Source organism: Borostomias antarcticus (assembly GCF_949987555.1).
Source record: "Borostomias antarcticus genome assembly, chromosome: 16".
NCBI classification, from domain to species: Eukaryota; Metazoa; Chordata; class Actinopteri; order Stomiiformes; family Stomiidae; genus Borostomias; species Borostomias antarcticus.
In genome coordinates this window covers 16030741-16102829 of record NC_140249.1, presented here as the reverse complement: position 1 = coordinate 16102829, position 72089 = coordinate 16030741, and the positions used below count along the sequence as shown (strand labels likewise).

The 72089-nt window shown below is 42.2% G+C and overlaps 1 protein-coding gene across 2 annotated transcripts; it reads left to right on the top strand.

Moving 5' to 3' along the window:
* Positions 1–44144: 44144 nt before the first annotated feature.
* On the top strand, positions 44145–59274 carry hmg20a (high mobility group 20A; the record flags this gene model as incomplete). Of its 2 annotated transcripts, XM_084450606.1 has the most annotated exons (9): positions 44145–44252; positions 47858–47938; positions 48134–48343; positions 49008–49140; positions 52890–52927; positions 56158–56233; positions 56912–57127; positions 58144–58276; positions 58622–59274. In XM_084450606.1, the coding sequence occupies exons 2-9, from the start codon at positions 47873–47875 to the stop codon at positions 58623–58625; spliced, it is 876 nt and encodes a 291-aa protein (XP_084306732.1). In that variant the 5' UTR covers positions 44145–44252; positions 47858–47872. The 2 variants fall into 2 exon arrangements, with proteins under 2 accessions (XP_084306732.1, XP_084306731.1); XM_084450605.1 differs by lacking the exon at positions 58622–59274 and having other exon boundaries at positions 58144–58280.
* Between the last annotated feature and the right edge of the window lie 12815 nt (positions 59275–72089).

The window sequence follows — 72089 nt, the reverse complement described above, 5'->3', positions numbered from 1 at the left end:
GCCGGAACATCTGCCTATGCTCCTCCAGGCCTATAACAACACAGAACACAGTAGCACTGGACTAGCCCCCTTTTATGTTGTGTGGTAGGCATGCGCGGCTACCAGTTGATATGGCCTCGGGAGCAGAGCCCCTGCGAGTACGAGCGGACCTGGAAGGATGGGTGAGGCACCACCACAGGCAACTCTGCAGAGCATACAGCCAAGAACAGTCTAAGACTCACCAACAGCAGGACAGAGACAAGTGCCGGTATGACAAACGGGCTAGAGACCTCCCTCTGGTGGCTGGGGAGAGAGTGCTCTTAAGAAACTTTAGGAGGCGAGACCAGGGGAAGTTAGCTCCCCGATGGCAAGTGAAGCCTTTTGTAGTTTTGGGACAACTCCGTCCGGGGCTGCCAGTGTTCCGCATACGTCCAGAGGGGGGAGGAGCGGAAAAGACTGTTCACCGTAATAACCTCCGTTTTTGTCCCTACCCTAGACCCACACCAGACCCGAGGGAGCCCCTGCCCAGTCAGGAGCCAGTGCCAGACCACAGAGTCTATGCCTGGTATCCACTACACCTTTCTGCTCCCCGGGTTCTGGAGGTGCCTGCTGCCCCCCTGGAGATTCAGAGAGTCGGGAGGGGAGATGAGCGGTCAGACCTTGGGGAGCAGGGAGTTCGTAGGTCTGCTAGGGAGAACTAGAGGCCCCCAGTCAGGTACCAGGACTCTGCATAGTCGGGACGACTATGGGTATGGTGGGGGGGAGTGTCATGGGGTCTGGGATTGGAGTTGGGCTGCGTCTTGGCGCACAGCTGCAGAGGGTTTGATCATAAGCCTAGAGTGCCTCCTCCTTGTTACGTGCCAGGAAAAGTTGGGGTGGGGCTGTGTCAGGGCGCGCAGCGGTAGGCAATCCCCAATCAAGTAGGAGAGGATGATTTAAAACTGTTTGGTGAAGCGCAAACGGGGATCGTTTTTGGACTGGGGAAGAGACGGTCGGGTACGGGAGACGTCTCGATCCCTGCACAGGACATTTTCTGTTTAGTTTTGTTTATGTTCTATTAGTTGTGTTGCGCATTGGGAGTAGGCTATTGGCTGTAGAGAGGGAGAGACTGATCCACTGGGACGCTACAGACTAGGTCTGGCTGCAGTCGGAGTCGCCAGCTATTCTCCACCAGACAAGACTACAACCACAGCGACGTTCCAGACCTTGAGTGGGCGTCTGAGAGGAGACCCAGGAGAAGACGGTTGATAGAGGGGAGAGCTGCTTACTAAAGGTAGAGGGGTGGTGATCCGGTTACACCCCTCTTCCAAGTTAAGTTTCCCCTACTGCAAATGCCCATGTTCCTGATTGGTGTGTCTGCCGATAACCTGTTGTTTACTGCTGAGCCTGTTCCTGAAAGCCCTTCTCTCCCCTGCCCGGTAGAGATCATCGCTGGACCCGGTAGGCGAGCCAGGCTGGAACTGCTCGCAGTACATCCTTAACCGGCCACAAGGGGGTGCAGAAGAGGCGGATGAGCAGAGACTGGGGTTGGCCAATGGGGTTGTTTTTCTTTCCTTTTTTTGTGGGGATTTAAGTCTTGCAGGGGGAAGGAGTCAAGACTCTAAACTCCCCACCGTAAATATATGTTTGTCCTGTCTTAGGCCCCTTCGTGAATTCCCTCTATTATTGAATGACTACGACACATAGCTGTGCCCAAATAGATAGCCGATGCTCTGGGTCTGTCCCAGCCCCTCCGAGGCCCTATCTTTTCACTATCTTTTCCACTGAGTGCAGTGTTATTTTGCTTTGCAGTGCTATTCTTGAAAATCGAGTGTTTTTGCAGTGCCATTCATTGTAGTGCCCCTGGGGGATTTTCTCAGTGTAAGTAGCTGCGGGTGATTGTGATGTTGAGTGCAGTGATGGGCAGCTACCATCCTATTTAGGCGGGAGGGCTGGGGCTGACCGTAGGGAGGTGAGAGGAGGAGAACGGGGTTGCAGTTGGTGGCAGGGCTGACTAATAGAGGGAAGGGAAGTGAAGGAGCTCTGCTGAGATTTTAAGTATTCTAATGTATTATGAAGCTCATGTAATAAAGACTATATTTTTTTCAGAAATACTTTGGTCCTGGTTTTCTGTGTGGGAGGTTGGTCAGAGAGATCCAAAACCCTGTGTGGGTGGAGAAGGGTGTCCCAAACTGTGACAGATACTTCCGCTGAAAAAGGGAACGTTGCCAGGCAACGACAATGCTACAGCACATCTTTGTTAACATTTATATGGCACTGCCATGGCTACTAATAAGAGGTGGATTGATATTAAAAGATGTGTGAACATTCCATTTTAGCGTGGGGATATCGTGGTTATCGCCACGGCTGGAATGCAAACTGATCAATAGAGACAATGGACCGGATCTATTACGTTGTATAATATGATTTAAACAATATCTTATGGACTCCCCAGTGATTGGAATAAACAACAAACCATTTTGTAAATATTGAATATAACCTGACACTGCTATACTTGATCATGAGTTTGGGTTGAAAAAGGCATTCCATCCAACACACACACTCAAAATCCATTGAGTCCTCAGGTCTTTGGGGGTGACTGAGTAGATTCCGTGAGGCTCTGAAACAACATCTTACACCCTTCCTGAAGTGTTGGAGCGAGTGGGAAATCCCTTTACTCTTTCCCTAACATGGGACTGAGCTGGCAGCAGTAAAACCCCAGGGTATATGGAACTACATCAGAGTGGAGTGACAGGATTATCCCAGTAAGGATTTGGACGGGGACTTAGAGTAAATGCTGTAGGTGGGAGTGAGAGCCTGGTTCAAACTATGCCTGAATACAGACTGTCCAGTTGAAAGATGAGTCAGGATAAGGTGAGTAGGAGTGTGAGTGTGTGTGTGTGTGTGTGCGTGTGTGTGCATGTGTGTGCGTGGCAGGTACATGGACATCATTCCAATGCATTAGGACTGCACAAATCACCAAGGCATCTCCTCTGTTAATGCTTCTGTAAATAAGGGTTTTCTCGATACACAACCAAAGCGTCAACTACCACTTCAAGCATACAGGTTAGGTGTTATCAAGCATATAGGTTAGGTTATCAAGCATATCAGGAGTTGTTAGAGGCAGTGCACTTGTGTGGTTAGGGTAAACATTAGGGTTAAATGTAAGTGTCATTGGAAAAAGTCAAAGCCTGAGCATTGGTGTCCATCAAGGGTTTTATTTTTGGCATTCCAATCATGCTTATGGTTAATGAAGTTTCAAAGGGCATTTAAAGTAGTTTGAAATATTCAACATTTTAAGAAGCCAGCGGTGGTCTGTTTGAACTTAAAGGGGACCACTCACGACTTTACCCCTCATTCAAGACAAGTCTCTTGGTGGAAATTAGCATGAGACAGAAGGGAACTATAGAAAGCAGAGGTGGCCTCTTAATTAGCAGAAAGGAATGGATATTTCATGGCTGTCTTTAAAGATTTATCGGCACCAAGTCAGGCCACCGCAGTGAGAACAATGACAAAACTGTATTTAACAAGGCTGAAATGAGCTGGAGGGTTTGTATCATTGCTTGCTTGTGAGGTTCTACATAATACAGAACCAATGAAATAAACATACTGTAAAATGACTTTATACACCTTCTAGGAAGTTCCCAAAAGTGTTAAGCTCTGTGTGACATTCAATACCCATTTGCACCTCCTACTGTATTTACTTGGCACTCTGTGCAATTTGTACCTATGCACTGTGTATTGATGCTTATGTGTGTTTTTGTCTTTTTATTTTATTTTGTGACTTTACTGCCTGCTCTGGTTTGTACAACTGGTGGTCAAGGTTGGTCAAGGTGTTTATAAAAAAATGTACATTATAAATAAATGACTTTTTGAAAAGAGCAGAAACAAGAAGCTGCAAACAGAACAAACAGCATGAATAATGTATTTGAATAATGTATTTGAAGACAGTAATTCAATTCATTATCACAAAATTGTCTTTTAAATTATTCAATGCCATTCCTTTTGTGAAGGGAAGTCATGTACTTTTTGGTGAAGTGACTGCATAGTGGATAGCAAATTAGCAATATTTCCATAAAATGTTTTAAAAGAGCGGACAGGTACACAGTAAAAAAAAAGAAAAAAAAAGACTAGTACACTGTAAGATGTGTTGCATGATTTAAAATTTTTTTTAATTGTGAAGAAACTCTGAAAATTAAGTAGAGGAAATAATTTGTGTTTTGATTTTTTGTCACAGGAGTACAGATAACACAGTTCAGTAAACTACTTTGAAATGTGTTGAAGACCAAAACGTTGAACAAACTCGGTCAAAATGGGTAATGTCAACATTGCACCATAAATTAAGTCAGAACTTATGGAACAGGGAATCATCAGTGTAGCTATCAGGGAAAAAGGTTTAATTGGCCAATACTCATTTTGTTTGAGGTTTCTCAGTGCACTATCATGATAAGCGATGGCCATCTGATTTTTTTTAGCCAGTGATTTGGTTATGTTTAGAAAAAAAAAATGTAAATAATATTTAAACACCCTGTGTTTGGCTTCAAACCTCGTACACCACATATGTAATAAAGGGCCAATTTTCCTTATAGAAATTGATCGTAAAATTATACTTAGTTATTAAGTTAAGTATTAAGGAGTTAACAAAAAGGCTGAGAGAAAAGCTTGGGTTCTTTTATAGAAATAGAGTCTGCTTCTCATGTGAGAATAGTGCAGTCTACATTCCTGTCAGTGCTTGATTATGGTGACGTCATTTATATGCCATATTTATATATAAAGCAATCCTACAAAAACTGCCTAATTACCTAACTTCCCTTATTTCATGGCGATCAAACATTCATCAGACTAGATCTCGGGACTGGTTGGTTCTCCAGGTCCCTCAAGTCAACACTGAATTAGGAAAGACTGCCTTCAGTTATGGTGTTCCCAGAATCTTTCAAAATGGATGCCATAGTCACCTTGGGTGCTTTTAAAAATAAGTTATTGGACTATAAAGCTGAGTCTTGTGTGTGTTTTAAATAATGTTGCCTTCTGTGTATGCTGTTGTTTGTTTGTATATGTTGTGGACTTTTGTATATGTTGCTGTTTTTAATGCTGTGTAACCAGGGCACCATCGAAAATGAGACCTTGGTCTCAATGGGTTCCTCTGGATAAATAAAGACCTTGGTCTCAATGGGTGCCCCTGGATAAATAAAGACCTTGGTCTCAATGGGTTCCCCTGGATGAATAAAGACCTTGGTCTGAATAAAGGTGAAATAAAAAATTAAATAAAAAAAGTTTCTACATGAGATTGTACCTTATACCTACTCATCAGAAAATGGAAGACTTAGCCCTTTGATTTCCATTTTTTTCATATAATTTATCAACAGTTCCAGTATAACATCAAAACCATACTTATACGATATCAATAAAATACAGACAGCCTATTTTATGAATTCCACGTTTAGAGCCAAGGGGATTTGCTGTATAGTATATATATAGTATAGTTGAATTTGTTATGTCTTTTAGCTCTAAACAAAGGGTGGGATTTAAAATAACTTTCACCCAAAAAGTTGGTGTAAGTGTCAGATCTACACTCTTTCTATAGTAAAACACATGTCCACATGTCTGGATTTCTGAATATAAACTTCTATAATCGGCACATGTATGGAATGTATTGCTGTTGTTACTTCAAATACTGAACATTGTTTTTTCACCTTCTCTCACTCTAGGTATGACAACATATTTAAAGCATTTGATTGTTGAGCATCACACAATTGATGCACCTGTATCAACATAGAAACGTAATACCTAAGCATCATTTTATGATCCATTACCCATCCTCTATTAGGAAAATTGGCCCTTTATTACATATGTGGTGTACGAGGTTTGAAGCCAAACACAAGGTGTTTAAAGATTATTTGAAATTTTTCTAAAACATAACCAAATCACTGGCTAAAAAGCATCAGATGGCCATCACTAATCACTGGGACCTTTGAGAAATTTGCTCAACATTGTTACAGTATAAACACTATACTAAAGCGCTTCCGAAAAACCTGTATATTAGGAACTGATGCCTACAGCCTTGCTGAGAACAAAACAATTTGGACTTGGGTCCAGGGGCCTCATTTATAAACATTGCGTAGAATCCACGTAACTAAATTAGCTTAGCTAAGTGAGTACTAAAATATACGCACAAAAAATCTCCGATTTATAAAACGCTGCGTATCACAACCCATGTTCACTCAGGCACGCCTACGCCAGCTGCCCTTTATAAATCACAATCAACACTTAACTTGGCGCACGTGAACGCGCGTTCTGATCACACCCCAATTAACGCCCACAATTGCCTATAAATGGTCAGTGATACACCTATACATATGCAACGACAATGGAGCCGAGTGCAAAAGGCAGAAAGAGAAAGATACATTTTACCGATGCGAGGTGGAGGTATTGGTCAACGAGGTAGAGACGCCGCAAAAGGATCTTTTCGGAACGTTGATTTCACATGTGCACGACTGATAAGAGCACCTGTTAGGCCTGAGTGGTCCCATTTAGATTATAATGAATTATCTATCATGCTGGCTATATTGGCATTCGTTTAGTGCGGTAGGCCTTATTAGGTGGCTGCTTATATCCAAACTGATAATCATTATAAGCCTAAAGTGTTGTTGCAAGACAGATCTGAGGGTTCTTTGCAGCAGCCAATTTGTGTATTTTCCGGGATATCATGCATTTCACATACTTTCTCAAAACATTCTGTAGGCATATAGAAGCTGCGTGTTCTAATGGATGTTGCGGGATAGCCAAGCACATATTAGAACATCTGTGCCAAGTCCCGGCATATCCAAGGCCCCGTGCGTCATGGCCTACTATAATCCAGCTATATCAGTGCCTGTATCGAGGTCTTGTAAATATATGGGGTCCATGGATGAGTTTCATGTGATTCTATAAAGCGTAATTAAAGCTACACACATGACGATTCGGCAAATTAATAATCTAACTTGCTCCCTTGTGTTCTTACAACTTGGAGACGCATCACCTCCATGCGCTGTTTTGCGCACAGCTAATTCTACCAAAGCGGCATGTGAGCATTAGGATGACATGCGTTTTTAGGCCCACATTCCTCGCATGCCTGCTACATGACAATCATAAGACAATATGAGATTATGTACAATATAGCCTAATGTAGCCTACAGTTGCCTCAAGTAGGACATTTCCATTCACCGCTAAACATCATTGTAATTGCGGCTTGCCTCAGTGGTCATTCGGGTTTACATAAAAGCCTAATCAAATATAGGCTATAAATACATAAATACATTGACGAATGAATAGGTGGATAATTAAACATAATAATAATAATTAAATAAATAAATTATTAACTGAATATACGTCAACGCCGAATGCAACATTTGTTTGGTGCGGTATAGGCTATCGACATACGGAATCATTACTATGATAAGCCTATAGGCTCGTGTCGTGTTGTGTTATCAACGTAATGTGGCTTTTATTCATAGGCTACTGCCCGTGATGCTTCTCGGGATAGCCTATAAATTAATAGGCCTACAACATTATATTATGACACAAATGGGTCAATTCACAGACACACCCAAAGCAATGTCGACATTATTTCGTGATTAGGCTACGGTGGCGATTGATTCCGTTTAAACTGTGTGACACATTGGAGGGTTTCTTGCAGCGACCGATGTATTTATTATTCAATATGTCATGTGTTTCGCAGACTTTCCCGAGTTTCATCCCTCTGCCATCGGAGTCGCGTTTTCCCCTTTCTCCAGAAACGTGCTTATCGTAGTTAAAGGAGGGTCGAAGTGTGCGTAGAGTTACGCACACCTTCCGCCAACTTATCGCTCAGCTCGTTTTTTATAAATACCGAAAGTTGCGTAGAAAGTTGCTCATCATGGGTTACGCACGCTTTTGTACTTACGCAACGTTTATAAATGAGGCCCCAGGATAGTAACCATGTTGGACTCTGCTATGTGAAATCAACTGCTGACTGCTGGGATACACTTTGACACATGAAACAGCTCAGCATTGCTTTAGCCACTTACTTGAAGAATGCGAGTACTGTATGGTTAAGCAGTCTGGCTCATAGTTCTCTAACTCTGGGCGTCTCCTTCATTTTCTCCACATCAATGTTATACACTGTCGTCTGCAGAAATGTGTAGAAGTGTGCAACATCATAAGACATGTTAAACATAAAATGTGCTTTGAAAAGTTCATCAAATGCCCTGAGTGAGCGGTTTGCCTGGCATGGGATGAGATGCTTATCCATGACGATGTAGAAGCAGTCAATCTTAACTTAACTTAGTCAAGATTGACTATTATGGCCTAGTTTATTGGATTTAATTTTAAGAATTACTGAGAGAATTGGGTTATGTTTTATTCAATATTAAATTTGTAATTGATCATCCTATACGGCTTAAGTAGCCAATTAATCAGTAGGCCTATAAGATATACTTTGAAAACTTTATATTCTCTCTGGGTTTAACAACATTCTACTATCCTCTCCTCAAGTTACACAGGTCCCTAAGAATGTTTACATGGTGTGGGATTTCTCTGTGTTGTGCTGTGGGTCTATCCTCTTGAACATCAGCCCACACCATAGGTCGTCAAATGTACCAGTTTGAAATGAGCTAACAAAGCAGGAATGCTAGGAGCATAGGCTAGTTCAAAAATGGGTAAAGCGTACCATAGGGGCCGTCATGTAATACCAGACAAGACTATTCTCTATAATAATGTGATTCCAGTCTAGACCGAGCAGTCAGCTGATCATTTATTAATCACTGTAGTGAATTTTATACTTGAGATCTAAGGCATCGAATCCAACTGGGCAAAGACTCGAAACGAGGGTGGAAGCTATAATGATGAGCGATGCAGACACAGAAGGACCCCTGCGTAGAATGGACTATACTTTTACTAAGACACCAAGTATAGTTTTTGTATACAAAACATTATGTATTGGCAATGGAAAAATTAACTGTGGCTAGCACCCCCAGTGGTGTGCTCAGGTACATATTGTGTGTTGGACACACAAATGGATGGACGGATGTACTGTATGAACGATTGACTAGAGCCTGTTTTAATACCCCCCCACCCACACACACACACACACACACACAAGAGTTCTGGTGTTCATTTGAATTTCATGTCTTTTTGAGCTTTTCAGTACAACATTGTACCCTGTACTTATGACAAATAAATATCCTTCAATTCTTGAAATGCTTTGCGAATACAGGCTCTACCGAACTGAACCCAAACAAGCTGACATTAACTGAACAGCCTTAAAGCACATCAAGCCTGACCATATATATTCATCACCATGGGCGGGATCTGAAGAAGCAAAACATAAACTCTGCTGTATGAACAAAGCACTGCCTCTCTTGGCTGTTATAACGTCTTGTTCCATTGGTTTCCACTGCCGAGGGGAACACTGGAGGAGCTCTGCTTTAGTTCAGCGTCGAGCTCAAGAAGCTGAGTTCTGACGGTGTTTTGCATGTCACTGAGCCCAGTTTGATTCCAATCTGCAGTCGTGCGTGAGATATTAATAACTTGCCCGTTTGTTTGTTTGTTTGGGTGTGTGTGTGTGTGTGTGTGTGTGTGTGTGTGCGTGTGAGAGAGAGAGAGAGAGAGAGAGAGAATAAGGAGATGGAGAGAGAGGGGAGGGGGGTTATGTGAGTGTTTGTGGGATGAGTTTGTGTGTGTACAAGTATGACTACCATACACCCATAGCACCCTCTAGCTTATGCAAGGTGAAGTGTTGTTTTCACTCACTGTCCATATGCTCTTTTAGGACAATCTCTTTTTTTAATGCTAGTTCCTGCCAGGGCCATTTAAAGGAAACCTAAAACTACTGTAGCAGCAGACATACAGAAAAAGATTAGCATGTACTCACAATACGTAATGGCAAGAGTGAACAGGTAGAACAATAAACTAAGCACACTAGCACTTACTCCATATGTATAGGTTGCCCATACATGGTTAGCACGCATATTTCTGAGTGAGCCTCTAAGCTAGTTATCTTCCAGGCAGTGGGGGAGTGAGAGGCAAGTAGAAGCAGGGAGAGCTAGAAGACGTCACATGGCTACATCTGCTGCCCTGATTGTAGCCAGGTGTCCCCCTCGACCTGGCGTCTCTGGAGACTCATACAGTATGTGCCCCCAATCCATCCTATGGAGCCTGGAAGTATGAGGTAGGCTGGGTGTATGTGTGACTTGAGTGTATGAGAGAGAGAGTGTGTGTGTGTGTGTGTGTGTGTGTGTGTGTGTGTGTGTGTGTGTGTGTGTGTGTGTGTGTGTGTGTGTACTGTACTTTAGATGCAGGTACGTGAGAAAGAGTGTAACTCTGAGTACCGGCCTTCCGTGTATGTGTATGCATACGTGTGTGTGCATGGGGTCAGATTGGTGGAAAACATGGTGTCAGTTTGTGAGGCTGTGCAGTGCGTGTGTGTCGTGGACTATGCACGTGGGAGCAATTGTCATGTAGTATGTTACTGGCTGTTGGGTGGGGTTCTGTCATGGTAGACTGTAAAACATAACTCTTACTTCTCATTGGGTATGTGTTACAGGGTAGTTTCCTCTGGGGGCATCATGCCAAATTGTTCAGACATGAACAATTCGGCATTAGGGATGGGGACAGGGACAAAAACAAGTAAATGCAAATGCACTGTCATCCTTCCCCCATTTCGTAACACCTGCAACCTTCTCTATCACCTACTGGTGAATGAGGCACAACGAGTAAATGGAAACGTCATGCGCCTTGCATAGAATTGTGTCCCTTCACATATAAAGACCGATCTGGTAAATGCCCTGTTGACTTTTGGTATAGCGAGCTGGTCCACACCAATTGGATCAATTTATTCTTTGGGGATGGATTGGCAAATAGTGCCTGCTAAATCTGTTCATTTTTATTTTATTTTTTAAAACTATTCACAAACCCCAACTCTATTAATTTTAATACTGATTGATTCATATCTGGCTGCTCAACAAATTTTTCCTTGTCAGATAATACAATTTTCCTAAGGCATTGAATTGAACTAAATGCATCTAGCAAATGATAATGTCCGTGCTTCACAAGCACTACTTGTAGTTAGATTTGCCTCCTCAACTCTTGTTGCCTCTAAGGGAGAGTAAGACCCATTGTCCTGAAAACCAATTTCCTGGCTGGGTAAAAAGTTACTTGAAGTATTGTAGTTCAGCTTTTGAAAGAGATATATAATTTATCTTAGGTGAGATTGTGTGGAGAGTGTGGAACTTGTGATTAACATGGTAATAATGAAATTTGTAGTAGTGTGCTTGTGTGTATGTACTGTGTGTGTGTGTGTGTGTGTGTGTGTGTGTGTGTGTGTGTGTGTGTGTGTGTGTGTGTGTGTGTGTGTGTGTGTGTGTGTGCGTGCGTGCGTGCGTGCGAGCAAGTGTGTGTGTGTGGAGAAGTGTGTGTGAACTGCAATTGACTTGATAGGCAGCACCACAGCAGAGAGGCAGGATATCCTTGAACCAGATCCTGTGGATGCCCCCCTGTCTCCTGCAGGCCACCCTGGGTCCGGTAGAACAGGTCCAGTGCGGCTACTAACCCTGTCTTCCTCTCTCCTCCCTAGAGTCTCTCCCTCTTGTCTTATACCCAGGTCCTGGAAAGTCCTGCCCTCCCGCCTTTTCCCGATCAAGGTCCTCCTAAGGTCCCCATGACTCCCAGAGAGGCCCCCTGCCATCCTCGGGTCCAGCTCCATCTCAGTTCCCCCACTTCTGCCTAGCTGATATACCTACTTTAGTCTATATTCTTTAAGAGTCTGCTAAGAGCTTACTGTGCCTTATTATAAGATATACTTAAATATCCTATTATGGACTACAGGGATAGCTAACACATAATGGCCTATACCATGCAGGTAACATATCTGTAATTATTAATTTACTCTACTGATAGTTATGTCTCTTATTATGAGCTATTTAGCCCATGTTTAGTGCTCTGTAATATGTATCTAGCCCTTATAGATTGAAACATTTTCCAGGACCTTGCTTGATCGTCTTGTTGAGAGAGGTCAGGGAATTTTTACAGCTCACCTGTATTGGCCACTAGGTGAAGGTTTTTTTTTTTCTTCCCTCTGGAAAATTAGGGGAAGGATCTACTGTATGGCCATCCCCCTTTGCTCTCAGTAAAGCGCTTTGTGTTGCCTGTGTATGAAATGTGCGATACAAATAAAGTTTGATTTGATTTGTGTTCTCTTAGACCTGTGTGGAATTGCAGATATTAATAACTGATGAGGCACTACTGAGACATGGCCTGCATCTGAGATCCACGTGTTCTTTCAGCTGTGTATCTTCATGATAATCCCAGTGGTAATCTCATTATCAACGTGTACATGTATATTAATAGGCAACCTGCGTTGCATGACATATTACTATGCGTTGCATAATATTATTTTCCATTGCCAAGTTTAACATTCTGCATTTAGTAACTTAAATATTCATAGGTTGTATCATTGTTAGATGAATCGGTCGAGATCTTTCTTTTTGTGAACTGTACCTCTGTTGTTGTTGTTGTCATTTTTACTGTTGGCACATGCACTTGGCGATGAAATATTAGAAATTAATTTTAAAAATCAGCAGCTGGTTGGTCAAAATGAAGAGGCCTCTAGTTCCTCTGACGGACTATGAAGCTCAGCCTGGTCTGACAGCTACCTCTTTGTGTGTCTGTGCCAAAATCAGGTGTAACAGGTGCCACCAATGTTGCTAAGAACATTCAACATTTGAGTTCATTTGCTATTCAGCAGGCTCTACAGAATACAGGTAATCCGGTTTCATGGGTATTGTTATGTTTGGAACAGTGTCTACCTATCTGGTAATTGGAAATGGGTGTGTGTGATGCGGAGAGCTTGTGGTGTGTTTATTCTAGTCTGGTCTCCCTCTGGAGTTCTCTGGGATGGCACGGCCTCCACGATGCCAGGGTAAGCTAGCTGGCTGTCCCTCAGGATAACTCCTCAGTGATTGCAAACATTGTCTGGCAGGTAGGCCTGAGGGATGGAGCTTTCTAGTGTCACACACACTGTCTCACACCCAGCCACCCACACCACCCACACACACACACACACATGCACACACAAAGCATCTTAGCAAGCAATCACACACATAAAGGCCTAGGGGATGGAGCATTCTTATCGCACACACACACAAACACACACACACACACACACTTCATATTTACATATCCACACATAAACTTCTCAGTAATAAGTGTCTGACAGGTACTGCAGGGCATAGATTTCTAAATTTCTCTCACAGACACATGCCTTACACATGTTTGCATTTCCCCACCAAAGATGGCACTATACAGTATGTGGATTTGGTGTGTGAGTGTGTGTGTGTGTGTGTGTGTGTGTGCATGTGTGTGTGTGTAGCCTGGCTGCCTTGGCAAGCATGCGTCTTTGTTTGTGAGAAAGACAGCTGGCGGGTCCTCTGGGCAGCGTGGCTTGGCGATTCCAGCGCCCCTGCCCTCCCTTCCCACAACAGCTCATCCGGTGGAACCCAGAAGCGCCAGCGTTGTGCTTCTCATCAGGGCTGCTCTGATCGTAAAGAGGAAATAGGAGAGATAAACGCAGAGAGAGAGAGAGTGCAGAAGAGTAAGGATGGGCCAGCCAGCCGGGAGGACAGGCGCCAACTCTCTCTCCAGCCTTCAACTTGCATCCCTCCATGCCCCCCCCCCCCCCCCTGCTCCTCTAACTGGCAGCTGGTGAGGCTCGCCCCAAACTGAAGAACAGCCCCCCGGTTGGGGCGACAGAGAGAGTGCTGTGTGTTCTCAGACTTGGGATGCTCTGCTGCAATATCTCCCCTATCCCTCCCTTTCTCTCCCTCCACTTCTCGTGTTTCGCCGCAAGTCGTGTCTCTGAGATTTAATGAAATTCATTGAAATTTCTGGTACAGGATCCTCTAAACTGGAAATACAAAGATATTTTGAATCACACGTATCTCCACATGGCGAGCCGTTAAGAATGAACTCTTATTAACACAGCGGTCTGGCTCTCCTGTACCTCCTTCAGCTGTCTTCCCTCTTCTCTCCCCTTTCTTCCACCTCGTCTCTCATAGCCAGACCGTCCTCCAGACCGAGTTGCAGGTTGCGCTGTTCCAGAGCTGGAGAAGGGTCTGGCTGCACCCCATCATTCTGAGATACGGGGGGGTTAAAAAACGCTGTATTTCTCCCAACCAATCACAATCGTCTTGGGCGGCGCTAAGCTTGTCTTTTTCAATTGCGCCCTTAGAAAATAGTGCCCGGGGATTGAATCTGACTGAGGCCGCTGGAAGTGAGCGATGCCAATGAAAGGCTTATCTCAGAAACCTCCATCCATTGAGCCAGACTAGCTCCATCAGCTTCAACAGTCTCTTCTTTCCCCCTCCCTCAATCCCTCTTCCCTTCTATCAACCATCTGCCAATCCAGACTCGCCCTCTCTTCCATCCCTCTCCCACTATCTCTCCCAGTTGCAACTCCAGTCTCTCTGACTTCCCCTCACCCCTCACCCCTCCCCCTCTCCCCCCTCTTACAGCTGCCGCTCCACTCTCCTGCCTCTCTGGACTGGCCTTCCAGACCTGTTTTAATTGACTGAGACTGACGTGCAGCTGGGACGATTGGACAGACCTCCCAGAGAGGTCGATGTGCGCTGATATGGAACATTTCCAAGGCTCCCTCACTCAGTCAGAGTGCCTGGGATGAAGGAAATCTTATTTTTGGTATCTTGATTCCTGTTTAGCCAAATTTAATTTGCCCCATTATAGTTCTCTTGTTAGACTTTCATGCTGTTTTTAGAAATGATTGAGTTTGAATGATTTGACAGGAGTGGAAAGTGGAAAGTCGGATACATCAACTGTCTGGATGAGCTATCCACTAAAAGGAATGTTTGTAATTGGACAGCATAATAATAAAAAATTGGTCTTGAAAAAGAAATCACATGTATGAAGTATTCATTACCTCTTTGTCTCGGAATGAGGAAGGAAATCTCAGTGGAGATTTGTTTGTAATCCATTTTTGTCATCCATATTTACGTGTGATACCTTTTTAATTGCAGTGCTTTTGAAATGTGTAATGAACCGCAGATGCCACATTGTTGAATAATACATCAGGAGCCATTCAAGTCTTGAGTGTCTCTCAGATTAAAAAAATAAATAATCTGAAGTATGAAAAAGGTGCTCAGTGCAAAACCATTTAAATACAAAAACTGAGATAACAAAACATTCTAACTAAACCGTACAAACGAGTTCTCTCCATGACAACAGACGCAGGTAAGAAAGTGAGTTATCAAACTGTCAAATATAACTGTTCCTTAGAGGTAAGTTACACTGCCATCACAGTACTCTGCAGTGGGAGCCAACATGGTAGACACACCAATGGAGTTGGAGGAACAAAATGGTGGGGTACCTTGAAATGATGGAGGGGGGCATTATCCATTTTTGAACAGTTGCTGTGGTTGGAAAAGCCAATCCAACTTGGAAACAAGGCATTTTTATATAGAGAAGGTCTTACTCGTATTCTTTATGGTTTTATATGATTTCATACTGACTGCTCCTTTCTCCTCACCCCAGAGATGTTCCCTTATTATGTTTTAAAATGGAGGACATCCTCATCAGAGGACAGACAAGGTCAAGCAATCAGAACATGCGTGCATGGGCAGCCTATCAATAATTTATCTGTAGCTTTGCATGCGTACGTTCTGGAGGCTAAGGAAAATACTCCTATGACATGATGAAATGTAGCGCCTTGGGGTATCAAAATAAACAAAGTGGAAAGTTGTGGAACAAGCCTGCTGTGTTGTCTCTCTCATTAGCATGTAAGAGTAGTTCCTATGTACAGGTACTTCATCATCTGGTACAGATACACGGTAGTTCCTATGTACAGGTACTTCATCATCTTGAGCCGAATATGTGTGTGCTCATGGCAACGCCTTCAGTATGTGTAACATAACCATATCAGCAGACAAGCCCCATTTTGTAGTGTCATAGAATATCCTGGGGGAATTCTGCAACAACATGACAGCCCGAAGGGAGTATGAAATGAGATTGTGTGCATGATTATCCCAGATCATAATTAATTTGAATCTCTTTCAACAGTAACCATTTACCCATTTTATTTGAATTTGGCCTTTATTTCAACCCGATTGATTTCCACAGGGATACTGGGTTGTTTCATCCAAAGCACATTTGTTTTAAGGCAGGTATTATTAAACTTTGGACACTACAGTGTCTGGTGATTCCTGCTTTTGGAAGTCAGGTTGATCTACTCAGTAGACAATCCTGCAGTATGGCTTGAATTTGTCACTTCACAGCAGTGCTCATTCGCTTTCCTTTCTGGGATAGAGTTCAATCCGGCCCGCAGTCTGACTTTAAATTTCATCTCTTTGTATTCAAAACTTCAAAACATGATTGCTTTAATCATGCCGCCAGACGTTTCAGCTGCTGCCGTCCTCAGTCATAATTCAAAATGTCTGGCTGCATTAAAGCAATCATGTTTTGACGTTTGAATAAACAGAGATTAACATTTATCCAGAGTGTGGGTCGTATTGAACTGGAGTCTCCTTGCTATTGGAGTGACCCAGCACCAGGGAAACAGTGTTTTTTGAGGGTGAGCACATTGGTTCTTAAACTAGAGCCTGAAACACTGAATTCAACCAATCAAGACGATCATCCAGCCTGTGATCAGTTGGTCAACTGGTATGTTAATGATATAAAAGACAACAGCTACGAGCAACCCGAGGTTAAGCAACTGCAGAAGGCGTTGGTTTCCACAGAAAAGCTGGGTTCGTCAACGTCAGGTCAGACAGAACTTCCCAGCAGCCCAGTTCCAAGGAGCACACAAATAATAGATTGCATGTGAGAAGTGAGCGGGGGAGTTTTCGATGCACGAGAGGCAGCGTTATTAATGGAACACATTAAAGACGTCTTACATAAGAAAGCATATCAATGGCGGCCAAGCGTCTCGTTTCAGCACGGCCTCAAAACGCCATTGTCTGTCTGGAGTGGGTATAGATTAAGCACAAATTCTACTGCCACATTAAATGTCGCCTCTCTAGTCCACAAGGGTGACCTCTGTGGTTAATTACAGAGAGGGCATGTTCTGCCTCACATGTCTATCTGAATGGATGAGATGTTTTTCTAGTCCACGATTTGACACTAGAGATCACACAACTATTAACATCACAATGGCCGTACACAGGCTTATGTAAATGCTTACTCACACTCTTGCCCCGTCCCTGTCAGCGCTGCCACATAACATTTATGTTCTCAGGGAGGGAGCGCATGGTGGGGAATGCAATGTGGACGGTTTATTGGTTTGTTGTTTTAATTTTACAAGCAGCTGATGGGTGCGGTTCTTCTGGGAGTTCTTTCTGTTTTGTTTTCTGACATGGTCATACTGTAGCCTAAATGACAGGACAGTATGAAGGGATGAAAGTGTAAGTCCAGACACGTCTGCTAGGGACCAGCAGTAGGTCTACACAGGCGCTCACTTATTAGTCATGATATGAACAAATCATCAGCTGTAATCGGCCGATAAGCAACGGGTTAGGATGAATGGATAGATAGTTGCATCTCAATTCTCCAAGCAGGGATATACAGTAGGAGCAACTCACAATAGGAAGTAGAGTTGGGACCGATCCAGTGCAGTATCGGAATCAGGCTCCGATCCAGACGTGGTTCGTGGATCGGGTACCGGCCTGACGTCGCCGATCCACCTACCCATCCAGATGAAGGTAAAAAGCTCCGGTATTCATTTATTCAATCGTAGGCTACAATTCAGATTTTCCTCAGTCCAGCATCTAGTTCACCAAACTAGCCTACCTTTCAGACTGTTTGCTTATGTTTGCAAATATTTGGTGTGAAAGCAAACATTATGCTGAAAAAAGTTGAAAATAGTTTGTAAACAACTTTCGTGAGTGAAAGTAAAAGTCTTGAGTTGCATGTTGCTCGAGTTGGTTACACTAGACCAGGGGTCTCAAACTCAAATTGGCTTGACTGCTGGTATTGCCATCTCATAGGAGGGCCACTTAAACGTTCAAGTACTACTACTGCAACCATAAGAAAGTGCAATATTTCTGAAAATTACATTTTTTATTTCCATACAGTAACTAGACTCACTGTCCCTAAATCTTGCAAGACTATTCCATAACTAACATCTTCATCATACAAATTCAAACAGTTTCTATACTGTACATTTTTATATATTTTAACAGTTAGTGCAAATATTTTTTCCTTATTTTTATTTTTATCTCAATTAGCCTACATTTGTACTTTATTCTATTTGATGTGCATCACTACTGTAAGCCTGCCCTGGACCTGTACTTGTATTTATTAAAGGTCAAGTTTGTTTCCATTTCTTGCCAGACACTTGAATACATTTGCAGGCTATTCTATTTCTTGCCAGACGCGTATCTTGAATAGCCTACATCTGTAGGCTACTATTCTATTTCTTGCCAGACACTACTTGAATAGCCTATTGTACATCTGTAGAAAAACTCCATTCATTTTTTGGACATTGGGAGCGAAAATTTCACCCCATTCATTGGCAATAGGGGCTATTGACACTGCCATATCTTGACATGGGAAGGTCACAGACCTGGCTATATTTGATTTTATTTTGTTATCGAAAAATAATGCAATTTCCTCATATTTTGGTGCCGAGAGGTGGGGAGGAGGGGGGCGTGCTGATTAACTGGTCAGAAGAGATCCACACTTTAGAGTTCCCAGCATTCTCTGTAATACTCTTGGAAAGTAATCCTTTCTTGCATGCTTTGTTACAGGCAGTAATGGCCTCTTTATATTACAGTGAACTGTGAGCCTCGTTTTACTCTTTCAGCTGCCCGACATGAATGCTGATGAATATTTTGGTGGCCAATATCAGAATCAGTTTATTGGCAGGTAGTTTACAACTCCAACTCCAATCATCTCCACTGTTGAGCTCCAGGCTGTTTTGAGCACACCAAGACAGCAGATGGTCGATCTCCCACCTGTAGGCTGACTCGTCACCCTCAGAGATGAGTCCGATGAGGGTGGTGTCATCTGCAAACTTCAGAAGTTTGACAGACTGGTGGCTGGAGGTGCAGCTGTTCGTGTACAGGGAGAAGAGTATATAATCTAATGATGAGCACTGATAATTCTGCTTTGAGATCAAGAACAAGATATTCAAATTCTGTAAATTCACCCAGGTCAATGGACCTAAACTCTATAGAGAAAATGGCTACAATCCCTCCTCCTTTCTTGTTTTGTCAAACTGACTGATAAAAATTATAGTTTGGAGGACAGGCTTCTATCAACCACTAGAGTTGTGTAGCCAAGTCTCGACAAAACATACAATTCAAATTCCTTTTAGTTATCAGATCATTAACCAAAAAGGACTTGTTATACAACTGATGTTAAAAAGAGCTAATTTCAACTTTTGAGATTCTGTGACAGGACAGGAGACTGGCTGTAGCTGAACATTGACACATTGAAAATTACTGAGATGGCTAGCAGATGGCATGTGATTTCTACAATGTGTTTCACCATGCCACCAGCTGTTTATGATCACGGGTATGTGTAAAGGAGTGGCATGGGCTCTGTCTCATTTGGTAGACACCTGAATGATGATGTCTGTGGTTATTGCAGTGCAGTAGTTCATCAATTTGACTGAGCTTCAGCGTGGCAGAGTAATTAACTCCTCAATTGGTGAGTGTGGTGGAGGGGGGGTAGGGCATCGTCGCATCCCTGGTTGGGACAGAGATACCCTCTGAGCACTTTGGGTGGTGTCTTTTGAATGCCTAGGGGAGGGGCATCGTTGGGTCCCTGGTTGGGACAGAGACATCCTCTCAATGCCTTGGGTGATGTGAAGCAGAGGGTCCGGTGCAGGGGGAGGGGTAGAGGTGTTCTGCCTGTGTGTGTTGTCAGAGATCAGAGGGTCAGGTGAGGGGAGAAAGACAAGCTTTTTCCCTGTGTTCACTGTCCTTCGTGCCTATCTTGTTTGGGTATGACATTCGTAGTCGTAGAGGCGTAGTCCATGATGTAGCTGGCACCAAGTACTCTGGCTCCATTGATTGGATGAACCCCATCGAGTCTGAAGTGGTCTCTGCAGTTCGAAAATATATCAAAATAATTATTAGGCTTCATCCCATGGGTAAGGCACGCCAATGTCAGCCATGTATTTAGGTCAAGGAGTCTGTTAAAAGATTTGCTTCCTTTCCCAAAACTTGGAATGGGGCCTGAGATGAATATTTGCGATTGACAGTCACTCGGTTTCTCCAGTAGGAGGGAGTCTTCTTCCAGGATCTCAGAGCCAGTTTTCCTTTGCAGAGTGCCATGACACCCAGAGTGGATAATGATTCTCATATCACTTGGACGTGTATAGAGGATAACTGGTACTGTAGCAGCTGACAGATGTGTCAGTCATGGATAGATGTTCAGTGTCTGCTATCCTGACATGCCTGGGTGTACCAATCAGAATAGTGATTGGCATATCTGGTGTGGGGTTAACAATGTTTCTTTTGGCCGTCGGCCTAGCAGTGGTTTTGACGGCGCTATTTCTTGGGTTTTGGTTAGCCTCAATGCTAGTGGTAGTGTGATTAACTTCCCTGGGTTCAGTGTAGTATTGTCACACATTCCATTAGTCAGAGGGTCATACCTGTTTTGGAATGAGAGTTGAGGTGATGGAGTGGGTGTTTGTGGTCTCTGCGTTCACACCAGGCGCGGCGAGAAAATTTGCGCCGCCCAGTTCTCCCCAATCTCACGCGGGATCCAATGGGTTGCTACCATGGATGTATTAATAGAACTGGATAGGGCCGATAGTCGAACCTCAGATCGAAGAGGAACAATGCGGATTTCGTCCTGCTTGTGGAACCACCGACAAGCTCTTCACTCTCGCAAGGATCTTAGAGGAGGCTTGGGAGTTTGCCCAACCTGTCTACATGTGTTTTGTGGACTTGGAGAAGGCTTACGACTGGGTCCCTCGAGAGGTCTTGTGGAGGGTTATGCGGGAGTATTGGGTGAGGGGATCCTTACTTAGGGCTATCCAATCCCTGTACACCCAGAGCAAGAGCTGTGTCCGTGTCCTCGGCAGTAAGTCGTCTTCCTTTCCGGTGGGGGTTGGCCTCCGCCAGGGCTGTGCTTTGTCACCAATCCTGTTTGTGATTTTCATGGACAGGATATCGAGGCTTAGTCATGCGGAGGTGGGTTTGCAGTTTGGTGAGCTGGGGATCGCGTCGCTGCTATTTGCAGATGATGTGGTCCTGATGGCATCATCTGCCTGCGACCTCCAGCACTCTCTGGATAGGTTCGCAACTGAGTGTGAAGCGGCTGGGATGAGAGTCAGCACTTCTTAGTCTGAGGCCATGGTTCTCAGCAGGAAACCGGTGGTCTGTCCACTCTGAGTAGGAAATGAGTCCTTACCCCAAGTGAAGGAGTTCAAGTATCTGGGGGTCTTGTTCACAAGTGAGGGAACCATGGAGAAAGAGTTTGGCCGGAGAATCAGAGCAGCTGGTGCGGTTCTGCAGTCGCTTTACCGCACTGTTGTGACGAAAAGAGAGCTGAGCCCAAAGGCAAAGCTCTCGATCTACTGGTCTATCTTCGTCCCCACCCTCACCTATGGTCATGAAGGATGGGTCATGACCGAAAGAACGAGATCACAGATACAAGCGGCCGAAATGAGTTTTCTCCGGAGGGTGGCTGGGGTCTCCCTGAGAGATCGGGTGAGAAGTTCAGTCATCCGGGAGAGACTCAGAGTAGAGCCGCTGCTCCTTTGCGTCGAAAGGAGCCAGTTGAGGTGGTTCGGGCATCTAGTGAGGATGCCTCCTGGGCGCCTCCCTAGGGAGGTGTTCCAGGCGTGTCCGGCTGGGAGGAGGCCGCGGGGTAGACCCAGGATTACATCTCCGCACTGGCCTGGGAGCGGCTAAAGATTCCCCAGGCAGAGCTGGTTGATGCTGCCAGGGAAAGGGATGTATGGGGCCCCCTGCTGGAACTGCTGCCTCCGTGACCCGACCCCAGATAAGCGGATGAAGATGGATGGATGGATGGATGGATGGATGGATGGATGGATAGGGTCACTCCATTCACTGACTGCTCGAAGAAGTGAAGCCCTATTGAACCGCGCCATCTTTGAAAAAAATGCGTCACTGATACCTTTGGTATGCGCAGTCAAAGGTATCAATGACGCGCTCTTGTCCATGAACAGATGGCTCTCCCCGCTCTGAGTTAGCGATGAAAAGCAGCTTGCTTATTAATCTACTTTTGTCAAATATATCTATATATATATATAAAACATATTCTTCTATATATATATATAAAACATATCTATATATATATAAAACATATTTTTTTATCCAGGCATCTTAGTTTTAACAGTATAATTGTGACTGAACATGTTTTGTTTGCTAGTAGGTGGTATTCATTCTGTTTCGAGCCGCGAACTGATGAGCCGCAATGAGAGATCCCGTCTCTGGGTGGACAGCTGTTCAACTCGCCTGGAACCAGGTCCTCTAGAGCTATTTCGCCTGGCTGCCCATCGCGTTGTTGTGAACAGAATGAATACCACCTACTAGCAAACAAAACATGTTCAGTCACAATTATACTGTTAAAACTAAGATGCCTGGATAAAAAAAAAGAAGTTTTCCAACGGATATATTTGACGAAAGTAGATTAATAAGCAAGCCGCTTTTCATCGCTAACTCAGAGTGGGGAGAGCCATGAACGCAATCTGTTCGTGGACTACAAGAACGCGTCATTGATACCTTTGACTGCGCATGTCAAAGGTATCAGTGACGCGTTTTTTTCAAAGATGGCGGGGTTCAATAGGGCTTCACTTTAGATTTCGAATCCTGAACCTTTGCGAATGTCGGCGAGCGGCGAATCCTGGCCACCGTGCCGCCGGGTTCGCCTGATTCGCGCCGCCCGTGCCGCCCGCCGCCCAGTTCACGCGAATTGTATTGACTTTCTCTGTAAACTCACCGCGTGGCCGGAGAAATTTGCGCCCGGTGTGAACACAGCATTATTTCTTGCCAGATTTGCCTCATCAATTCTTGTCTGGAGTTGATCTTGTGCCGATGCCGTGCCAGTAAGAAGCGTCATTAGGGATGGCTGTTTTGGGAGCCTCCGCAGCTAAACCAGTGGCGTTATCTAGGGTCACACATCCAGGAGAGAGTCTCAGCCAAATTCGTGTTGAGATGATTTTCATTTGATGTTTTCCCATGTATAAAACTCTGTGTCTGTCTATTAGCATTTGGTGGCTCAGCACTGTGTGTGCAATAGCAGCATGGGCGTAGAATTTAGGGGGGGCGCAGGCTACATGTCCCCACCAATATTCAGAGACTACTGAATTGTCCCTAGCAATAATTTAGTACACAAACACAGATCTCCTTCTGTGCTAGTCCCGCCTCCCTAGCCCAATATCGCTAATAGGATTGGTTTACCGTTTCTTGCTAACGCATGAGAGGCTGGCTGTATCTGGTTAGCCTCGCGTCACCAGTCTCTCCTCGGGGAGGGGAGCCGAGAGGCATCTGCCTGCAGGCCTACCTTCTCAAGACACAGTGTTGCTACACTACTCTCAGGACACACCATCGCCACGCCCACACCACTCTCAGGACAATGAGGCCACGCCCACACCACTCTCAGGCAAAAACTACCAGAGCGATTTTCACGAAACTCGGTGGAGGGGTGTAGAATGGGCCAACCTAGAACCCATAACATTGTAGAGCCGATCTGAATAACTGGGGGGATATACGAAGGAAAATGAACATTTGTTCCACTTCAAATATGGCCGAATGGTTAAGGATTTGGACTGTCAGTGTGACGTCCCGGTGAGGATGACTTTTTTTTTTATTTTTTTGAATGATGGCTCTTTAGAATGAGGAGTGAAATTGATTTGCTGTTTTCGCAAACAATATTATCTTATCTTTCTGTACATGTAAAACAAAATAATATCTGATTTATGACAAACAAATCACATAAACAGTGATTGTATTAGGAAAAATTACATTTTCTTAGCCTGGATTCTATGGTATTACATATAAATCGTCGTTCTTGTCTTCTTCTTAGTACTTCTTCTTCTTCTTTCAACCGCGGCTTGGATCCAAGTCGTTGCGCAACCTACCGCCATCTATCGGAGCAGTTCGCTCCTACACTGTCCTGAGCGTGGCGGTGGTGTGTTCTGAGAGTGGTGTGGGCGTGGCGATGGTATGTCCTGAGAGTGGTGTAGCAACACACTGTCTTGAGAAGGTAAGCCTGCAGGCAGACACTCTTGTTGGAGAGCCTGGTGTCTATTTACTTCACTGCCTTAAGCCCGCCCTTTCTTCCGGCTCGAGCCTGTAGAGCCCGCCTCCTACTTCCGCTTGCTTTATTTAAATCGATGGAAGAAAACATGGACATACCTGAAGAAATATTTCAAGAAGTCATGGAAGAAGTGTGCTGGATACATAATATCACACATTTGATGCCACTGCAGCATCTTAGCCTCCGAAATTATCAATCAATCAATCAATCAATCAAAGCTTTATTTGTATAGCGCATTTCATACCCAGAGGCAACACAATGCGCTTTACAGAGAACAATTATAGATACAACAACTGTTGTTCTCCGGTCCAGACCGGAAGATTATGCAATGCGTCATAGGCGCTTCCCAAAACAACTGTGAAAGAGACAGGCCCCAGACTAGAATCTGGTTGAATCTGGTTGCGCGGCTACAACGCTCAGAGCCTCCGTCAACAGTACAGTTCTTTGCACATAAATACTCTTATTGAATCAGTATTGAAAGTGCATTTTATTTTTCAATACAGGGCAATCCCGTATTAACGGCAACAACTTGCCTATCATTGCACGAGGCAAGATTTGAGCCATGATGAGGCTCACTCGCCCACTGAATTGCATAACAAACAAACCAGACATGTAACATTTAGGTAAATTAGGTTTTTTGAACCCTATCAGTATTTGAAAAATACTGATAGGAAAATAAACATTTGGATCTCGCTACGTGCTCGCATTAAATGTCACTGCCAAAGCTTGATACGCCTTTGAATAGCAGCTACATGTTTGTCAATGAATTGCTCATCCTCACATATTTGGAGCAGCATTTCAATCTTCTTCTCATGCAGTTGTTCACACTCTGTGCAGCTCACAAAAATTTAGTGAGTTTAGCTTTTAGATTATCTTTTTAGCTGGGCAGAGAAGTATTGTTGTATGAAAACACCAGCTCCCGATTCCTCTGTTTCAAATCCAATCCAACCCAAGGGCTAATCACAACGACAATGAGGCGTAGTAAAATATAAGCAGTTAAAACTCCCACATATAAGCAAATAAAAAGTTGAAAATTATAAGCAAATACAATGTTCACATAGAATGATAAAAAGGGGTCTTAAGCACCAAGCAGCATGCCCTTCTTCAACACAGGTTCATGTCACCTTTAACCATAACACTATTTAACACTATTTCTATCGCTTATTTCCATTTTTATGTTAATTTCTTAAATGTATTACCCTGAAAATAACAATAACAACACCATCATAGTAACATCACACATTCTAATAATCTGTTATTAGAAAATGAAAAGCATAGGCTTATTCGTAATGGAGGATTCCTTGTGATTCTCTCCTCGTGAAGATTACATTAGTCTGTGCCATACTTCTTTTATAAACCAAACTCAGGTGTTAAGGAACTTCAAATTAAACTCTCTCAGAGCTCACTAGGCCAATAGCCAGAGAGCTAGCTCCCCCTGCAGTCCCCAGATACAGAGAAAGGTTTCTTGGCTGCTCATAGTCTTACTGCCCTCTGTCCACACCACTTTCGCCAAAGCGAACACCTGGTAGACTGGAAGTAGGGCAAGAGTGTGTGCCTCAGGCATACAAATAAATGGAAAATACTAGCTTCCCTGTGCATCGGACTATGCAGCAATGCAGCTGGTCTGCTTCCGTCCCCAATGGAAACGGACCTTAATTGGTCCGTGCGGGTGCCTGAAGTAAAGGCATGAGCAGTGAAAAAGGTTCCTTTGGGGATTTGGAAGCGAGGACATATTTTTTTTTTGTATCTGTGGGGCTATTCATGTGAAGAACTAAAGCGACTTCGGACTTTTTGTGTGAGCGGCCTCCGATTTTTCCTTCCTCTCATCTCAGTGATGTGGTGGGCTTCACCTCATTAGGACGTCAATTAGTTGGACATGGGGCTGAATATGCGATGGTGTCAGGGTTTTGTGTGTGTGTGAGGCTCAGAACGGCTGCCAGCAGTCATTCTCATCTGGGGGAACAGTCGACTGTTCTGCCTCCCTAATTGTAACCCTTCTACTGCTTCTTCAGTTCATGCGTACAATGAGACATGGTGTATTGTATACATGCAGCACACACATTTCCTCATACAATCTCTCACTCTCTATACTCACAGACACACACAAAGACAGACAGACAGACAGACAGACTGACAGATAGACAGACACAAAGATGCAGACAGACAGACAGACAGACAGACACACACACAAAGACACAGACAGATAAACAGACCAAAGACACACAAAGACAGACAGACAGACACAGACACACACACACACACACACACACACACACACACAAAGACACAGACAGACACACACAAAGACAGACAGACACACAAAGGCACAGACAGACAGACAGAGACAGACAGACAGACACAGACACACACAAAGACAGACACACACACACACACACAAAGACAGACAGACACACACAAAGACAGACAGACACACAAAGGCACAGACAGACAGAGACAGACAGACAGACACAGACACACAAAAAGACAGACACACACACACACACACACACACACACAGCTCCTTTCAAACTCCATTACTATTCTCATATCTTCAGGTGAGCAATGAGCATGTATGTATTATTTTTGGCAGTGAGCAGAGTGTGGCTTGGCCGGAGCTGTCATACTGGCAGTGTGTGAGCATTTTCCCTCCCACATCCGTCCCTGTGTTCATCTCAATCTCCAGCCGGCCTCTGTGATAAGAACACAAGCCAAAGACTCAAGGAGAGAGAAAGTGACAGACAGAGAGACGTCAAGGGTGATTGCTGTAGCTAGCACATGAGCATATCCATTCAAGAGCTTTAGGGAGGCCATGTAAGCACTTCACTTGTCATCCCATGGGTCCAAGATTTGAAACCATCCACCTTTTTGTACTACTAATGCATTTTCTTCTATTAACCCTAACCTTAACACTAACCCTCTACTAATGCTTTTAGTAACCTTTACCCTGACCTCAACACTCAAGTTTAATGGCTTTTAAAACATTTGTGAGTGCCTAGATGAAGGTCTCGGCCAAGTGATGAAATCGAATTTAGTCAAAAGGTTTTTTGTGTGTGTGTTGAACTGAATGTATTTACTGTATTGTATACATGTACTTTTTATGCATACATGTACTGTATAGATGTGAAATAAATAGTTGTCAATGATAACTAAAAAGTCACATACAAGATTCATTAGTTGATTCGGTAACACTTTACAATAAGGGTACATTAATAAACAATAGTTAATGCATTATTAAGCATTAAGTAACAGTTATCTAATGTCTCTATTAACCATTTACTAATGTTATTTATGTTAACTAAGGTTAACTCACCTAACCCTAACCCTAACCTTAACTAAGGTATTAATTAACATTAGTAACCTAACCTAACCCTAAATAAGCATTAGTTAACAGTTAACTAATGTTTTTTGTGACCCTTATTGTAAAGTGTGACCATTGATTCTTATCATTTTGACTTCTATGGTACGTTTACATTGTGTCAAGCATGAAGAACCAACATTGACAACAGATTTGAGTTTATGTTAATTTAGTAGAGGTTTGCATACGTTACAGGATGGCTGGATACACTAGCTGGACTAGTCAACAGCTGACTTCATATCAACATCGGTGTTGCACATCCCTGTCGTAAAGACTATTGCCTATAATGGCCTGTATAAACAGACAATGTAGCATGTCTTAGAAGCATATAAGAAAATGCATGTATAATATTGTTTCCAAAAATGATGCCTGTGAATGTAAGTTTGATGTACTGTACCAAACGAAACATTATGAATCAGAAGTACTTTACAACAGAGAATGTACATGCACGGATTGCTTCACATAAAATAAATAAAATAAAATAGACATAAAATAAACAATAAGCAGAAAAAAATAAGATGGAAGATAAAACACAAAAGATAATAAATCAAGTAAAACACAGTGTAAAAATGACACGCCTGCCCTGATAGTTGAGTATCTGAGGAAGCTACAGAACTACGGTCGCCGGGTGTGATCAGCGGGCGACCTCGCCCGTGAGACCTCACGCTGAGCCCCTGAACCATTGATGTACCTCAGACTACATCTGTTGGCTTTAACCCCTATCTGTCATACGATATGGTAGCGCTAGATCAGAGTGTAATCAAGGTAGGCGACCTCGCCCATGAGGTCTCACGACGAGCCTCACGACAAGCCTCTACGTGATGTCCTTTAACGGACGTGTGTTTAGGAACATACATTTATAAAATTACAATTACAAAAATATATAAAATTATATATATATATATATATATATATATAATCTTCAGTTATCCTGGTCCTCCATACACCACAATACCATAATAATAATAATAATAATAATAATAATAATAAAATAATGATAATAATCTTCTTCTTTTTTTTTATGCAGTAGCACACAAGTGCAAAAGGAGCTAGTTAAAAGCTTAAGTGAAGAGATACGTTTTTAGCTTTTTTTATAGGTATTTTGCGAGCTGGCTTCCCTGATATCTATAGGAATTGTGTTCCATTGCTTTGGGTCATAATTGACAAAGCATACGGACATATACAAGCATACATTGTGCTCTCTAATGATATCCCCGAGTGGTAGCATGTATAATGAGAATAGTAATGGACCAAGGCAGCTCCCTTGTGCAACCCCATAGCAGGTGTCATGTTTCTCAGACACATGATCTCTAAGCCTAAAGTAGAACTTTCTCCCTTTGATTTATGTTTTGAACTACTGTAGTTTAACACACAGTCAGAGAGACTAACCAGCCTTTCAAGCCGATTGATTAGGATGTCATAGTCGATCATGTCAAACGCTGCTCTTAGGTCTAATAGGACAAGAATTGAGACCTTATTTGCATCAGTTTAGTCTGGGGTCGCTGATTATTTTAGTAAGAGCCGTTTCAGTGCTGTGGTATGTCCTAAAGCCTGATCAAAGTTCCTCTAGGATATTATTTTCTTTGAGAAAGAAGTTCATTTGTACTGAGACTATTTTTGAAGTATCTCACTAATGAATGGGAGGTTGGATATCGGCCTGTAGTTGTTCTGTGCATTAACATCTAGGTTGGGTTTCTTTAGTAGCGGTTTTACAACTGCTGTTTTGAAGGCATCTGGAAAGATTCCTGTTTGAAGAGACATGTTTATGATCTTCAGGATATGACTTGAAACACTGTCAAACACCCGCTTAAAGAATTCTGTGGGTACAGGGTGAAGACATGAGGTAGAGGAGTTACACTCAGTGACAATCTTACAAAGCTCTGGTAATGTGATACAGTACATGTGAACTCACCCATACACTAATTCTATATAATAACATATATATAGTTATATATAATTCTACAGTATATTTTTCATATCCTAAACCATTGTTTTGACTAAAGCCCAGGTACCAAAAGTCTACGAATTTGGCTCTATATACCTCAACTCACTCTGCATTCAGCCCCCATATTAATCAGTCTCATGCTGTGGCCCTGACGTATGTGATAAGTTCAATCAGACTGCCCTCTAAAGCGTTTGGACTGCCGCTTAGGGACCTCAGACAGGGATAATTGATGGCAGTCTGGAGAAAGACTAATTTGCTCCTTTTGTAAGTTTTTGTACTCTTTGTATTGGCTTCACCTGACACACTTCAGGAGACTTGATCTTCAGAATGCCCTGAATGTGCTTCTGTCTGTCATCGGCTGCCCTCTGCTGGGAACTGCTGTCTGTGTTTCATCTGTTTATCAGAATTTCAGCTCCAAGTCATCACTTACTGTAAGTATCGTCATTAAGTTGTACCCAACACACAAGCATGCATACTGTATACAGTACACACATTATGATTATACTCTAAGGGCCCCTCCACAAAGTTGTCATTTTAGAGAAATATATTTTATAATATGTCATTAGTCAACTTGATAATAATCAAGAAACAAGTAATACACTTGATTCTGTACAGTCCATACAATATCTTGGACACCATCCTGTCTGTTGCTAGAATAGTGGTAGTAGATGCACAAGCTTTGGGAACCTCAACATAGGTTTCCAGTCTCGGTCTATGGATACAGGAAGCCGTGTCACCATCATATACCATACTACCATATACGACTGCCAATTATCGCAGACATCAAACAGAATTTTGCCTTAGCTTTAGGCTTGGGCATTCCTGCCTTCTGCAGGTACACATACCTCACAGCTAGTCTGTGGACATTACCTAGGCTTCCCAATCTAAACACCAGCAAATTACATTTGTACCCAAGCTGTATAATGGCATCTTTGAGCAGTTGGTACTTTAAAACCTTGCTAAGGAATGCCTCTTCTAGACTGTGATCAAACGCACATCTTCTTCTAAAATGGTGACTTCTCTACTGTCCTCATCAACAACATTTGGTGCATTAGCTGTAACATTTAAAAAATACATCATATTCACTGTTGCACATGAACATGGTAGTTAAGACAATAGATTTTGACAGAAAATGGAATGTATGGAATTATGTCCTTAACTAATAAGTCAACAATTCTATCAAGCCTTACAATGTACATCCCTTTATACACATAGCAGCCATTCAGAATATGTGAAGTTTCCTGTGACTGAATTATGATCATGATGCAGACAATGAGGAGAAAACATGTTAGGATTTTTTAAAGAAAGATTGAGTCTAGTTGGAAGGATATGTAATCTGTCTTTAACTGGTCCTCATCAACTGCAAAATTCTGGAATATTGAGTGAGAGACAGTATAATCTGCAGCAGGAAGGCAAGATAGCTTTCCTTGTAGTTTTACACCAGTCCAATGTTGTTGTTTCTGTTGTTGTAACTGTACAAGATACCTCTGTGCATTGTCTGGTGATAAATTCTGTTCAGTATCATAACTGTAGCCCTTACTGAGGTCAAACATAATATCCTCAGAAACTATTACAGTGTCCGGGTCAGGTTTCATCCAATCCAGGCATACTCCAATCTTAACACAGAGGTCATTGAGGTTGGGTCAGTCTGACCAGACTGCAGGTCTGCCGCAACTCTCAGTTCTTTTAAATCAAGACTTCAAAAGAAGACTTTTCTTTTTGCTGCTGCTTTTTATTAGATCAAATAATTATTCATTCATACACTGCACTGTAACTTTTATTCCTGTATTTTACTTTTCCTGCATTTGTTTTAAATGTCCTTTTTTTGCATTTCGTTTTATATGACCTTTTATGTGTTGCACTTTGTCTTGATGCTTTTAATGTCTCATGTGAAGCACTTTGAATTGCCTTGTTGCTGAAATGTGCTATACAAATAAACTTGCCTTGCCTTGCCTTGATTGATGGCAACTACAAAATGAATGGACAGCCTGTTTTAATGCCTACTTGGAGGCGTATTTGACCTGTAAGTTGTTTCCCCACAGATGGCCTGTATGAATGTCATGTTATTATACACATTCTTAATAATGTCTATAAACACCCGAGGACTTCCTCTACTGTTGATCATGACATTATGGGTCAGAGATCCAAAAGCATTGCGAAGGTCCCGGAAGTCAGAACTTATGTTTGAAGTTGTCTATCCCAGTTTTAAGACAAAATACATGTTAATTCATCACTTGCTGGTTGATGTAGGCCTTCTGCTTTGGTGACAAGATTTGTCTGTTGGGGAAGCACATGAGACAGGATACATTTCTGTACACACATACATACACTTGAATCCATGCATTCACACTTACACAATCATACATACCTACAGTATACATACCGCTACCCACACATACTGGAAAGCCTGGCTGCCACCTTCTATCAGTGAGTCACCTGAGCGTCACTTATGGTCAGAGGAAGCTGAGATAAATGCTCCCTGCTCATGTTGTGTCCACAGCCGTAACGAGGACTGGCATCTGATGAATTACCCTGACTCATTTCACAAAGGCATGGCCCATTTCTCGCATCCCTTTGGTCTAATAATGGCTGCTCTCTTTAAATGCCTTTTGCTTTTATCATACGATGAATGTCCTTCGGTGTAACATTAATCCCATGCTCATTATTTGTCAATAATAACATTTAAGTATAATCTATGTTTTTTGTCTGGGTCCCAGAGAATTAGAATGTAGTGTATTATGAGGTTATTAATCCCCAGGCAGGGACATTTGGGTGTTACAGGAGCATAAAGAGCACTTTCCGAAAGATCTGTGGTTGGAAATGCATTTAATTAGACTACAAGAACAAATCCAGTGTTGTTTGGGGAGAAAATGTGAATGTAAAAAACAATGAGTTGTTTAAAATGAAACTACATGTGTTGCCTTTAAGTCAAAAACAGTCACAGTCTGAATTAATGGAATTGATTTATTTTTTAACTGGGATATCTTTGGGTAAGCCAGACTTATCCTGGCCTATGAGAGGAAACGCCACTGGTCTGGAGTGCACTGTCAAGTGGAAGACCATACCTTTTTCTAAAAAAAATATATTTTCCGATTTTTCCCATTTTCTCCCAATTTGGTAGCTAATTACACCCAATGTAGTGCCCAATTGCCCCATTCCCACTGTTGAAGAATTGTTGCTGGTCGGTGATTCGATGGAGAGAGACCACGACTCTCTCCAGTCCTTGAGCAGGCTAACCCCGGCGTCCAGTGAGAAACTGCATTGACACGCAAGGATGTCACACTAGACCTCTATACAACCGCGGACCCCGGAACACCATACCTAAAATAAACATTATGAAATATGCTCACTAACACTGGCACACTCAAACACAAACAAATATGTGTATCATATTACAATTTTCATTCTAGCTGCTGCGTTGCACTGAATCAGGGCCGGGCGTTTTGAGGAGGAAGAGGAAGGAGGAGACAAATGACAAATACACGAGGGTCTCTGCCTGGACCCTAATTATTCATAACTTCTTAAATTAAAAAATCTTTAAAATCATGTATCTAAAATCCTAACAGTCCAATGCCTGAGTAGGCATTAGCATGTTTATTCTGCATCACCCGGGGCTTGAACTCACAACCATAGGCACCAAGGGAAGATCATGTTCTTGTTGAGCCAAGTGAGAAGCTAGCAGTTTGATCAAATAAAACTTTTCTTAAGTTCTACAAAAGAACATTCTCAAAGAAACTTAAATCATACAAGGCATGTGGCAGCCTTCATATATGTATGTATACATCTATCATCTTCATGAATGACAAACTGGCTGGGGTTTGAAACGTGTTTTGGCAGAGTAACTGCGGTTGTGCTCAATCAGTGTCCAATCAATCAATTTGGCCGGATGTAGTCCAACAGTAGGTGGGGGTTGGGTGGGGTTGCCAACAGCGAACATCTGATTGGTGGAGATCGTGCTGTTGCACTATAGGATTGTGGGTAGAGCATTTTTTCATATGAGAGCAATAGTTTGAGGGGGATGGGTTGAGAACAGAATTCAAAATACTGTCAAATTGTATTTGAGTTAGTGTATTCACCGATTGACTGAATTGATTGGATTGAACACAGGTGGGACTGATTAGCAGACAAGACTGGTCAGATGAAGAGATGCAAACAAGATACATTAACAGTACCTGATCAAAATTAGGAACAAAAGCTGGCCTGATCTAGCTTGAAGCTGTACTAAGCTGTACTAAGCATTTCTTAACTACTAGAGGGTGACAAACTAACACACTTTAAAAAATAATAAGAAAGTACATTGTACACTGTACATTGTGTGAAATATATGTTTTCATACCTACACAGACAGTCACAGACTTCAATGGCATGAAATGAGAGCGTGTGGACTACAAAGAATATCTACAAGTACAACCCATGGCTCTCCTAGCTAAGAGGCTTTTATTCCCCACAGCTAAGCTAATGGAAGCCTATGCGTGTGAATTATGGGGCACCACTACAGGATTTGGTGAAAACTTCTAGAAGGGTCTCTGAGGATACCATGTTTCTTACTCTCTCCCTCTTCTACTCACTGGCTAGCTTTAATTTCTCATGTTCTGTCCTACTTTTCACTCTGATTTCCTCTTCTCTCCCCCGCCCTTTATTTGACCTGTTATTTTAATCCTCTCTTTACCTCTCGTTCATATATCAGAGGACTCTGAGAAACAATTGTGATTAGTAAATCAAATTACCGCCGCAATTAAAAAAGAAGCCCCTGCTTTTTTGTTTAGGTCCAGTGAAACAGACCGGAACAGCAACATGGCCAGGCATAGCAGTGAACTGACGATGAGCGTACAAGAGTTTTACAGCAGTAGAGGGCTTCCCTAAAGTGAGGTACTGTACAGTTGCGGGTGGTCTTCATCCTCTCTTATCCTAAGTAATAGACAAGCATTGATACAGAGCCTGACATCTGGCTCACACCCAGGAAACACCCGAATAAAACACTGTTTACTTTTATAGCCCACTCACAACAAGATTCAATCCCAAACCAATGCATAGGCACTTACAGTTACATCCAAAATATGTTCATCCCCAGGCATTAGAACTATATGATTAGCCACTTTAGACAGGAGTTGAATATAATGCTTTAGTAAATAGGCTCTTTCTCTATACAAAACAAAAGCGTTAACTACTACGCGCTTATATAGTCCACTATTTTTTTTCTGTATACAGTATCGATGTGTTTCAGATATGTTGATGAGAAAGTGTGTATGGGTAGGGGATAGTGATTGATCTGTAATGTGACCTTGGTATGTGGATCCCGCTGTCCCACTGCCATGCCTTGAATAAACATACTGTAAGGCCATAATGTCATAAATATCTGAAACCTTTTGCAACCATGTTTTATAAATGTTTCACGTTAGGTATGAAAAGTCTGCAATATGACAAGCCATGTGGTCGCTGTATTTTGTTTAAACTGTTTTCTTGCAATGTGATTTTTCACTTCCAGTCTCACTCATTTATCCATATCTCTAACTCTAACCGTTTTAGTTTCACTCATTTACAGTGTTGGGATAAACTGATTACAAAGCAATTGATTACTTTAATCAGATTGCTTTTTCCAGTAACTTGCAATTTAATCAGATTACAGTTACTGACCTAATAAAAAAGTGATTACTTTGAGTTACTTGCACACATGCCTGCTCACTTTCATTTGGTCTGTGCAGGCGTGGCTGAACTCAGCCAAGAGTGCTGGTATAGGATCTATTATTACGATTTTCTTCTGTCTATTATGATCTAAGATGCAAAACTGATCTTAGATCAGCACTTATATGATTCGGGTAAGGAATGATCTGGCTTTAGAAAGTAGCTCAAAAGTAAAGTAATTAGTAATCTGATTACTTTTCGAAGAGAGTAATTTGTATAGTAATCTAATTACAGTTGAGAGAATTTAATCAGTAGCTTTACTTCTTACTTTTTATTAAGTACTGATTACTTTTATTAAGTACTGTAACTTGCCCAACACTCCTCATTTATATCCATATCTCTAACCATTCCAGTTTATTGCATTTCTATCCATATCTCTAACCCTAACCATTCGCGTTTTTAGACCTAAACCTACTGATTTTCATTTCTATATCTAACCTAAATATTTGGTAAACAATATTGATTAACTGGGTGAATATAACATACTGTATGGTATTTGTCATTGCGCCCTATGACAAAAATGTGTATATTGATATGTTATGAGTAGGCTGTGACCCATTTGTGGAATTGTGTCCTGTTATACCCGATGTGAGGTAGTGCTGTCACTGAGCTCTCGTGTGTCTGTGTGCATGCATGCCTGTGTGGTTGCTCATCCATGAATGTGAATGTGTGATCATTCCAGGTCTTCCCTTTCTCCCATATCAATCATGTTCTGCAGATGACTACTCCCTGCTGGCTGTTGCTGAGGCAACAGAAGGGCTCTACACACATGCGTCACTAGACATAGACCACACACACACACACACAGCAGTTTGAAGCAGTGACACAAGGAATTGCTGATTTTCTTCTGTTCCTGTCTGGTAGCCCAGTGTCGACACATGACACCGAGTTCTGAGCTGACACAGGAGCGTTTTTCTGGCACCGCTTGACGCCTTTAATTTGGGTTACAACCATTGAAAACAATGTCAGTAGCAAGGGGAGTATAACGATTCCTGTGTGTGGAGCCCCTAACACTGTCTTCAGCTTGGCTGCTACACAGTTTATACCATAGGCTATGGTATTCTACACATTTAATGACACTTTACATAATATACAAAGAATGTTCTAGACTGGTCTGAAATACTTCAATGGCAATTGCTCCACACTAGCCAGCAACAAGGATTATTAAATTAATTCATCAATTATTGAGGTATTGCGTATTTGACATAATATTGACATAATTTGTGAATATTATCAAAATGACATGGAGCCCTAACGACATCCCCCAAATGTTTACCTTTTTGATGTGTCCTGATTAGAGTGATTAAAGAAGTTGTTTCAGCTTCCACATATTGTGCAAAGAAAATGGTAAATTGAGAGTGTGTGGTAAAGCCTCTACTCCTTATTGGTTTGAGTCAGTTCACCTCATTTAACCGGCCTATCCTCTTTCAATATAACAAACCTACCCCAAATATACCCTCTTATATAACAAACCTACCCCCGCAGAGTTGTAAATTGGTGACTGTTCGATCTCTCCTATGTTTATTAGTAGCACAAGCTGAGGGTGTCGAAAAACCGCTACTCAAGGACCTCACATACGTTCCCGACAGACCCAAGCACATGGTTGTACAAGTGGGTCAACATGCAATATCATGTTTCACATATTGGCATCATGTTCGCTCAACATAAACACCCATCCATCAAAATGAGATGATCTGAAAAGAAATGTCATTCTCTTAGAATAACGATGTAGTTATCATCAGTAAAATGTAATCATTCTGTAAATGAGCAGTAATTGTTATCCAGTGCTTACCATTGCATACATTTTTTACTTAGGGCCTATCTGCCTTAATCAGTATCTATTTATTTATTATTCAACAATGGCCAGGGGCAAAGACCACGTCCAGCACGCATGCTCACAGCGCGCAGAGCGTCTATTTTCTCCGTCTCCTCACCCTCCTTTCAAGGAGCTCTTCGTCCTTATACTCTGGCTCAAAACGATATGGACGTCCGTCATATTCTAATTCATTTTCTAGATCCTCTAAATCTGACAAATATTCAGCCATATTGCACACAATATTCTAGGCACCAACAATCCGATCGTAGCGTAGAGAATGTGAGCCGCGAGTGTAGCCGGAGAATAGCCAGTCTGCGCGCTGGCCTGTGCGCATGCGTGCTGGAGCAAGTGGGGAAAGGCGTTTAAAGATCATATTACAGAGGCTAAAGACCACGTATTTGAAAACCACAACAAGGCCTCGCTTTAGGGAATCACAACTGTCGATTCATAAAATCAGATTGATGAAAACAACCGTTTCGCGTCCGAAAATAGATTTTTAGAAACTGCATTCTCGGTGCCCCGACCACCGCCATTACATGGATATACTGGATTTTAAATTTCTTCTACATGCCTCCGAACTACACCAAAGTGATCTCGGTGAGTCAAACGTCTTATAATATGTCGTAAATAAGGTCCAGGTTGTCAAAAACGAGCATTGTCCTTTAAGACTCAGTCGCAGTCGAACACTAGTCCATTTAAGAGGTTCCGCTCATATAGTGCTAGAAAACCAATTATTCCAAGTACACAATTTCCTTGAATCTTAATAGTCGTATTATTCTGTATAATTCTACAGCTCTGGTACAATCACTTGAGACTAGTATTAGATAGAGGAACTGGTATGAATATGAATTACCTTTATGGTTATATCGTCTATTCTTTTCTCATTTTTATGTAAGTCCCTGTCCTTTATCTATGCCCCTTATCTAGAAGTCTTGTTCATGATCTGACAGTGATCAGAGTAAAATGAAAAGCAGAATGTTTAATTGTCTACAGTGTTGTGAAATGTAATTCAAATCCATGGCGGCTACTGTCCGTCCCATGGAGTGGCTAGCTAGCCAGCCAGTCAGTCTGTTGCATTGATTATAGTTAGCTAACTGACACAAATCAATAAGATCTCACAACTGTCAACATTTCCTCAGCTCGACAACTTGCTAGCGATCTGGCTTCTACGCTGCTTGCTGTCTCATTTGATTTAGCTAGCTAGCTTTCCCCTTTTCAGGAAACGCCGTGCCATCAGTTAGCTAACCATACTAGCCTCATACTATGTGCTGAGGCCAGGGGTGTAGTGGTGAGTAAAGAGGTGGGTACTCTGACTAAAGAATTGAGTATACTTTATCAGAAATGTTACAGCATTACATAAAGAAGTGGGTATACTATGGATCCATAGATAAAGAAGTGGGTATACTGTGGGTCCACAGATAAAGAAATGGGGATACTGTGGGTCCATAGATAAAGAAGTGGGTATACTGTGGGTCCATAGATAAAGAAGTGGGTATACTGTGGGTCCACAGATAAAGAAGTGGGTATACTGTGGGTCCATAGATAAAGAAGTGGGTATACTGTGGGTCCATAGATAAAGAAGTGGGTATACTGTGGGTCCATAGATAAAGAAGTGGGTATACTGTGGGTCCATAGATAAAGAAGTGGGTATACTGTGGGTCCATAGATAAAGAAGTGGGTATACTGTGGGTCCATAGATAAAGAAATGGGGATATCTGTATGCCTCCGTATACACTCCACTACACCTCTGAATGAGGCTGTTTGAGAGCTTTGAATTCTAAAAAACCTTCCCAGTAGGGAGTAGGTGTTGTTTGAAGTACATAAGACCAACATAGCTAAAGAACTGTTAGGTGTCAAAGCTGTGTGCTGGAAAAACCTTGTTAGTGCACCAGTATAGACTTAGGGTTGTGGTGGTCATCTTTTGAGGCTTTTCACAAACCTTGACTCTTCACATACTTTTTTTTTTTACATTTGTATTTCTATTCTGTGCATGAACACGCCTAAAATACATTGGATTAGGCCGATTGGTGCATATACTGGAATTTTAGAAAGCAGACCTTAGTTTCCCTAGAACTGAAGTTAAAAACCTGAAGACATACTATCACTTGACAGCCTGAAACCTCTGGAGAATATCCATTATAACATACAGTACAAAACTTCCGCACAACCACACTGCTGTTGCATGCCTCCAGGCCATCCATATACAGTAGTACACACCACTATGCCCCTGCAGGGTCTGGTGAGTCTGTTACTGGGATAATAATCCCCTCCACATGTTTCTTGACATGACTTGTCACTCTCGGTGTCCTGCGGCCAATTGGAATTGTGCAGTAGATGGCAGAGTGCAGCCTCCCCCTCCCACAGCTGCTGTGACAAACAGGCCAGGACACATATGAAGACACACTGAGGGCCAGGGGGTCACATGCCCCCATCCTTCTGTCCACAGTGGACCTCTCGTCAAGGCCAGCTGAGCGAAAGTGACGTGACGGTTGAAGGGGTTTTTAAAAGCAGCTGGCTCCTGGGCCGGAAGGACTCTCGGGGCGAGGAGAATTCTTAAGGAAGCGTTAAATTCACCCTGTAAAGGAGAGGATTGATGATACAATCCTGGTCTGGACAGCCGTCAGCCGCACTGTCTAGCCTAATCTCTTTGTTCCTCTGACTGGCTTACTTGAAGTCAAGACCAACACAGAGCTACACACCATGGGGGACAAGTTCTTTGGCTGGGAATCAACTGTCAATTACCTGTCAAATGTCAAGCGATGATTACATTTAGAGAGAGGAAAGGCTGTAAGATTTGATCAGTTTTATTGGGTACATTCCCTTCCCTCAAAGCAAAGAAGGCAACTGAACATTCCCTCAATGGGACAAAAACTATGAATAGAACCTAAGTGTAGCGGCTTCTATATGTGCCGTGTGTGTGTGTGTGTGTCCGTTGGTAGCATGAGATTTAGATCAAGCAGGACTCACCAATACTGTGGCACAACAGCACCAGAGGGCAGTAGAGGTCGCTTATAAACCTGCCACCACCGCTTTCTTCACCACCTGGGTTAGATTTTTAATTCCATTCTGCATTAACAAGCCTAAGATACAGTATGACTTAAAACCAAAAACAAAGGATGACCAAGGCACTCTTGCTGTAGAGAAAAATAAAAAGGCTTTATTAAAGTGGCTAATGCATTTGGCAAAGGTTAAAAAACGCGCCTGCGTTTGCCGCACTCATGCCTTCATCAGGGTGACTGTCACCCTGATGAAAGCAAAACATATCACCTGAAAGCAGAAACCTCTGGAGAATATAACATACAGTACTTCCACACAACCACACTGCTGGGGCATGCTTCCAGGCCAACCATACAGTAGTACACACCCCACTATGCTCATACAAGGTCTGGTGACCCTGCTACTGTACCAAAAATCCCCTCCACACTTTTCCTAACATGACCTTGCTCTCTGTGTTCCATGGTCTATTGGAACAGGAACTGTGCAGTAGATGGCAGAGTGCAGCCTCCCCCTCCCACACACTGAGGGCCAGGGGGTCACATGCCCCCATCCTTCTGTCCACAGTGGACCTCTCGTCAAGGCCAGCTGAGCGAAAGTGACGTGACGGTCGAAGGGGTTTAACAAGCAGCTGGCTCCTGGGCCGGAAGGACTCTCGGGGCGAGGAGAATTCTTAAGGAAGCGTTAAATTCGCCCTGTAAAGGAGAGGATTGATGATACAATCCTGGACAGCCGCACTGTCTAGCCTAATCTCTTTGTTCCTCTGACTGTCTTACTTGAAGTCAAGACCAACACAGAGCTACACACCATGGGGGACAAGTTCTTTGGCTGGGAATCAACTGTCAATTACCTGTCAAATGTCAAGCGATGATGACATTTAAAGAGAGGAAAGGCTGTAAGATTTGATCAGTTTTATTGGGTACATTCCCTTCCCTCAATCCCTTCCCTGTGATCAAAAGGGCTTACTTGTTGCAATGTCAAAAACATGTTTTAGCAACATGAACCATATAAAAAACAAGTCAGGGAATAAAGTTACAAAAATGAAGAATAGAATTCAATTACCAGTAGCAGAAATTATGCTTCAACACAGTCAAACACAACAAGCAAAGAAGGCAACTGAACATTCCCTCAATGGGACAAAAACTATGAATAGAACCTAAGTGTAGCGGCTTCTATATGTGCCGTGTGTGTGTGTGTCCGTTCGTAGCATCCTTCTGTCCACAGTGGACCTCTCGTCAAGGCCAGCTGAGCGAAAGTGACGTGACGGTCGAAGGGGTTTTTAAAAGCAGCTGGCTCCTGGGCCGGAAGGACTCTCGGGGCGAGGAGAATTCTTAAGGAAGCGTTAAATTCACCCTGTAAAGGAGAGGATTGATGATACAATCCTGGTCTGGTCAGCCTCACTGTCTAGCCTAATCTCTTTGTTCCTCTGACTGGCTTACTTGAAGTCAAGACCAACACAGAGCTACACACCATGGGGGACAAGGCCTGTTTCAATAATCCACTAGTGTCAGAAATACTGGGTAGTTCAAAATGGGCTCAAGACTAACTTATCTAAACATGGATATAATATGTAATAATATTATATGTAATACTATATACCTTTATGTATAGGCTATACAGTACTGCCTGTGTGTATTGTCAGCCTGGTAAACCAGAATGATTGCACTCATATTTCCTTTTTTCCTTTCCTATTTTTTTTTTTCCTGTCAAAAGTCTAATTTGACAATACCAATACGTTTCGCCCCTGCATCTTTCATAAGTACATCCACGTACGTCAGTGTGGGACACCCTTGAGATTGATGCCCAAACTCTTAAATGAAATCACTCTGACGTACGTGGGCATACTTTAGAAAGATGCAGGGGCGGAAAGTACTGGCAAGCCAGCCACATAATGAATAATGCATTGATTTCTGTGTTATGGCAATCCATTTTCAGGTGATGCTATCTCCCTCCTCCTCCTCCCTCCTTTATAAATGTTTAGGATACATTATGCACTCACGACCTGAATGAACACTGCCCTCTGCAACTGGATCCTAGACTTCTTAACTAGCATACCCTAGATGCTGCGAATGTGCAACAATTTCTCTGCACTGACTCTCAATACAGGAGCCCCCCAGGGCTGTGTGCTCATCCCTCTGCTATACTCTCTATTCACATGAATGTGTCACACTAGCCTAACTTTCAAGTCATCAAAATGTAAATGACTTACATGGAAATGTTAAAGCTAGTGCATGCGGAAGCTAACTATTCAAGCACATTGTATTGTGTGCATCGTGCAAGCAGGGATGCATTGGAGGTTTGATATGTTCTAGAGCAGGAGCGCCCACACTTTTTTTGGGGCTTGGAGCTACTTTTGAAATGACCAGCTCAACGGGAGAAATAACATTAACATTAAGGCTCCTGTTTCAAAATCAATGTATTTCACATTTATTAAACAATGTACCAAATACTTCACACTAGTCCATGGAACATTAACTTTCTGATGTAGGCTATATGTGCCTTGCACAATCATCCAGCAAATCACTGGCTTTGTTTGTGAATTATTCTGCTGGCGAGAAAATCACAGGTGTCCAGCTGTAACAAAGTTAGTCATGCCGTTATGTGGGGTCTGTGCGATTTGGTCGTATAATGTAGGCTATATCTGCGCTCTCTACTTCTGCGATCAGAAGACTGCCTTAGAGGCTTAATAGGCTTCAAGTGCAAGCGAGGATCTCTTAAAGGAGTAGTAAAGGGAAAATGCATGTTCAGCCCTGTTTTAAGGTTACTTATGATCATATACAATGGTTCAGATCAAAACGTTGACAAAACTAGCACTTTTGAGAACGTCTGATAATTGCTCTACCACCGTTTTGGTCATACAATAGATGTGGGTGGATACCTTGAAAAATCTTTCAAAAACATCTCAAACTCTCGATTTCAAAGACAAGAAGCTCACCAATGGGGTAATTGGTGTCCGTTGGTGTTCTGACATCAAATTCGCCGCAAAGTATGAATCCTGTAGGGTTTTATTGATCATTTTATGAAATCCATTGACTTGTATTGAAGCAATCGTTGTAGATGTGTAGATCAATCCGCACAGGGGATTCAGGAAGCGGATCAACAACCAGCCCTACTCCCAACTGAAGGTGAGGCGTGTTGACATTATTGTCAAAAGTTAATTTAAGTCAAGTAATGTTAGGAACACATTTTGGTTATATGATGTCTATTACTAATTATATTATAGGATATTATCATATGAAGCCTACACTCTAGAGCCAGGGCCCTCTGTTAGGAACAGTCCAAACAGACATTTTGGTTATGATGTCTATTACAAATTGTATTATAGTAGCATATATGATCATATGTCATGTACACTACAGTGCCAGGGCCCTCTTCAAGTGCAACTGTTTTGGCAGGGAGCAGTGAAGTAGGGGAGATAGGCAGTGCTGGCAGTACAGATGATGAGGATGGAGCAAGGTGCACAGAGAGAGACAGGGAAAGTGAGGATGTGGAAGGCAGTACAGATGACGAGGATGGAGGAAGGTGCACAGAGAGAGACAAGGAAAGTGAGGATGTTTCTTAAAGGGTATCAAGGGTAATCAACTTGCATCAATAGTGAATTCCATTACTGTATGCAGAAATATAAGCAGTGTTTCAACTTCCTGGCAAAAAGTGCATGTGTGCTTCATAGGGGCCCCTGGTGATATCTTTTCATGGGGCCCAGAATTCCTGGGAGCGCCCCTGATCATAAGTAACCTTAAAACAGGGCTAAACATGCATTTTCCATTTACTACTCCTTTAATAGTACGGGCGCTAACTCTACGTAGCCCTTGGATCTTTTGGAGATCCACAATCATTAGCTGAGAATTTGTAGTTTTTGTATCCATAGTAGTTAGTAGTTATAGAAGTACTAGCAGCAGTTGTATTGTTACAGTAGTAGGCTACTAGCAATAGTATTTATTGTAGTTTATAGTCGTTTTTATATTCATAGTAGGCCTAGTAGCCTACTACTGTAACAGTAGGCGTAGTTGATATGTCCGGCTGCTAGCTCACCTCAAGGGGGGATGATGGAAGAATACACCAAGCCTCGTGAGACAATCTTAATCTCGCGAGCTCACATTGGAACAACCCATCTGGCGCATCAGTGCGCCCATGATCCTCGCGAACAGGCCCTGGATGTTTTAACGGAAGCTGCTGCGGCTTTGTTTTGATCCAGTTCTGTTAGCTTTAATTTCTGGATCTTTGCATAAAGGAAAACACAACAGGTTAGTGTAACAGTTTTTATGATATAGCTATAGAGTAGTAAGCCACCTGTCTCTGACATTTACATATCAGTTTAGCGTGCAGGTTAAGGAATGCTAGTGAACGAGTTAACGTTAGTAGGCTAGCTATTTAGCACTAGTCTTGTTGTAGCTAGCGAGCTAGCTAACAACATTAGCTACTAGCTTTTAGCAAGCTAGCACTAGCTAGCGTAGACTACATCAGCAGTTGCAAAAAACAAACAAACAAAAACCTCAGCACAGTAGCACGGTAACCACAGGAGCTAGATAATTAACCTTAACTAGCCAATGCAGCTTTACGGTTGAACGTTTTAGATTATGTAATACGGTTAATCTAGCAAGGTCTTCAGGCTAAAGTAGCTACCGCTAACTAGCTAGCATGCTCAATGCGATTGGCCGACGTTAGCTAACTAGCTAGCCAGCCAATTACTGCTTCACTGAGAATGAACCAGGACAGGTTGCTTTTACCTTTTTCCTAGTATTTCTAGTCTTCTTTGCCGGCTTCTATTCCCTGACTGGAAGCAAGACCATAGAACATGCCACCAGATTAACAAAGTCCCAGTCCTTGACATCTTAGATTGCAGTATTTCTTGGTTTGGACCTTACCAGAAGCTCTATACTATACATTGAACATTCGGGTCCTGTCACTGTCGCCCACTCCATCACCCACTCCATCATTTACCACATATCAATAAAATTAGATTAAATTTACCACATATCAATGGTTGCCTTCAAGTCAAAGTTCTGTGATTTATCTGAGTGGTGACTGTTTTTGGATCATGCAATCATAACACGTCTTTCACTAGAATTGTATATCAGAGATAACGTGAATGAAAGTATGTGGAGGGTATACAGAGAGAATATTTTTTATTCTATGAGTAGTGCAATATAACAATACGAAGAATCATAATAATCATAATAAAGGTGTATAGCACCTTTCATACAAATAAATGCAGCTCAAAGTGCTTTACAAAAGAGAATGTGCTTTGCATAAAATATACATAAAATGAACAAAAAGCTGGAAAATAAGATGATTTATCACACGGTTACAAGATATAGATACTATCATGTACAATGAAATGCTTACCAGGCCACATATGGGATGGCGCTTTGCATATAGTGCTCAGTCGCACAGTGGAAAAGGTCCAGTTTGGTTGAGAAGTGGGTTTGCAGACCTCTGAGAGACTGCCCCTTAGTGAGACTAAGGGCTGCCACTGTGCTTCATCTAAGGCTGGTCTGATGTGCAGTAAGCGCTGTCCAGCAGATGGCGCTGTAACACTGGCTCTCAAAACTCTTTATTTGGGGGCTCAGCATTCTTTCTGGCACATTATCTGTCAAATATTGCTCTGTGAAGCAGGCCAGTACTGGTAATTTAAACTCCAGTAATCAAGTTAATTGCATCACGATGTGGCTTTGTCTACATAATTTGAGCTCCTTCCAGTTGTGCCAGAACTGCCTTTTTATTTCCACACAAATTCCAGAGCTACTGACATTGGTTTCTGATCTAGCCTACCCTAGCCTAGGCTAGTCCCACTGTAATCTCTCATTGTGAATTTGGACAGACTAGCTGTCAAGAGCTATACAGATCAGGACAAAATCAGGTTCCCTGACTTGTGAGGGAAGTAGCTTATCTCCCGTTTTACTCTGGTGGGAAACGAAGAGCCAAGACGTTCAGGTCTGCTAACAGCACCAACAGATTTAGTGTGCATTCAAAACAGACAGGCACGGTGTCACTACAGCTATAGGGATTTCTCCTTCCATATGACTGAGTGTGTGTGTGTGTGTGTGTTTAAATCTGTTTGTCGTGACGTCACAGCAGGTCACACACATTGCAATTGTGAGTAGAAAACAGTGTGGGCGCTGACATTAGGTTACATTCAAGCGTGGGAAACCGTTGACCTCTTACATGTCCAAAGTGATACAGACGTTATAGGGATCATAAAAGGGGAGTGTTCTGAGTCCTATTATCCTAAGTCATTGTTAGCAGCACTGCAGCTGACCAGCTGTTTTGTTGAAGCCTACCCTACTCTGTGTTGTAGTAGCCTATTATGCTCTTATAAAGACATGAGGACATGTTTTGATAAGCTCTATGGATAAAGCTCAGACATCATCTTTTGTCCATGGAACAAATTGTGGAGCCTATTTTAACCGCATAATTCAATTATGGCCATGGCCTACCTAATCTTGCTGTCTCATCTGAAATTGCAAGAGTTTCCTCACAATGCCATGGACATTCTTCCTCATGAAATCGGGCTACAACCTGGAGATACACTTCTTAAGGTGGAGAGCTCTTGTTTATCGACCTGTTCAGAAACTTTAATTGCAGTAAGGCTGCATGACCCAATTCCGATTTCTTTGCTCATGTGGCACAGACTGGATATGTATTATGAACGTGTGTGGAATGTAAATTGGATATCTGCCAACGCAACTGTCATTTAAGCGGAGAGATCGGATATCCCCTGTCATTGTGTGATTTGCATGTCATTGAAAATGTGGGACGTGTGCACTATGATGGCCAAGTCCAGCTGTGGTGAGAGTCTACAAACCGTAGTCTACAAACCGTAGGCTACACCCCAGCTGTACTTGGCCATCATAGCACTACTCATGGTTCATTTTCTGCAGTGTAAATTCGGTCAAGACTTCTCTCTGTCGGAGGAAACTGGTGGGCCAATAAAGGGATTTGGCTAAAGAAATGATTGCTGGGGGAGAGGAAGTACTGTAGAAAGTGTGGTATGACAGGATTGAGGAGAAATGTAACAGTCTGTCCCCCATTTCCGGCTGAAGCATCCCCACCGGAATTTGTGCCGTTCCTCTCTCCAAACACTTGGCTCGCTGAATGGTTGCTTTGTTGAACAGTGTCTCTGTAGACTACATGTCATTTCCTGTAGCCATGGTCTACACTGTTAATCAAGACATTTGACGGGTAGGATTTAGGTTCTGTTCATCATGACACTATGGTTTCTGCTCAAACACAGAGGTTTACACTAACACTGCTGTAGGATAAAGCTGAGTATATTACCAGACAGACTGACCCCATGGCACAGATGGTAGCCTAGCCCAAATACAGCCCTGCTGTTAGCCAGGCTCAGGACTGTCTCTGTTTTTACTTATAACTAACTGAAGTGCACTGATGTGAAAATATCTTGCAATTCTGACAAAACCTATACTTAAGATTAGGGATGTAACGATTACCGGTATAATGATGAACCACAAATTATCACTAAAATCGTGCTTGATTTCCATGCTTTGAAAAACTCACTGTAAATACTGTTCAGCATCAACAAGTTAGCAACGGTTCCAAGATGCATTATTTTAATGTTTATGCAAACAAAAAGTGCATAGTGCTGATAATTTTATTTGTGGTTTTCAATTTAAAACTTGGTGAAATGATTTCAGTGTGTGTATCAATAGTTTTTGAACATTTTGTACCTCTCTATTGGCCAAAAACAAACAAATGTCTGTGTTCATCTCCAGTCAGACCAATGCCAATATTATACTTTTGCCAATATCGGCTGATATAGGTATGGTCACTTTGTTTTATGTAGTGTGTATCCCTACAACTAACCTATATGTATGGCTGTTCCCTCTAGCTCTCCTCTGGAGTCATGGAGGAGCAGACAGCCTCTCCTGGAGGAAACACTGACAATGGCAGCCAGAGAAATGGAGATGAGGTGAGACTTAAGGGGAAAAGCAATTATCATGTTCTCAGTTACTACACTTTAGATTTAGGCAATTAAGTATCCCAGCAGACTAATCTGTTAGAATGGCTCGCCAAAATTGACATTGTACTTAGGCCATTTAAATCTACTGGCCTATTTGACAGTGTATGTAAATTGTATGTTACTATGATTGCTGCGCCATTTCAGAAGCCCAGACGCGGTAGCTGGACTAAGGGGAGGAAGAGGAAGAAGCCGGTGAAGGACAGCAATGCACCCAAGGCACCGCTGACGGGCTACGTGCGCTTCATGAACGACCGTCGGGAGCAGCTGAGGGCAGACAGGCCTGACGTGCCCTTCCCTGAGATAACCAGGATGCTGGGCAATGAGTGGAGCAAGCTGCCCCCTGAGGACAAACAGGTGAGTCCAGCACCACAGGCCAAGGTGTGGGCAGTAGGGCCCTGGAGTCAAACAAGGGAGCCAGCAACCGAAAAATCACTGGTTCGAATCCTGGGTCTGTCAGGGGACAGTTGTGGATTGTGTTCGGGCTGTTACACAGTTGCTGGATTCACTAGCCTATGTGACCACTGCCTACGCTGCCCCAGATGTAGGGTAGGAATCTGCAGGGATCTCACAATTTGATTCAATTGCAATTCTTGGGGTCACAATTCTTGATTGTCTTAGATTCTACTGTGATTTTGAATGACTTGATTTTTTTCTGTTTGACTACAGTAACAGTGGATGACATCCAAGAACTTGAATACGCCTAGATAATAACATGCTACATGACATTTTAAACAATTTTCAGGGATGCTTTTTTGGTTAGTGAGCACCAAAAACAGAGGTCATTATAGTGAAGTTTTGTGTAGCAGCTTTAATTGGAAAAAGTGAATTTATGTCCTCTACTAAATTTGTCATTCACAAACATTTGAAACTACCACAAGAGAAAAAACATTGAAAAGAAAAATACAACAGAAAACTATGTGTCTGTGGTCTTCTTTGGTAATAATCACTCAATCGCTTTTTCTCTCCCTTTGTCTCTCTCCCTCTCTGTGTCTCTTATGTCCTCTCTCCGTCTGTACAGCGCTACCTGGACGAGGCAGAGCGGGATAAGGAGCGCTACATGCGAGAGTTGGAGAAGTACCAGAAGACCGAGGCCTACAAGCACTTCACCAGGAAGGTGCAGGAGAAGCAGAAGGGCAAGAGGCACAGGGGAGGTAAAACCAGGCTAATGGTGAAAACACTCTTAGCATAGCCCCTTTGCATATGATGTGAACTGCGTTGCTCTGGGACAAACTGTAGATGGAGTGCAGGAAGTGATTTTATACAGAGGAAACACTATCACATGCTCTCAACATGCCGAAACGCTTGCTCGAATCGATCAAACCAAGAAACCATGAGGGAAAGTCTGGTAGGGCTGGCCCGAGTATTTCAAGTATTCCACTATTTGTTCGGTAGGTTGGTATTCAGAGCTCAATTCAGTGTTTGGAGTATTTGTTTTTTTGTCCCGTTACTCCAAACCGATACCAACATTGTCATAACGTTACACTGAGTGACATGTGAAAGTGCAACTGAACAGAAGCGGATTTCATGCTTGTGTTTTCTCCCTCAAAACACTCTGTGGGTCTCTGGTTAGGGCTGTCAACTTAAGAAGCATTTTCACCTCTGTCTCTCCTCCGTTCCGGCGCTTTGGCTGCCACACACACACACACACATGCGCTCGTGTGAGTCTGGCAGCACCGGAGCGGGGGGGGGGGGGGGGGGGGGCGAAAATGCAATGCTACCACCTAGGGGTTGAGAATGAATACTATTCGGTATTAATTCTTTAACATCAGAGTATTCGAAGCATGTAAAATGGTATTTGGGAAAGCCCTGAAGTCTGGAGGACAAATTAGTTGCTCATATTTACCGCCTTGATAGCAGGCAAGTCTTTAAATTCAGTTGAATTTAATAACATAACATAAGGATCACATATAACAGTGACAGCCACTGGTGGTTCGGTCCTTATGGATGGTGGTCCTCAAAATGTGGTATTATAGCGCGTTTTGAAGACTGACGACATGAGGACCAAACCACCAATGGTTCCCAACTTTTTTTTTGCCTTAGATACCCCTCAAGTTGTTTTGCCATGCCAGTAGTACCCCCCCCCCCACCCCCCCATCGCATGTTGATGCGACCTAAATTTGTTCTATTACTATTGTACTGTGGCTGCAGGAGATTGAGAACTTTGACGATAGAATGTCAGATTTTTTTCCTTAGTCACAAGTATTGGCTAGTAAGTAGTGAAGTAAGATGCCTCCAGCGCTTTGACTGACACACTTGTCACTTTCTTCAGTGTAGTCTGACTTCACTTTAGTGTTTAGACTGACTTTTTTCATTTCCAAATGAAAAAGTCCTCAGTTTCATTGAATTATGTGTCAGGACTTTGCCACAAAGAAAACACTGGCTCTGGTGGATCCGCGGACATACAAGTACATCCATACACTGCTGGTGTTTGGGCTTGATCTCTCTTTCCTTTTCCCACTTGGAATCCCTGAAACTGAATCCAGAGTGAGAGCAACTGGATGTTTGAGCCATTTAATCATGTTTGCTAGCTAGATGGTTAGTGAGTTTGTGCACACCGTTTTGAGTCCTTTTTTATCTCCCTAGTTTTGTGTAAAAGTTGACACCTGCCAGGGGGAACTAGCTGCGGTGCACACGTACCGTTTTAGCAATGGGCTTGTGAAATTACTTGGAATATTTTCGCATCATTTTGGGAATAAACTGTAATTCCAAATCTTTCCTCGTACCCACTCAAGTACTCAAGTGCTCAAGTACCCCTAGTTGGGAACCACTGCACTTTTACTTCCTTTTTTTCATATTACGAAAATTGAAGTTGTGAAGAACCCACTCAATATAACAAACAACAGTTTTAGGATCACAAAATAGTCATATTTTCTCTTAAAAGTCCATGGTCTGTGGAAAGTGTGAGCAGCTCTGAATCTTTGAAGCCCCTTTTCTCTGCTTAGTGATTTTAGGTGGACCAATATTCACTTTTTCAAATATTTGTATATTTCAATGAATGGCACATCATTTGAAAGCTTACAATTTCACTTTCAAAATCTGTAAAAAACTGAAAAATGACCTTGCCTACTTAAAGGAGTAGTAAAGGAAAAATGCATGTTTAGCCCTGTTTTAAGGTTACTTATGATCATATACAATGAATCAGATCAAAATGTTGACAAAACTAGCACTTTTGAGAAAGTCTGATAATTGCTCTACCACCGTTTTGGTCATACAATGTATGTGGGTGGGCACCTTGAAAAATCATTCAAAAAACATGTTAAACTCTCAATTTCAAACACAAGAAACTCACCGAGGTGTTAGTTGGCGTTCTGACATATAATTCGCCATAAAGTAAGATTCTAGTTCATCTGGAAAGGCTTTTTAAAATATTTAGCATAGAACTATTTAGTTGCAGCACATACGTGTGTAAACTTCCGCAAACTAGGTAGCCTAGCAACATAAACAATAACAATAGCTACCATAAGTAGTTCAGCTTCCTGAATCCCCTCTGCGGATTGATCTACACATCTACAATGGTTGCGTCAATACAAGTCAACAATAACAATAGCTACCATAAGTAGTTCAGCTTCCTGAATCCCCTCTGCGGATTGATCTACACATCTACAATGGTTGCGTCAATACAAGTCAATGGATTTCATAAAATGATCAATAAAACCCTACAGGATTCATACTTTGCGACGAATTTGATGTCAGAACACCAACGGACACCAATTACCCCCTTGGTGAGCTTCTTGTCTTTGAAATCGAGAGTTTAACATGCTTTTGAAAGATTTTTCAAGGTGCCCACCCACATCCATTGTATGACCAAAACGGTGGTAGAGCAATTATCAGACTTTCTCAAAAGTGCTAGTTTTGTCAACGTTTTGATCTGAACCATTGTATATGATCATAAGTAACCTTAAAACAGGGCTAAACATGCATTTTCCCTTTACTACTCCTTTAAGGACCAAACCACCAGTGGCTGTCACATATGTTGTGATTTTGTGTTTATACCATAGTCTAAACTAGCACAGTACAGGCTTTCCTCCATCTCTTTTCACTTCCTGCCCACCATCTGGATTTTGCACGTCACCGGAATCACGTGACTGCAAACAGCCTATAGTGTGGATTAGTGTAATGGACAAATGTTTGACATGTCTACTTTGTTTTTCCTTACAGTAGAACCTCAGAGATCTGAACCCATTGGGAATGAGGGTCGCTCAGATCTCTGAAATGTTCTTAACTCTGAAAGTAATGTCAAAATACACCAATTTTACAAAATAGAATATTTATTTCGTTCATACTCAAAATAAATCAATAAATACCCTCTGTAACAATCGGAAAGGCATTGAAATTACAATTTAAATAACAGACTATACTTTTGTTAACAGTAAAATGTTCAGTTTAACCGTTCGGTTGACCGGACTTATCGGATCGCTGAGGTTCTACTGTATATGACTAGAGAAGAAAATTTTTTGACAGGTCAGTAGTCTTGATGGCAAGGTCGCTGTTTTACACTGCTTAAATTAGGTTCCAGAGCTCACCATATGCCAGTAAATGTGGTTTCACTTCAGTATGATATACTGTACCACCTTAAGCTTAGCTCTTCATGCCTCTGGACAAACCTGAGTTCAGCCATCAATAATATAGTTGAGATAAATGACCCTTTGGCTACACACTGTTGGTGCACATCGCAAACTTGTTACCCAAGACATTTATTGGATAGCTTAGCTGTAGATAGACCTATACTTCCCTCTCCTCATTAATATCTCTTATAAGAAATATCTCTTTTGGGCAGAGGCCTATGAGTCTCCCTAACATAATTCCCCTCTATGTGTTCAAGATGTAGCAAAGGCATGCTGGGTAGAGGAAACATGAATCATCGCCTGTCCTTTTTTATTCTTCTTCCCTTTCCTTCCAGATGGCGGGCACCAGGTAGCCAACGAATCTCTTCACGAGGTGAGTTAACTCCTCCCTTCCCAGATCCTTGTATGATTAACTAAACAACATGGATGAATGAACTAGCAATTGAATTCTAGTTTGTTGCTGTTTCAGTGTTGGCAGCACACTGTGTTTACGGATTAAATTATATTATATATATATTGCCACACATACACAGCATCACCCTCATTTACTAAGCGGTCGTACGACTGGCCGTACGGTCATTTCAACACCAAGTTCAGCGTGTATCAGTGTGGACGTGAGTGGAGGCTGCGACCAAGTCTCACGTCAAGTCTCAGCTCGTGTACTCAAGTTTGAGAATTGTCATGAGACTGATTCTGACTGCCATCTAAGCACAGCCACATATTCATCACTTCAAAATATGTAGGCTATCCTACGGCAAAATATATTTTGTAAAGGCCTTGTCTATGTGTCATATTATACCCCTAACATAAATGGGTTTTTGGTGTAAGAGTAATTTCGCTTTTGTTTGAGACCCTTCTTGTTCGACTATGCAGCCTTACAAGTCTTAAAATGAAAGCGAAATTAATCTTACACCAATTAATCAATGCCATGGCTATACTGTTGACATAAATACAAGCAATCAGAATTAATAAATGAAAAGCAATGGGTAAGCTTATTCAGTCTCTTATTTAACAACGCTTAGACAGTCATCAATTCGGCTATGCGCGTCCTATTACAACTCGCCGGGGAGAGAGGGGCTAGTCACTAACCCTAACCTACCTGACTCGCTCACTTAATTCTCTCTCCTGGCAACCACACAACCTAAACAGTTTCCTGTAGGCCTACTGGTTGAAAGTGGATATTTTACAGGATGAAATTCACACAGGTCTTAACTCTTATTTGAGATTTTGTTTCTTTGTAATTTTGTATAGGCTAAAACTTAAAAACACGGTAGCTGCCCACATGCTGTATGTCTAATTGTGTGAATTTGAATCATCCCTTAAAATCAAAATGTAAAATGCTTGAAGGTTTTCCGGGACCACAGGGATCTTTCCATGGACAGTAAAGACCACTGTCTTGTCTTGTCATTGGATGAGTGGTTGGAGAAAATGTATGTTCTTGGCCATATTACTCATCTCTGCGCATCTGTTGTGAACTGCAAGGGCGAGGCCAGAATATGTAGGGGCGTGATACTTAAATTACGATTGTTTTCATCCGCCACATTTATCAACGCCCGATCATTCATACGATGGGATTGGCGGCATACGAATGTTTGATGAATCACACGTGAACGCTGCCGTTCCATCATTTCTGTGATTGGATCTGCGCTGGTTTCAATGTTTCGTTGATAAATGAAGGCCAATGTGTTACATTCTAAAGAGAAAGTTTCTACAACTGATAGGAAACTGTTCTGATAGGATACTGTTGAGTTCACCCAGCTTCATGAATAAGAGGGACATCCTTGATACTGTACTGGGCCAGCATTAAATAAAATGTAACAGTGACACATACAGTGTCTTATACTTTTGGAGTTAACTTTAAATTATTGAAATCCAAAATGACAAGATTCCCCACGTCATGAGATTTTAACTTTGCTATATCCAAACTGATGATCCTAACCTCGATGACGTGCAGTGTAGTATGCATCAAATTTAAGGATTGTGGTCTTGGCATTTGTAACACCCAACCTCTCCAAGAGTCTGAATCATCAAATCAAACTTTATTTGTACGGCGCATTTCATACACAGAGGCAACACAATGTGCTTTTGCAGAGAGCAATGGGAGGTTGGGCATAGGTCCCACCCCTACATATTCCAGAGGGAAGCAAAAAACAGTTTCACCCGGGGGCCAGAAAAGTGTCTGAAAGTCTGAAGGGTTCCTCCCCTGCTGCTAGACATGAAGCTCATATTGTATTAGCTCTAAAGCTCTACTAAGCTGCTTTGGCACTGTTGTTTATGTTGGGCATCTCTGCTTCCGGTGTGTGGTAAGTCAAGTTAAGTGGTGTAATTAGGAGGTCCTGGTGAAAATCTCCCAGAATATTCAAACAGAAAGTGTAAAAGTCAAGGTGACTTAGCAGGAATTAACAGTCCTTTGAGCACACTGCTGTGTTCCCTTTTAACATCTATTAGGCAGAACACAAAGGAAGTCCCCAGAGGCGCTTTCCAAGGCTACACTCTTAACATGCCCAATTGATATAGAAGTCCTTTTTCATAAAACCCTTTGATCATTTCAGTATCCAATCAGCACTCTCTGACCTACAGAAACACAACATTTCTACCTTTTTGCTCTAATTGCAAACCGCCGAGTCTTGTACCAGCTTGAGGATCTATCTCACCAATTGTGGCCTGGTATAAAATCAATCTCCACCCGCCTCTTTCCGTGGCAAAGCAAGATTAATCATCCTCTCAGTCCTCATTAGTCCATATCACATTGCACAGGTGCAGGTACACACACACACACACACACACTTTGTGTCCTGCCAGACAATATCACCTTTCAGAGTTACTGTTGTCTGCCAGACAATATCACCTTTCAGAGTTGCTGTTGTCTTAGACAAAGATTTTAGTAGGTGTTTACATGGGTGTGACTTTAGCGTTACAGCATCAACTATCTACCCTGCGTTAGATAGTTTGTGATTTTATTTTACTCAAAGTATTATTAGCTCATGAGATGTTATTTCCTGCTTCTATAAATTTATTCTGTGCCATTATTATACACTCAATGCAATTTTATTTCTATTTACTCTTTCTTTTCATTGAAGATGTTGACACCTAATACTCAGTCAAACATAAGGTCATTGTGACTGATTGAAATGATTTTAGGTTGATAGAGCTCTTCTTCAGGAGCCTCTCTGAGCAGGGTGAACTAAAGAGAGAGTCTACTATTTTTATTTCACTTCTGGGGCAAGAGGGGGGGTGGCCATTCTCATTAATAAGCCATGTCCCTTTCACTTACAGTCCCAGATGAAAGACAATGGGGGATAGCTTTGTGATCATTTAAGGTTCCATTAATACTAAGGCCTCTAGGCAAGCTACGCTGACATGGCTGTGAACGCAGGCTCTGCACAAGCGCTTGTGAAAATACAATTTTATCCATGACACACGTTGCTACACAAGGACGCATCAAACATACCTTGTGTAGCCTTGATCTTTGTGTCATGTTGTGCTGATGATTGTTAGATCGTAAAAATGCAACAATTATTATTATTATTTATTTTAATTTTTTTAAGTAGATTTGGTCAACTTTTCTTTCTTTTTCTTTCTCTGCCTCTCTGACCCTATCAGAAGGATGCGGACGGGAAGGACATGTCTGTGTTTGACATTCCCATATTCACTGAAGAGTTCCTCAACCACAGCAAAGGTACCAAATCGCTAGTAAGAGACTTTTGTCTCCCACCTGATGAAATCGGACAGGGGACTATTAAAATGGCGTCTACCTGTCAGTCCGTTCATGCATGCATGCGTCGGTCACACAAGATGTACCGGATCCCTTGTCTCAGTAAAAGTATAGTCCATTCTACTAAGGATCTACTTTATAAATCCACAGAGTTCACAGGTTCAGGAGCTTCCTTGCTTGTCTGGCCCTTGTTCTTCACGTTAGGATTCTCATCTACGTGTCCAAACGTGATTCTGTTTCTGTTTGTCATGACCATCGGTGGGTAGTCTGTGGGTGTGCTGGAGGAATTACTCCTGTGCTTCCGTGCTCAGGGTTCACATTCAGAGTGGCACGCATGCTCTTTTGAGAAGCACTCCTACTCTCCCATGCTTGGCTAGCGAAAGGATACCTCAAACGATCAGAGGCCGATACATTATTGTTTGGGGACAACATGTTTACAACTTAGACATGTTGTTTTGTCACACTGAGTGCCTTCGTGCCTAGTAAGAGTGTCTACACCCTCTTAAAATGGCCAGCCCTTCAGATACCAAGACAGCAATACTTTGTTTTTGAATAGGGCGAGTCTTTTTCAACCTTTGTCCTTGTCTTTCTAAACAATATTCCCCTTTACTGTGGCGCTTTTTTCCTCCTGCCTGGCTGCAGCGCGCGAGGCCGAGATGCGTCAGCTCCGTAAAACCAACATGGAGTACGAGGAGCGCAACGCCGCGTTGCAGAAGCACGTGGAGAGCATGCGGGGCGCCGTGGAGCGGCTGGAGGGAGACGTCATGCAGGAGAGGGGGCGCAACGGCCTCCTGCAGCAGCACCTGGAGACCCTGCGCCAGGCTCTGACCTCCAGCTTCTCCTCCCTGCCCCTGCCTGGTGAGGAACACACACACGCACACACCCCGCCTGGTGAGGAACACACACATACACACACACCCTGTCTGGTAAGAAACACAAACACACATACACACACAGCCCCTGCCTGGTAAGAAACATACACACACACACACCCTGTCTGGTAAGAAACACACACACTAAAGCCCAGAACACACTAACCCTACGGCAGCCTCCCTTCATCGGTGCAGTAAGTCATGCTTCTAAACGATTTCTTTCTTTCTTTTCAACTCATTAGTCTCAAGAACTCCAATGAAAAATCAAAGTGCATTAATCAGAAAATGTTTTTATTGAGTGTTAAATCGTTAGGTAATAGCCTGCACGAACATCCTATTAAATCCATACCTGCTTTCTGCCCAAGGAAACAGTGCGGCAAGCTCGCTTTCAAACTGAGGGGCGGAATGAATGATGATTAAGGCTGATAAATAAGTTTAATGATTTAACTACTTGGCACTCTGATTGTTTTCAAGTTTGACCAAGTGAAATCATGCAATGCAACCTGTAAGGCATAATTTGTAGCTGTTTAATTCCTGCTTTTTATGTCATGCAATGGCCTATTCGTACTACATTGACATTGATGTTTCCCAAGCTAGAATTCTGATCACATCCTTAATTAAAGATTTCAGTTCGAAAATTGCAAAGACCGGCTAAATATAACTACCAGTATCGACATTTTAGCATGGAATCAAAAGATTATCAAGGTTAATACTGTTTGGTACTGTTTGTTAGGTAGGTGAAAATATATTTGTAAATATATTATGTTTGTGGTATTACTTACTTTTAGTTAATGTATTTAATTTGTTGTCCTTGGAAAATAAATACTTCAACAAACAGCACACTCATTTTGAGTACCGGTGACATAGTCCAATTTGTTGACATTTAACCTTTTTGACCCGTGCCTGAGCATTAGGTGTAGTCCCTGCCTGAGTATGAACTGCTGACCCAGGCAGCAGGCGCCCTCCTAACCCTGCATGCTGACGCCATGCTCTCGCCTGCAGGCAGTGGGGAGACCCCCACACTGGACACCATTGACTTCTACATGAAGAAGCTCCATGGCCTCATCCTCGCTAACCCCCAGGAGCACGACCACCTCATCAGCACCGTCCGAGAAGTGGTCAGTCGCCTTGACAGGTAACATCCACATTTCATTGGCCTAGAAGCCTTTTACTTCTGTCAACTGCAAGTGTGGTGCTTTGGTTATATATGTTGTTTTTTGGGGGATATATCAGAAAAACATTTATTTGATTGCATTTTCATCATTGCACATGCTTCCCACTCTTAAAGACAGATTATCTCCCTACAGGAACCATTTGTTTTAGACAGCCAATCAAAAGCCATATTAGTCCAACCCACTGTTATCATATAATTGGTCATCAGTTACTTTCCACAATTTAGGCTGAGGACTGTGTGAGGCTAAGGAACCCATCTTGATGCATTTTGAAATCCTTATTTCCGTGATGATGTTCTCTTGTCTAGGTAATTGGACTTAGTGGACTACAGTATTAACTGTGCTGAGGCTGGTGAAGGACACCTGAGGATACAAGCATCCTTCCATCACTGACTCTTCAGCTCCACTTTGATATTATCACCCAGTCTCAATTTTTAAAACTCAGTTTATGAACTGAGTGAAGTGAAAATGTGTTGGATTATTTATTGCTTTATTTTTTGTACAACAGTTTTTTTTATATATATGTCAACTTTTTTGTACACTCAGTGATAGTGGGTGGTTTTCATATGACTCTGCCATCCTAGAACTGTCAGGATGGTCGTTCCAAGAAGATGTACTATGATGGCATCAATTCTCCTTTCCAATAAGTAGTATGTTTGCCAATTACCAACACTATGTAGACATAATGCATAGTGCATATGGAGGTATTCGGGTGTCATCATGAATTATCTAAGTCTGTGCTATTCATATATGAAACATTTTTAAAGCCATTATTTTAGTCTTCTTCTTTATATGTTGTTTATTGTTATTTGAAGAAATATCACATTGTAGTTGTATTTATCCACATCTAAGCATTGGGGAGCCTAGTTTTTGATATCATTAACCACTGTAGAAAAATATTGTGCCAGTCCTTATTTTATTTTTTTTATTTTTTTTACAAAGTTGTGGTGAAAAAATACTTGTTAACCTCAATAAAATATTTTTAGATCAGCACACAGAACATGTTGACATAAGTATGGTGGACATCTCATGCTCATATTTTTCACAACTGTCAAACATTTACATCTTGTAAGAGTATCTTTTCACACAATGTATTTATGTATGGCTTTTTAAAATTCTGTGTAAGAAGACTTACCTTTGATTACCCCCTCAAAACAAAAAGTTCATCAGAACCCTCAAGAGATATAGTAATAAAATAATTCATTTCATTTATAAAGCACCTTTCATTATGAGACAATCTCAAAGTGCTGAATAACATTTAGCTAATGTTGCCTCCTTCCTGAATGCATTAGCTAAAGTTACAGTAGCATGACCTCAATTCCTGAACTTAACTTAATTTAGCTAAGAAACTTTGCGCTGTTATGAACAAAAAAAAAACTTACCACAAAAAAATCCATTTGATCCTTTTGTTTCATTTGACGCATAGTAAACCCACCTGAGTCTATCAGATTGGTTAACTAACCCAAACCCATATCAGATTGATTAACTAACCCTAACCATCAGTCTATCATATTGGTTAACTAACCCTGAGTCTATCAGATTTATTAACTAACCCTAACTCTGAGTAACATATTGGTTAACTAATGCCGGGCTCACACTACAGGATTTTTGGGCCAATTTATCCCTGATTCAGCCCTCCCGACAATCAGAGGAGAAATCTGGGAATCTGGAACGTTGGTCGGTACCGATGTTGGGCCCAGATGATCTTGACCCATCGGGGCGGCCCTGATAATATCAAATGTTTGATATTTAAGATTATTATGTCACTACTTTACAAGTGAGACAGCGAGACCAGTGCTTCGTCGCTCCCACGGGCATGATAAGATCCTGTAGTGTGTGATGAGTCGTTATTTTCAAATCTTAGCAAATGTGCTTGTTTTTCCATTGTAAAAAGAGCTCTTCTAAATCTCGAAAACAGCAGGCAGTATAGGCTATTCTATTCACACTACCGTGTGGAGTATTTTCTCCAAACAGGCGGGCGTGCTGACAGATGAAAACCACATCTACTTTATCCACTTATCTTATTTAATCTATTTTTTACATCAATTGAAATCTGGGGCTACTCTTTACAACCTCTGAACACTTCCAGCCCTGGGACCAATTTAATATTTTCTAAACGGCTCATAATATGTGATTTTATATAAAAAAATAAATTAAAACATAGAAATTGGAATGTTGTTTTCAACATTATGAAAACTTGCCATTTTGGAGATAAGTGGTTTCTGAAACTGTCATTGTTTGACATTATACTGCAACGGGTCACAGTGTTCCACAGCTCCAACAAAAGAGGTTTGGATGTGGCTCATTTATTGTTTAACTTGCTTCAAATTGCATTAAGTTAAAAACAGAATAGCATTGAACTGTAAATTATCTGCAGTGTGTACATATTTGATATCAAGTGATGCAGAATGGACTTTCTCTGTAATAACTCTTGCATGTACTGTACTTGTAAGCCGTGTATTTCCCCAGTAGTGGATGCTTTAGGGCACTTTGTTTACTGATGAGTTAGTTACGTAAAGGGGTACCAATCCTAAATTTTTAATCATAAACTCCCCATAGAATCCTCTCTAATTGCAACGAGGTGCTTGTGCGAGTGAACTGTCCTTTAAAATAGATCAGCTCTCAGGTTACATGGTCATTGTTTTGGATACTCATATAGTCATTGGGTACTCAATGGTAATGTTATGACCACTTCCTGTTTTTACACACTGATACCCATTTCCTTTCTGCCAGCTGGCTTCCTCTCTACAATGGCCCACGTGTGCCCCTGGAACCTACCCAGCAATCACCATCACAGGTGTTCATTGTCAACAATTCTCAATCTCAAGGGACTTTGGTCCTATAAGTTCACTATAAGGCTTCTTATAAGCCTTCTGTCAGCTTCTCTGTCAAGTACGTGGAGAAAATGAGGCATATAGCATTGACAATATGGGATACCCCTCCTCCCACACACACACACACCGTCATACACAACTTGAATACACACACAGGCACACAACAAACACTCAAAAGCATGCACACAAAAACATTGACACCAGTGCAAAATGGCCTTGTCTGCTTCCTTTGCCTATATCCTGTTGGTGTAGGGCTTGGGGGGTTTAAGGCTGAATAGATGGTGTGGGACACAGACAGGAAATACTCTGTTTCCTATGGAGAGACAGGGATCCTGTGCCAGAGCAGGAGTGAGTGAGTGAGTCAAATAGGGTGAGTCAGGTGTCATGTGCTGAGCTAGCTACTAGCCAGCTCATATCCTGAATGAGCACTGTGAACTAACACTGGCGCTACGTGCACGAGTAGACTCCAGTTACCCTAGTCTGGCATGGCCATCATGAGCTCACGTTCTGGGTGGAGACGAAACAGAATGTGAACTCACGATCAGGATGGCTATGCCAGGCTACACTTACTCATGCTTTATAGACAATGGAAAGTTCGAATGGACCTGGGCTCTTAACCAGACCCACATGGACAAATGTCAAAACGAGTGGTGCTTCATTATATAAGATATTTAGGCATTGAAGATAAAATGCGCGAATTGATAAGCACTCAGCATTTGTAATAGACACAGTTCAGGCGACATTTTTTATGCAGTAGCCTACAACATTTTGATTTGCACCACTGTTAGTAGCCTATCTGCTGCAGTTCAAGATAATCCTTGTTTTTATTTATCTGGTGGGAAATGAAGGAAGGAATTGGTTATTCTTTCATATCATGTTTGTTTCAATCTGGTGACAATACACTGTCACAAAAGATTACATTTAACTTGATATACTTTACCTAGTTTACCCAGTGAATGAGACAAGGGAAGCAATCCAATTTTACTATTGGTAGGCCCATATCAGTCCAATTTTTTTATTCAACTGGAGAATGATTTAACTCTTAAGGAGGAGCGGTAGAAGGAAATGCAAATAGCTTTGGTGCCTGTCTCTTCCTGCTGCCATCAGTTGTGCTCCACCAACACTGGAAGACCCTTGGGACTGGCGCGGGACGGAAACAATGCAAGGAATGTGTAAAAACACGAGTCATTCCCACACGTCACCGTCAACTATTGGCTCTAACCTCCTCCTTCTCTGAATCCCAACTGCAGCTCCTCCCCTCCCAAACAATATAAACGGGAAAATGTGAGAAATTCCTGCTGTTAAGTGTCATAAGGAGCTATATGCCTACCTAGGCTATAGTGTTGAAATCATTGTAACCAAAGCACACGTTCATTGGGGTTCTGTATGTGCACCTGCTTTAGAATGAGGGGGAAAAGTAATCTCCACTCGGTAATATCATGGATCTTGTAACATAATTCCTGTATTAACTGAAGATTCTCATTCACTGTTTCAAAATAGCGCATCATTATTGACTGTGTGAACCTATACGTTATTGATCAACTACGTTGGTTCTTGCCTTTCTTGGTAGTATCTTGGTAGTAAAATTCATAGTTGCGCGCGTACATTCAGTAGGCCTAGGCTACTGTGGCGCGAGACGGCGCTTCTGCCCCGCACGTGCACTGACTGCGCGCTCGCGTCAAGTAGGCTACTTGAAAAAGTGCTCCAGCCTGCCAGCCACGCAGAGGAGGGAACGGTACTGCCTTTGCAGTTGTCTGCACTCACGGATTTGTGTTGTCCCAATGCGCTACAGCATTATATGACGAGGATTATGGGTGCCAAGAATATTAAGAAACGCGGAGGAGGACTTGGGAGCTAACAGTAAGAAAAGTTTAATCTCTTAACTCAACAGATTGCCATAACTCTCGCTTGTTCGGTTTCGAAGTTTCCGTTTGAAGAGCAGGGTTGGCTATGCCCACTATTGCACTCGCAAACAAACCTATTTGAAAAAGAAAAACAACTCTTAAAACACGCACAAACAAATCTACTTGGAAACAAACTCTTAACACGTTGACTCGCTGTTCTTACAATATTATCGAGGGACACAAGTTTACCTGCTCGTTGCGCGGTGACTGTAACGTTGGCATAAGTGCTACGCCTGTCAGGCATAGCCTATGAAGGGAAAAGAGCAGTTGGAAAAGTTAGCGATGTAGCCTATTAAACGTTTATTTTTTTGTTCTAGCCTAACTGTAGAAAGTGAAAGGCCAGCCATATATCTAATAATGATCGTGATTCGGCTACAAACATTTCAACTATGCTTTAGATTAATCATGTTGTGTTGTGTGTGCAGACATTTGCTCTTCTGTTTATGTACTCGCAGTTGATGCCAGTTTTAACCATGTGTATTAGGCTATAACCATGTGTATTAGGCTATATTAAGTGGATATCAATGTGAAATTGAAATACCAGTGCCGTGAAGGCCACTCCATCTGACATATGACTATTAGCTAGTAAACTATTGCTAGGCTAAATTACGACCACCAGACCATTATCTTAATCAGCTTTGTGTTAACGTTTTATGCTGGCTCAGTGGAGATTGGGATTCATATTCAGTCATGATGTAGCCTACTTGTTACTTTAGTTTCGATACTTTGTTGTAAATAATAGGCTGCCAGTTCTTGTTTTTACATGCATCTAGCAGTGGTCTGAATGCCATTCATGAGTTGATACACAATGGTTGATGCACCCAAGTGTGAATGAAAGTTGGAAATGAGAGATTGATTGGGTTGATGGTATACAAGCATGTCAGATTTTGTTGTTGCTTGTCTTTGGACAAGTTGAACGGATACGCACACGCACATCACTTATCGGGGTGCTGATCACTTTCAAAATAATATAACCTGCACACTCATATGCTGCCTTTTGACACCTTGGACTGTTTCCCAGATTAATAACACAAAACATACTTGAGATTCTTGATTTTCTGCCTATAGCAATATCTAGACTATTGTGGTATAGTGTATTGTTGTTAACACTTTACAATAAGGTCTATAAAGGGTTTAATTAGGCTGCATTATTCATGGTTATTCAGCATGAATGCATTATGAACCATTTAAGTGTCTTAGTATGCCAGAGAGATTGAGAGTTTGACCTAAATCACAGGCAATTTGTTAGTATGGTTTCAGGGTTGATTCATTCAGTAAAGATGGTAAAATCAAGCATTTGTCCCCATTCCTTCCCTTGCTTTGACTGCACATTTATAATTCATTTAGGCTCGTTGATGTAGCCACATGGAGGGTCCTTCTACAGTGTATGCAAATCCAACAGGGGGAAGGAGTAAAATTGGGAATTGGGACCCAGCCAGGCCTGATGTGCAGGTCCGTGAGCAGCCTTGTGAAGGAGATGTCATGTGACACCATGGCCTATGAACTCTTCTCTCCGCCTGGCCTAGGGAACAGGTGTGACCCAGGAGCTGACTGACTGCCTGCCTGCCAAACACCACAGTCAAACAGGAAATCCAGGGAGACCATTGCACTGTAAAGCAAAGTTGTCTGTGTTGATTTAAAAGCGTTTGGACTTAATGAACTGCAACCAGACTGAGGACTAAGAATGAATGTTGTTACAATGAAAATGTACCATAGAATATAGATTAGCTTAAATGGTTTTTGATTGTAGCTTTGTAAGAAAAAAAGAAACTCAGTAGGCTAATGAAGATTGGGCATTTGAAGTCATCTGGAAGGCGTAGCTTGTTGTCAGCAGATTGAATGCACATTCATTGAAGTTAAATACGTTATTTGCACAGCATGAAGCCAAGACATCTATTACTATTGGCACAATGAACATTTCTAGCCTAATGTCCCAGGCCTATGCCTAGCTGAGTAGCTGAGGCGCTTCATGATAAGGATTCTATAGCTATTATTTTGTTTCCTAGGCCTACACTTCTGTAAATTAAGAAATATTGATAGTCGGCCAAAATTAACAATAGACTCTTTTTTGTAAAATCAGCATTCCGCTTTACAGGCACATGGCTGCAGTGAATAACGAGGCCTTTTGGCCTCTGGCCATGTCTACAACTGCAAGTTCACTTGTCTTTGTACACAAGAGAAAAAAAAGATTGGATTCTGTTTTTGGTCTCTTTAGTTGACGTGGTATTGGCAGCGCCTGGTTTGGCTTCTACAGTGATCTGTACCTGTGTCACATTTGGAGCGTGGAGAGGGGGGGGGGGGGGTCTTTACGTCTACACAGAGAAGTCACAGTTGACACAGGAGCTATCCAGTTAGCAGACGTCTTTCAGGAGTGTTATGTGTTGTGTGATCTCAGATAGGGACGCTCATTATTGTCCTCCCTTGCTTCTCTAGGCTGGAGTGCGTGTACTTGCACATGCGTGCATGTGAGATCTGTAATTTTCCTCTGTGCCATGTATCTTCTTGTTTAGTAGCCTTTAAGAAATTCGTATGAATATTGCTACTAACTTCATCAAAGCCGAAGTACAATTTAATTAGGCTTACTGTACGTCGTCACTATTTCTTTACAATTAATAACTTACTGTACATCACTGAAGTCTGGACAACTATGATGTGCTGTAGTGTAACAGGTTTTGTGTATTTATTTTTTTTAGCTCATATTTGATCACCAGGAAGATTTATATTTAGACGCAGCATGATGGTCTAAGGCGCCCACACAACTCTGGTAAGAAACTTCCCAGGGGATGACCACTGGCTTTTAGTTGAGCTTCAAAATCCTTGGGGAACAATATTGATGTCAGGTTCACCCTTCTTTGAACTTTGTCCTTTCAACCGAAGCGTGTGATTTAAACGTGTGTCTGTAGAAGAGGGCAAGCAGAGTTCAGCTTTTCAACCTTTTCCAAACAGACTTTCCTGCCCCTACCTCTTGGACTTCATGATTGAATGGTGTCAGTGATTGTCCTGTTAAAAATAATGGAATGAGTTGGTCTTGCAGTGCCCCGCGGGGTCCATAAAGTCTACTTGCTGGAAGAAAGCAACCGGCAGGGCTGAATAGTGACGAAAGGCCTCTTTTTAGTACAGACCATTCCCAGACTTTTCACCTGTCCCGGTCTCGTAAAACTGTTATGGTAACTCATTAATGTCTTCTTTAAAAAAGGTGATTGATGTGGGAATCCCTCACATGATCGTCATCTTGACAAACATGATAATTGGTATAGCCTAGGGAACTGTGAGATATTACCTAGAGGCCTTTAGCTGATCACACATTAGCATTACGCTAGCAGGTGGACTTGTACTTGACCTACATCATGATGTGAATCTGATGTCCAGTGTCCAGAACTCTGTGATTTCGAATGCAGAGTCCATGCTTGTTGCAATTAAATCAGTCTTTATGGTACAAGCTCAAGTGTAGCTAGGAATAAGGAATTTTGAGTTAAATTATTTCCCTACCCTTTCCTGTAATGAATAACAACAATATATTGGGAGGCTAGTGTACTCTCGGTATAAGAGTCACGATTGGGGCTAAGAGCTGGAGGAATGTAAACTCTGAAATCCGACCATCAATATCACTGAAAGAGTGGCGAAACTAGTATAATCCTCTCCCACCATTTCATAGTTTTTATCCAGTTTTCTCCCTGATAGAAATGATAACAGTCAGCCAGTGGAGCACATATGCGCCAAGGCGCTGGCCTTGAATAGACTCTGTGACCCTGAAAGGAAAGGCTTATTTTGGAGATGCTCCGAGGGGCTGTTCCAGCTGCGGTATATTCCAACCCTGACATGATTAGGCTGTACAATTATTTCTTCGACTGATAAGATATGTGTGTAGGCAATGTGCATCTTATTTCAACATTTCATAAGTGGGTAAGATTTGACAATTGTTCTGTACTGTTAGTGTCTATGATACCAATTATTGGTTGTTCAATTTACTTACATGGAAATAGACCACACAGAGAAGTGTGACGATTTTGAGGTGTGAGGTTTTCAGTGGACTGTGAGGTATGTTCCATATTTAGCTCTTATCAAAAAACAAACTAGCTTGTAGCCTAGCTCACATCTGTAACAGGAGATTCATATAAAATCTTGACATTGCTGTGTCGGAAATCTAAATCTCTGGATGAATCCAGTCTCTATTTTTGTTTTGGAAGCACATCATCCTCATGCAAGATACCACAGTTCCCACAGCGTTTGCAGAGTCTAAATTTTGCATTATTGAGGGATGTTGCATCGTTTATATTAGGCCTATAGCTTAGAAAATTCATTTGATTTGCATAAGGCTATATACCTAGACACTATCAATCATTATGAGACTTTAATCTTGAGGACATAAGAAACTATGCCTACATACGAAACAAATATGTAGCCTAACGCTGTTTATTAGTTATCAGACACTTATGCCCAGTATTTTTGATTGAGCAGAGCTCATTTTTCTAGATGAACCATCTGCTCACCCATGCAGACACAACAGAAATTAATTCAATGTCATACAGTATCACAGTTCATGGTCTGCTGCTTCTGTCTCTTTCAGGCGTAGACACAGATCTGACATTAAAATGAGGGACTGAGGGCTGAAAACACGTCAGTGAGATAGCGTGAGCGAGGCTCTTAAACCTCTTAAAGGCATCGGGCCACACCCCCCCCCCCTCAGCCCCCCCCACACACACACACACTTTTCGAATGCATTGGCAGATGTTAGCTAGCCCCGAGGTATTGGCTGTGTGACGCGCACCTTCATTTCCCCACATTACTCAGGGCTGGGTTTCTGGTTTCATTGGGCCAGGTTTAAAATATACCCCTGCGTGAAGAGTGCTGACATCCAGCTTCTCAATCAGACAGCCGAGTGCTGGCACCAGGCAGAACCCAAGCCCGCATTCTGTCTGACTGCAGCCCACCGGCTGGCACATGAGCTCTGAGCATTAGAGCTGTGATTACTGTAACAGGTAACAAAGGTTTTTTTTTCTCCCCTCCCCTCCTGCTCATATTTTAGTTCAGGAAATATTCCACAGAGGAAAGAGAGAAAAAAAACAGGTCTACAGTTTTGGTTTTCATCTTGGAGTAATTTCTCAAATTGCTTTGCCTCTGAGTTACTCACAGTAGAACTTGATTTTGAGTATAGCCGAACTTGGTTATTGAGTCATTGAGTTTCTCATGATCAGATTAATCCTATGAAGATGATTAAGGTTAGATTACCTTCTAATATAACTCATGGTTTAGTATGTTGGTACTGTGTACAACACCTACACTTGACACTCAACCACTCCCATGAGTGCCTTTCACACCTTTATTGTTGGGATACGTAGCTCGCTAACGTGATGCCAAGCAGCCGGCTGGTCCTGTTTGATTAATAAGCCTAATGTAATGTTGTACAGCCCTCTAGCTCATCTTTTTCCCCTAGTCATGTCATGATATCTGGCAGACCTGGGTCAAAATCCTATTTGACATACTTCAATGACTATCATTTCAATGCCTGGAGTGATAGGTGAGTGGGTTTGGTGTTTTTGATAACAGCCCATTGGTCACATTGTGCCAGACAAGAACAATCAAGCACTGATTAGTAATTTTAAATAGTATTTTGACCCAGGTCTCTGGTCCAAGAGCAGAACGATAACAAAGTGGGCAGGGTAGAGAACCGTGATCACTGGGATTTAAATCTTGATCTCAAGGGGTATGCGTATGAGGCTGATGGTCTATATGCCACAATGTCACAAAATATTTGCAGACTATTGTTGTGTCTGACATAGTCATAATGAACATGGTAGGATCGTTCTTGTTGTGATTGCGTAGAGGGTAATCTTTCCAATGTTTCTCCTGTCTACCCTAGCATCTAAAAATAGTGCCTACTTGTGGAGCCGATAAGGTCTTCGACATGCATTCCTGCTGTTGCTATTGGTCTTGTTTACCAACCTGACCTGCTGCTGTGTAGGTAGATAAGATGGCTGGAATAGGGGATACTGAAATGCCTCAATGCTATCACGCTAACTCATCTCAAGCACCTACTCCGCTTTTACAGTTTGTGTGATGTTGTTGTTGTTGTTGTTGTTGTGTATAGAGATGAGGGGATAGTGGGTGAGAGGTGTGTGAGTGTGTGAGTGTGTGTGTGTGTGTGTGTGAGAGTGTGTGTGTGTGTGTGAGAGAGAGAGTGAGAGTGAGTGTACAAAATTCAGAGCATTTCTGGGAAAAACCTTCACCCCAGATGGAACCTGACTTTGATCTGCAGAATGTATGACATGGCATGCCTGGCATTTCAGTGAACTGCAGCATTCAGTGAAAATTGCCACTTTAGCTGAATCATAATTTAATCTGTCAGGTATTTCAATATTCATCAGCCCGATTCCTTTCCTTCCCCAATATGCTCAGTGTAGCTAATTAATTTGCAGCAGCATCCTGGGTGTGATTCATCTTTGGGTAGAGAGGATGGGGGTGGCACTCCAATCCACACTTAACAATGTGTTGTTGCGGCTCTTCTGTCCCCCTAGCCCGCGCTCTTGTGGTTAGTTTACAACAGATCTTCACTAATCTTTCCATGGAGAACTACAATGGTTCCTCGGTCTGTGGCTTCTTAGCTAAGAAGATTGAACAAAATGCACTGAGTTGGCTAAACTTTTGTAACAAGACTGACTATTAGCAGGACTATGGAAATGTGGCTACTTAAAACTCTGGCTACTGTAACGGCCTAGATACGCTACCCGCGTTGTGTGAACGTGATACTTTCTCGTTAGAACAAGATGAAGATCTCTTGTGGATCAGATCATATGTGGATTGCCTTTCAGTGTAATATTTTTTTACGTGAGTTAATACACCAGAAAACAAACAAAATCAGCTTCATTGCTGTTTATTTCAATGCACTATATGAGGGTGAACGTGCGCGTCAGCCAGGGCTCTAAGGTGTGACCATTTTACTCGCATTTGCGACTAAAAATTGTTTTGTGCGATCAGAAAAAATAATTTAGGAGCACACTGTGCAAGTACTGTTCAACTATTTCACTCGCATTTTTTGCCTAAAATAAATCCATGCAAATTGGATCAAACTAGTCAAAGTTTCGCGCACCCATATACAAAACTACAAGTCTTTTATTTTAGTCTTTTGTAGTCCCACGACTACAACCTGCAACACGCAGAACTTTCGTGATGACGCACGATGACAGCTCAGCTGCACTCACTCAAAAACGACTGTGCAGATGCTGAATGCCCCTGCCAGTACGACTGTTTGAACGTCCGCTAGCCCTCGATATGCCCCCTAGCCCTAGAAGCTAAAAGGAATGCGTGAACGCGCAAAATGTAGGGGTAGGGGCTAGGGCTAAGGGGGGGGGGGGGGGGGGGGTATTGGGATTGGGCCATAGTTTTCATTAGGACCAATGAACATGATGAAGTGTGTGGGAATAGTATAGTTTTCATTAGGACCAATGAACATGATGAAGTGTGTGGGAATAGTATAGTCTTCATTAGGACCAATGCATATGATGAAGTGTGTGGGAATAGTATAGTCTTCATTAGGACCAATGCATATGATGAAGTGTGTGGGAATAGTATAGTCTTCATTAGGACCAATGCATATGATGAAGTGTGTGGGAATAGTATAGTCTTCATTAGGACCAATGCATATGATGACGTGTGTGGGAATAGTAGGCTATAGTCTTCAATAGGACCAATGCACCTGATGAAGTGTGTGGGAATAGTATAGTAGGAGAGGATGAGAGCTCCTATGGTGAGCAGGTTATTGGTTGTTGGCAGTAGGCCTAATGTGTGTGTTGCTAATAAAAATGTGTTATTTCTCCTAATTTTTTTCATTTAGGAGCACATGTGCTCCTAGTGAAAAATGTTAGCTTAGAGCCCTGTCAGCATCGAGCACAAGGCAACGCAGGCAGTGGAGCAGCTTTTATTGGTTTCAAATGAATCATCCCCCTGATGGCTGATGGCAATGCCTGATGATGGCTGTAGTGGAGCGGAGTCATAAGCACTGAACTCAAACTCAACTCAAACTTTATTTATAAAGCACATTTAAAACGACTGAAATCGACCAAAGTGCTGTACAGGTAAGTGAAAAATAAATGACAAAGACACAATCATCCACGCAAACACAACAATACCCATAAATACAACAATACACACACTAGCCTGGGAGTCATGCTCAACTAAATTTGAAGGCCAGGGAGTGAAGGTGGGTTTTCAATAAAGATTTAAAAACATTGAGGGTCTGGGCGGATCTGATGTGGAGGGGAAGTCTGTTCCAGAGCCTAGGGGCAGCCGCTGCAAGCACTGTATCCACTATGACCTCTGAGCTTCATTACAGTGCTACATTTGTTGTCTTTCGTTGATGTGTCACCATGATGTCTCCATGCCACTCAAACCAGCTGGTACAAGTGTTAGCCTACTACTGGTATGAAAGGAATGAAAGATTATATTCTGTTGCTGGGGTGGGAATTGGGAACAGTATCAGATGAAAGAATAGAGACTGTTTTGACTAAGCTGAATCTTGTAGCAAGGAGAAAAATAACTTTGCAGAAAGCCAGCTGGCACACGAACGGGATTGGCTGAATACAGTTCCACCTTGTGTATGAACTCACATTCCAACATGTCTGTGATATTACATACACTTTTCTGGCTTTAAATTCAGCACACCATTCCATACCACAAGTCATAAACAAGCACAACTGTCGCCTCTTCAACTGACCTCGCCTGACATCGGATTGACAAATTTCCACAAATATACTTTGCGAGGGCGCTCAAATTAAATTTGCCGACTCACTCGCATTTCAAGTCAACAAGCTGAAGATATTTCATCTTGTATTACCTTGGACTCAAATAGAGCCCCTTTCATCTTTGTACACACATACGGCACATCTACAATATGATCTCATTAGGGATACAATATTAGTACGCCACTGTAACTATGACCGCCTAGTTGTGTAAGAGCTTGTCAGATTGTCCGTGACATAAGCTCTGAATCACATGAATGTCTAAATGGCAAGAAAACAGACAGATGCCCCCCACCATCTCCA